The 72,089-nt window shown below is 43.3% G+C and overlaps 1 long non-coding RNA gene and 1 pseudogene across 1 annotated transcript; both read left to right on the forward strand.

The window, feature by feature from the left end:
• The first annotated feature begins 17,614 nt into the window (after nucleotides 1-17,614).
• On the forward strand, nucleotides 17,615-44,160 carry LOC130283855 (uncharacterized). Its single transcript, XR_008846867.1, has 3 exons — nucleotides 17,615-17,689; nucleotides 43,179-43,403; nucleotides 44,049-44,160. It is a non-coding gene; the product is annotated as an uncharacterized LOC130283855 (long non-coding RNA).
• Nucleotides 41,380-41,489, forward strand: LOC130290040 (U2 spliceosomal RNA; annotated as a pseudogene).
• Nucleotides 44,161-72,089: the final 27,929 nt, after the last annotated feature.

Below are 72,089 nucleotides of genomic sequence, written 5' to 3' on the forward strand. Positions count from 1 at the left end.
CACTGTTTCTACACCAAGTCTAATAAATCATTTAGTATTGACCAAGGAACCATTTGATTGCATGTCCAGTTACTTGTAAGCAATGAGGTTCTTCTAACTGTTTAAGCTCTTCATTTAGTGTATATTTGGGTTAAGATAAATAGACATAAATAGACAGATCGATAGATAGACAGACAGATAGATATGAGATAGACAGATAGATATTAGATAGATAGATAGATAGATAGATAGATAGATATGAGATAGATAGATAGATATGAGAGAGATAGATAGATAGATAGATATGAGATAGAGAGATATGAGATAGATAGATATGAACAAAGAATAAGTTGGCCAGCACTATTGATTCCAAACTATTATACGGACCTGGCTTACAGGTGCAGGCTGCTGGACTAAATATACAGCAACAGGAGAATATAGCAGCACACTGCTAGCACAAAGATATAGATAAAATATGAGTATATAGATACAACATGAGAAGCTTTTCAGCTATGGTGCAGTAATGAAATAGTGAGATACTTAGCTTGCAATTTGGTGGCCAAATAGCTTTGACCGGCATATTCATAGTGTAGGGTCCACCCCAATGAGATCACCTTACCGTGGTGGGACGGTCCAAGCTATTTGGCCGCCAAATTGCAAGCTAAGTATCTCACTATTTCATTACTGCACCATAGCTGAATAGCTTCTCATGTTGTTTCTATATACTCATGTTTTATCTATATCTTTGTGCTAGCAGTGTGCTGCTGTATTCTCCTGTTGCTGTATATTTAGCCCAGCAGCCTGCACCTGTAAGCCAGGTCCGTATAAAAGTTTGGAATCAATAGTGCTGGCCAACTTATTCTTTGTTTGTATTACACATACGGGGGAGTGGCTACCTCCATGTTGGTTCTTGCACCCCACCCACCTCTATCAGGTGTATATAAGGTGAATTGGATGTTCCAGATCCTGCAATGCCTGCTGCTCTATTCACACAGAGGCATATTCATAGTGTAGGGTCCTTCCCAATGAGATCACCTTACCGTGGTGGGACGGTCCAAGCTAGATAGATATGAGATAGATAGATAGATAGATGGATATGAGATAGATAGATGGATATGAGATAGATAGATATGAGATAGATATAGATAGATATGAGATGTATAGATAGGAGATAGATAGATAGATAGATAGATAGATAGATACCAGAAGAATAGCACAGCTACTAAAGATAAAAAATAAAATGATGGTGCTCGCAGATACAAGAGCCTTTGTAAGAAGACCAAAATCATCAAGAAAGTCCAAAAAGTCTGCAGCACACAAAAATATAGTGCCAGAAATAAAGTTTTTATTCCATTTCCAGTGCAAAAAAAGTGCAACGTTTCAGCAGCCTCACGTCGCCATTCTCAAGCATGCTTGAAAATGGTGGCGTGAGGCTGCTGAAACGTAGCACTTTTTTTGCACTGGAAATGGAATAAACACTTTATTTCTGGCACTATATTTTTGTGTGCTGCTGACTTTTTGGACTCTCTAGATAGATAGATAGATAGATCCAGAACAAAATGATCCTCGCAGCACACCCGAATAGTGCAAAGTAGTGAAGGTTTATTAACCCATAAGGACGATACAACGTTTCAGCAGCATCACGCTGCCATTCTCAAGCATGCATGATGCTTGAGAATGGCAGCATGATGCTGCTGAAACGTTGTATCGTCCTTATGGGTTAATAAACCTTCACTACTTTTCACTATTCGGGTGTGCTGCGAGGATCATTTTATTCTGGATCTACTTCCATGGTCTGCGATTGGGACCGTGTACCTCACTTGCTTGCAACCCAAGAATTTCCCTGGACTCTGTTTGGTTGTGCTGCCTCTACCTTGCTGTGTAGGTAGATAGATAGATGGGAGTTAGATATAGAGATGAGCACATTTTTTGGAAAATTTCATTCGTCCGATTCGCCAAATTTTCCCCAAAAATTTGGTTCGGTCCGAATTTATTCGCAGTGAATCTATATAAAAAAAAATGGCTATTTCCGGGCTACAGAGAGCCTCAATAGGGGTGTGCTGTGCCTTGCCGTAACATGCATAGGGAGTGTGCTGTGTTAGTAAAATATTACTGTTATTCAGTATGACATGCAGATTACAGACAATGCTATTAGAATCACTGTCACAGAGCGTCTGGATGTGGCAGCAGGGCCAGGAGACCATATGGTGACACAATTGTAGAGATTAAAGAGATTTCTTTATGTAATTTTTATTCAATTTAATTTGAATTTATTTAAATTTTTTAACCTCTTCAGGACGCAGGGCGTATTCATATGCCCTGCATCCTGAGCCCTTAAGGACGTAGGGCGTACAGGTATGTCCGTGGGAATTCCATTTCCCGACCCTAGCTGGTCGGGGACCGAACCTGCCTGTTGAAATCATTCGGCACACTGGCACATCGTCAATTCAGACCCGCAATCTGCGATTATTCCGGCTCATACGAGTCTCTGCTGACTCGGAAAATAATGAGGATCGGGGGTATCCAAGACACCCCGGTGCCCCTGAAGGCATAGGAGTGAGTTAGCAGGGATGCCACCCCTCCTATCCCTGCTATTGGTTGGTCAGAAGTGACCGAACAATAGCAGATCGGAGGGTTTATAGTTCGGTTCCCCCGTTCTGCCCACCCATGGTAATCCAGGCAGAACGGGGGAACTGTCCTGTGACAGGGGCAGCGGCGGTGGAGGTCCCTTACCAGCGATCGGCGGCGGCAGTCGGCGATGACATGCAGCTCCCTGGTGCGGCTCCCTAGTGCAGACTACTGAAGCTGGTGAGTTGCCTAGCAACATCTAGAGGGCTAGAGTTTGGAGACCATTATACAGTGGTCTCTAAACTGTAGCCCTACAGATGTTGCAGAACTACAACTCCCAGCATGCCCAGACAGCCGTTCGGGCATGCTGGGATTTGTAGTTTTGCAATATTTAAAGGGGTACAGTTTGGAGATCACTGTGTAGTGGTCTCTAAACTGTGGCCCTCCAGATGTTGCAAAACTGCAACTCCCAGCATGCCCACAGAGCAGTTTGCTGTCTGGGCATGCTGGGATTTGTAGTTTTGCAACATCTGGAGGGCCACAGTTTGGAGATCACTGTGCGGGGGTATCTAAACTGTGGCTCTCTAAATCTTGCAAAACTACAACTCCGAGCATGCACAAACAGCAAAAGGCTGTCTCGGCATGCTGGGAGTTGAAGTTGCGTAACCTCCAGCTGTTGTATAACTACATCTACCAGCGTGCCCTTCGTCGATCAGTACATGCTGGGAGTTGTAGTTTTGCAACAGCTGGAGGCACACTGATTGGGCGGGTTTACAGTAAGTTTCCTGCTTCAAGTTTGCGCTGCGTCAAATTTTCTGCCGCAGCGCAAACTCCTAATGGGAAACTCATCGTAAACCCTGCTCTAAAAACACGGCATGACACTAACACAAAATAAAAGGGAAAACACTACATTTACACCCCCTTATACTGTCCCCCCCCCCAATAAAAATGAAAAACTTATCGTACAGCAATGTTTCCAAAACGGAGCCTCCAGCTGTTGCAAAACAACAACTCCCAGTATTGCCGGACAGCCGTTGACTGTCCAAGCATGCTGGGAGTTTTGAAACAGCTGGAGGCACCCTGTTTGGGAATCACTGGCGTAGAATACCCCTATGTACACCCCTATGCAATCCCCAATTTATTCCTCAAATGCGCATGGCGCTCTCTCACTTTGGGGCCCTGTTGTATTTCAAGGAAAGAGTTTAGGGCCACATATGGGGTATTTCCGTTCCCAGTAGAAATTGTGTTACAAATTTTGGAGGACATTTTCTCCTTTTACCCCTTATGAAAAGGAAAAGTTGGGGTCTACACTAGCCTGTTAGTGTAAAAAAAAAAAAAAAAATTACACTAACGTGCTGGTATTGCCCCATACTTTTTATTTTCACAAGAGGTAAAAAGTAAAAAAAAATTGTTACGCAATTTCTCCTGAGTACGGAATACCCCATAAGTGGGCGTAAAATGCTCTGTGGATGCACAACAAGGCTCAGGAGTGAGAGTGCACTATGTACATTTGAGGCCTAAATTGGTGATTTTCACAGGGGTGGCTGATTTTACAGTGGTTATGACATAAATGCAAAAAAAATTATACCCAGATGTGACCCCATTTTGGAAACTACATGGAAAGTAACAAGGGGTATAGTGAGCCTTAAAGGGGTATTCCAGGAAAAAAACTTTTTAATATATATCAACTGGCTCCAGAAAGATGAACAGATTTGTAAATTACTTCTATTAAAAACTCTTAATCCTTTCAGTACTTATGAGCTTCTGAAGTTAAGGTTGTTCTTTTCTGTCTAAATCCTCTCTGATGACACCTGTCTCGGGAAACGCCCAGTTTAGAAGAGGTTTGCTATGGGGATTTGCTTCTAAACTGGGCATTTCCCGAGACAGGTGTCATCAGAGAGGATTTAGACAGAAAAGAACAACCTTAACTTCAGAAGCTCATAAGTACTAAAAGGATTAAGACTTTTTAATAGAAGTAATTTACAAATCTGTTTAACTTTCTGGAGCCAGTTAATATATATAAAAAAATTATTTTTTTTTCCTGGAATACCCCTTTAACACCCCGCAGGTGTTTGACAAATTTTCATTAAAGTTGGACGGGAAAATGAAAAACATTTTTTTTTACTAAAAGGAGGGTGTTACCCTAATTTTTTCATTTTCACATGGGAAAATAGCAAAAAAAAATTTAAAATAAATTTGTAACCCCATATCTTCTGAGTAAGAACATACCCCATATGTGGATGTAAAGTGCTCTGCGGGTGCACTACAATGCTCAGAAGAGAGGGAGCGCCATTGGGCTTTTGAAGAAAACATTTGTCCGCAATTGAAGGCCACGTGTGTTTACAAAGCACCCATAGTGCCAGAACAATGGACCCCCCCCCCAAATGTGACTCCATTTTGGAAACTACATCCATCACGTAATGTAATAAGGGGTACAGTGAGCATTTACGCCCCACTGGTGTTTGACAGATTTTTGGAACAGTGGTCCGCGAAAATGAAAAATTAAATTTTTCATTTGCACAGCTCACTGTTCCAAAAATCTGTCAAACACCAGTGGGGTGTAAATGCTCACTGCACTCCTTATTAAATTCTGTGAGGGGTGTAGTTTCCAAAATGCGGTCACATGTTAGGGGGGGAGGGTCCACTGTTCTGGCACCATGGGGGGCTTTGTAAATGCACAAGGCCCCGACTTCTATTCCAACCAAATTATCTCTCCAAAAGCTCAAAGGCACTCCTCCTCTTCTGAGCATTGTAGTGCGCCAGCAGAGCACTTGATGTCCACACATGGGATATTTCCATACTCAGAATAAATGGGGTTACAAATTTTGGGAACATTTTCTCCTATTACCCCTTGTTAAAATGCCAAATTTGGGGAAAAACCACCATTTTTGTGAATTTTTTTTTTCATTTACACAACCCACTTTAACGAAAAGTCGTCAAACATCTGTGGGGTTTTAAGGCTCACTGTACCCCTTGTTACGTTCCATGAGGGGTGTAGTTTCCAAAATAGTATGCCATGTGGGGCTTTTTTTTGCTGTTCTTGCACCATAGGGGCTTCCTAAATGTGACATGCCCAAAAACCATTTCAGCTAAATTTGCTTTCCAAAAGCCAAATGTGACTTCTTCTCTTCTGTGCATTGTAGTGCGCCCGCAGTGCACTTGACGTCCACACATGCTGTATATCCATCCTCAGAAGAGATGGGGTTACAAATTTTGGGGGACATTTTCTCATATTACCCCTTGTAAAAATTTTAATTTTTTCAACAAGAAATGATGTAAGTATTGACGAAAATTTATCACTAACATAAAGTAGAATATGTCATGAAAAGAGTTGTTAATGGTTAAAGGGACATTGGTCAGATTTTCAAAAAAGGGCTGCGTCATTAAGGTGAAAATGAGCGGTGTCCTTAAGGGGTTAAAATCGTTTTTTGAGGACCCATTCTGTTGAGCATCGAGCTGGCAGTCCGCTGCAAGGCGAGCTACCACCTGTTCCAGACCCTCTCTCCCCCCTCCTGACTGTGAAAGTGCGAATGTTTTATTTAATCAGTTATGGTTCATTGTTATCGCTCCAACCTGTTTAATTGGATTCTTGTGGTAATTCCACAGGTAATACGGTAAATGATGACGACCATAGGGCCTCACAATTGAAAAGATTGAAGAGATTTTTTTAAATTTAAATTGAAGATTTTATATAGATTTAACATTTTAAAGTTTAATTTAATGTGCCAAAAGCATGAGGAGACCATATGGTGGCACAATGACACAGCCTGGAGGTGGCAGCAGCGTGAGGAGACCACAATATGGCAGAATGACCCAGCCTGGAGGTGGCAACAGCCTGATGAGACCATAGGGCCTCACATTTGAAAAGATTAAAGATATTTTGTAAAATTTAAATTGAAGATTTTATGTAGATTAAAAGTTTTAAAGTTTCATTTAATGTGCCAGCAGCATGAGGAGACCACATGGCCATAGTGTGTCTGGGTCCTCTGTCTCGTCTTCCTCATCACACTGTAGCTCCACAGCCTGCTCCTGCTCCTCCTCTTCAGTCAGATGACTATAAAACCACCCATTTTGCAAAACCTTGCCTGTGCTCCACTGTTTTCATGGAGTAAGCCATAATTTGATTTCTTGATGAATGACTTTTAGCAGTTCCTCCCCTGTCTGACTCTGTTCACCAAGGCAAACCATGTGAAGAACAGTGAAACTCCGCGGTGCCCTGCACAAATGGTATGCTGAAGGGGCACTGAGACTTGTCCATGCAGTGGAGGCTGAGGACATGGTGGAGAATAAGGAGAAGGAGTCGTACACTGTCGCAGGACAACGGCCTGAGAGCGTAGAGGTAGAAGCGGCATGACCTGTCCAAGTTGGTGTTGTGGTTGTGCAAGAACCATATTCGCCCAGTGGGCCATAAAGGACACGTATTGTCCCTGACCGTAGTTACAGCTCCACATGTCGTCGCTGCCGTGCACTTTGGTACACTTTGTACAGTGGGGTGGTGCATGTTAATGCCAGTACCCGGTGACAAAGGTGGGTGAAAAAAGGAGAAGTTGGCATCAGATGTGTGGCATCAGGCGGGTGGCGGGAACAGAATAGTATCTGTGGCAGGTGGGCAGAAAAAAAACTGTATTTTTTGTAAAATTGTTGGAGTGTACAAGTAAGTATTGAGGACGTGCATTACGTAAAACTTAACTTTGAATACCATTCTTAGGATAAAATATATGGACCCAAAATCTTTTTGAAATCTAATAAAAGGAAAGGTGTGCAAAAAACACCATGTGCCACCTACACCACCAAGTATTGATGTGATGCAAAAACCTCTAAAAGGTAGAAGGGAACAACGTATTGTCCATTGTAGCAGGTGGGGGTAAAAACTTCCCCTGTAAGGCCCTACTCTTGCATTATTAATTCCCTTTTTGGCAAGTGTTACTCACCCTATAAAAGGATGGCCCCACACAGGAACCTCTCCTTCTTTCCACCTAAAAACCCTGGAAAATGGCAGTGTTTGCAGGTGAAAATAGGGAGAGGTTCCTGTGTGGGGCTGCCCTTGTTAGGGCGAGTAACCCTTGCCAAGAAGGGGATTAATAATGCGAGAGTAGGGCCTTACAGGGGAAGTTTTTACCCCCACCGGTTACAATGGACCATGTGTTTTTCCTTTCCACCTTTTAGAGGTCTTTATATTGCATCAATACTTGGTGGTGTAGGTTGCACAAGGTGTTTTTTTCACACCTTTCCTTTTGTTAGATTTCAAAAAAAATTTGGGTCCATATATTTTATCCTAAGAAAAGTTAAGTTTTAGCTAATGCATATCTTCAATACTGACTTGTGGTCTGACGGGGAGGAATTTCTGTAACTGGGGACCAGCACCTTAATTATGTTTTGCAGTATCCATGGCAGCACAAAGAGAGAGCCTGGAGGTTGTAGATTCAGCATGAGGAGACTATATGGCGGCACAATGACAGAGCCTGGAGGTGGCAGCATCAGCATGAGGAGACCATATGGCTGCACAAAGACAGAGCTTGGAGGTGGCAACATCAGCATGAGGAGACCATATGGCAGCACAATGACATAGCCTGGAGATGGCAGCATCAGCATGAGGAAACCATATAGCAGCACAATGAGAGAGCCTGGAGGTAGCAGCATCAGCATGAGAAGACCATATGGTGGCACAATGACAGAGCCTGGAGGTGGCAGCATCAGCATGAGGAGACCATATGGTGGCACAATGACAGAGCCTTGAGGTGGTAGCAGCAGAATGAGGGCCATGCCAACTGAGGGTTGAGTCTGAGGAACCCACCGACTGTTGGCTGGGGGTGTCGGACGTCACTTGGTTTGAAGTGGATGACCGAGTGAACCAATCAATCATGGCTGCTGGGTTGCTGGTCGAGACGCAACTGCTAGCTGACATCGGAAGCTTAGACCTCTTGCTGCGACTCCTGCTGCCACAAACCCCTACTCTGCTGTGGCCTCTGCCTGTGCCTGATGAATTTAGGCTTCTGCCACTCCTCTGTGCACGTCCTGGCACTTCTCTGTCTGGCATACTTATACACCAGCTGAGTGCATATATGTTACACTTATGAGAGGAGAAGAATGCGCTCCACTACGCTTAAAACTGTATTAGACTACAGAAACAAGTGTGTAACTTTGTCTGGCCTTTCACAGTAACTAGGCCCAAATTAGTTTAACAGGGAAATATATAAAGAACACCATATGGGTGTATGTGCAGCTGTGCTTGGGGAGAAGATGGCTAGAAGGGTGGTGGAGTGTTTAAACTAGGGACTGGGGGGGGGACCTACAACATAGAGGGGGGAGATAGTGTAGATAGAGAGGGGGGGCTTATTAATGTACCTGGGGGTGGAGCCGAGGAAGGGGTTAGAATAGTTAATAGGGATAGGCTTCATAGGAAGAAGAAACATACACCTTTGAATTACATGTTGACTAATGCCAGAAGTCTGACCAATAAAACAGAGGAACTGGAGGGGTTGATGTCTGCAGAGAATAATGACATAGTGGGTATAAGGCTGGGTTCACACTACGTTTTCTCCCATACGGGAGCGCATACGGCAGGGGGGAGCTAAAACCTTGCGCTCCCGTATGGCTTCGTATGCGCTCCCGTATGTCATTCATTTCAATTAGCCGGCCGGAGTGAAACGTTCGGTCCGGTCGGCTCATTTTTGCGCCGTATGCGCTTTGACAACCGGACCAAAAACCGTGGTTGACCACAGTTTTAGGTCCGGTTGTAAAAGCGCATACGGCGCAAAAATGAGCCGACCGGACCGAACGTTTCACTCCGGCCGGCTCATTGAAATGAATGACATACGGGAGCACATACGAAGGCATACGGGAGCTCGAGGTTTTAGCTCCCCCCTGCCGTATGCGCTCCCGTATGGGAGAAAACGTAGTGTGAACCCAGCCTAACAGAGACTTGGTTGGATGATAGCTGTGACTGGCGGTCAACATACAGGGTTAAAGTCTATTCAGGAAGGATCGGACAAAACAGAAAGGGGGAGGAGTTTGTCTGTATGTGAAATCGAGTCTGAAGGCCGCACTGTGGGAGGAAAACGATAATGTGGAGTTATTGTGGGTTGAAATAAATGGAGATGAAAATAAAAAAAAATCTATTAGGAGTTTGCTATAAGCCACCAAACATAATGGAAGAGGCAGAAGATCAATTACTGAGGCAAATAAACAAGGCAGCAAATCAGAATGATGTGATAATAATGGGGGACTTTAACTATCCTGATATAAATTGGGAAACTGAGTCCTGTGAATCTCATGAAGGAAACAGGTTTCTGACTATAGCTAAAGACAATTATCTGTCCCAAATGGTGCCCGACCAGAGGGGGCGCTCTGCTAGACTTAATATTAACCAACAGGCCTGACAGAGTAACTAATGTGCAGGTTGAAGGACACATAGGAAATAGTGATTGTAATATAATACATTATAACTTGTTCTTCAATAAGGGAATCTCTCAAGGGGACACAAAAACAATGAACTTTAGGAAGGCAAAGTTTGATCAACTCAGAGAAGCTCTTAAATGCGCACTGTCACCAATTTTATTTTTTGATATGTTGTAGTACTTATGTACTACAACATATCTGTAATATATTTTCATTATTTATTTTTTCATTTTATGGGTGAAGTTTACGTTTGAAAACCGGCCACTAGGGGTCTCCCTCCTAGTGGCCGGCTGCAGCACGGCGTGACGTCACGCCTGAATTCGGACTGATTGCGACCGGGCAATCGGTCCTAATTCATTTACATTGCGCTCGCTCCCTGCCTGTCAATCAGACAGGCGGGAGCGAGCGCATTGGCTCCCCGGCCACTGGCTGGGAGGCAACTCCTCCACCACATGCCCTTGCCGCCGCTGCCCCTGCACGCCCGCTGCCGGACTCTGACGGAGGGAACGGGGTATGCTGGGGGGGTTGTGATGGAGGGAACGGGGTATGCTGGGGGGGGGGTGACGGAGGGAATGGGGTATAGGGGGGTGGTGACGGAGGGAACAGGGTAACGCTGTAGCTCCGCATGGCACTAACTTATAGTTTATCTACACAGGGTGCCTCCAGCTGTTTCACTACTACAACTCCCAGCATGCCCTGACAGCCAATAGATGTCAGGGCAAGCTGGGAGTTGTAGTGGTGAAACAGCTGGAGGCACCCTGTGTAGATGAACTAAGGGCGGAAGTCCCCCCCAGCAGGCATCAGTGACGTGGTGCCTGCTGGGGAAGTCTGCCTTGTAGTGAGCACACTAACAGGCAGACAAAAAGTTATTTTTAATATAGTAAAAAGAAAAATTTAAAGCAGGGAGGGGGTTAGGGATAGATGTGCAATAGGCAGGGACAAAAAATATATAGAATGGTGGGAGCTACTCTTTAACAATATAAAATGGGATAATGTCCTCAAAAACAAGAATACTGACACTAAATGGGAGACTTTTAAAAATATTATAAATTCTCACTGTAAGATGTATATACCTTATGGGAATAAAAGGGTCAGAAATAAAAGAAAACCAATATGGATGAATAAGAATGTTAAGGGGGGCAATAAATGACAAAAAATAAAGCATTTAAACTACTAAAAGAGGACAACAGTGAAGAAGCATTAAAAAGCTATAGTGAAAAATGTAAAATATGTAAAATACAGATAAAAACCGAAAAAACTGAGACAGAAAGACTCATTGCCAAAGAGAGTAAAACTAACCCCAAAATGTTGAGAACTACGGGATTGAAAAATGTATCCCCTATCCTAAGGATAGGGGATAAGTTTCAGATCACGGGGGGGTCCAACCGATGGGCCCCCCCGCGATCTCCCGTATGGGGCCCGGGCGCTCTGGTTAGAGAGGGCATGTTGACCACCACACGAAGCAGCGGCCGACACGCCCCCTATATACACTGCTATGGGAGAGCCGGAAATTGCCGAAGGCAGCGCTTCGGCTCTCCCATAGCAGTAAATGGAGGGCGCGTGTCAGCCGCCGCCTCGTGCGGTGGTCGACACGCGCTCTCTACGCTGCCCCGTACGGTAGATCGTGGGGGGCCCCAGATCTGAAACTTATCCCCTATTCTTAGGATAGGGGATAACATTTTCAATCCCGTTGTTGTCCTTCAAACTATATAAATAGCAAAAAGGTTAAAAATGAAAGTGTTGGCCTTTTAAACAATCATGTGGAAGAAATTATAAACGAGGATCAGGAAAAAGCAAATATATTAAACAAATTCTTCTCCACTGTATTCACCGAGGAAAATGAAATGCCAGGTGAAATACAGCGAGATAAGGTAAACTCCCCTGTACAGGTCACCTGTCTAACCCAGGAAGAAGTACAGTGCCGCCTACAAAAAATCTAAATAGACAAATCGCCAGGTCCAGATGGCATTCACCCCCGTGTTTTAAAGGAATTAAGTAATGTAATAGACAGACCCCTATTTTTTATATTCAGGGACTCTATAGTAACAGGGACTGTTCCCCAGGCAAATGTGGTGCCAATATTTAAAAAGGGGTCAAAAGGTGACCTCGGGAATTATAGGCCTGTTAGTTTAACCTCCGTAGTATGTAAATTGTTTGAGGGCTTTCTAAGAGATGCTATTTTGGAATATCTTGATAAAAATAAATGTATGACCCCATATCAGCATGGCTTTATGAGGGATCGGTCCTGCCAAACTAACCTGATCAGCTTTTATGAGTAGGTGAGCTCCAGACTGGACCAGGGGCAATCGCTGGATGTCGTATATCTGGATTCTTCCAAAGCATTTGATACGGTGCCACATAAAAGGTTGGTGCCTAAAATTTGAATGCTTGGACTTGGAGAAAATGTGTGCAAGTGGGTAAGTAACTGGCTCAGTGATAGGAAACAGAGGGGGGGTTATTAATGGTACTTATTCTGATTGGGTGACTGTTACTAGTGGGGTACTACAGGGGTCAGTCTTGGGTCCTGTGCTACTTAATATATTTATTAATTACCTTGTAGAGGGGTTGAATAGTAAAGTAGCAATCTTTGCAGATGATACTAAACTCTGTAAAGCGGTAAACACCATAGAGGACAGTGCACTGTTACAACTGGATCTGGATAGGTTGGTGGTTTGGGCTGGGAAGTGGCAGGTGAGGTTCAACACTGATAAATGTAACAACAATGAAGGAAGAAGTGAAAATGAATCGCACTCGCCTATGTAATATTCCCAAAAAGACAATCCTTTAATGCATGGATAGTTGCAGCAGCATATTACAGAAGGTTGGTATCCATAAAGCGGGGAGTGAGAGCAGCCGCTCTCAAGATGCAGGAGCACACAAGTGGGTGGCGACTAGTTTCACGTCAGCCGACGTTTCTTCCGGCCAGGTGTGTGCGTCAAAGAAGCATCGGCTGATGCAAAACTAGTCGCCACCCACCTGTGTGCCCCTGTGTCTTGAGAGCAGCTGCTCTCACTCCCTACTTTATGGATACCACCCATCTGTAATATGCTGCTGCAACTATTCATGCATTAAAGGATTGTCTTTTTGGGAATACTACAGTGGTGAGTGCGATTCATTTTCACTTCTTCCTTCATTGTTGAAGCAAATTTGTTTGTACACCAGCATTCGCTGGGCTGAAGCCGCACCGCCCACCTTCCCACATCACAGCAGCAGGTGTTTAAAGTAGCAGTGTTTCCTCCATGCATCTTACTTCAATAGGCGTTTGTTTTATTGCTCAGCAGTGCCTGGACGCTATCTGTTCTTTGTAAACTGATAAATGTAAGGTAATGCACATGGGGAGGAAAAATCCGGGCTGGGATTATGTATTAAATGGGAGAAAACGACTGACGTGGAAAAGGACATAAGGGTCTTAGTTAACAGTAAATTTAGCTGTAGTGATCAGCGTCAGGCAGCAGCTGTCAAGGCAAATAAAATCATGGGGTGCATCAATAGGGGCATAGATGCCCACGACAAGGAAATAATTCTACCACTGTACAAATCACTAGTCAGACCACACATAGAATACTGTGTACAGTACTGGTCACCAGTGTACAGGAAAGATATAGTGGAGCTGGAGAGGGTTCAAAGACTGCCAACCAGAGTAATACGGGGAATGGGAGGACTACAGTACCCAGAAAGATTATCAGAATTAGGGTTATTTAGTTTAGAAAAAAGAAGGCTTAGGGGCAACCTAATAACTATGTATAAATATATCAGGGGACCGTACAGAGATCTCTCCCATAATCTATTTGTACCCAGGACTGTATCTATAACAAGGGGGCATCCTCTACATCTAGAGGAAAGAAGGTTTCTACACCAGCATAGATGGGGGTTCTTTACTGTAAGAGCAGTGAGACTGTGGAATTCTCTGCCAGAGGAGGTGGTCATGGTGAACTATGTAAAAGAGTTCAAAAGGTGTCTGGATGCTTTTTTGGAGAGTAATAACATTACAGGTTATGGATTCCTCTGGATCAAATCAGTAGGGACTCATTAGGGTTATAGGTTGAACTTGATGGACTCTTTTTTTGACCTTATGAACTATGTTACTATGTATTATGAGAGGAGGACCATACCCTCCACTACAAACTGTGTAAGGCTACAAAAACAAGTGTGCAACTTTGGCTGGCCTTTTACAGTAACTAGGCCCAAATTAGTTTTACAGGAGAAAAAAAAAGTACACCACCTATGTATGCACAGGTTACACTTATGAAAGGACAATAAGCTCCGCTTCGCAACCTGTATAAGACCCCATGCCCCATGTCCTCACATGTGGATCCGCCATTTTAGATGCCCTGAAACCTGGACCGGACTAAATGGAGTTTAATGAAGCGATTTGTGCAATCGAATCACGTCGATATTCGGATTTGTTGCAAAGCTAATTTTTACTGAAATTCATAACGAATTTGGATTCGTCAGATTCATCCTTTGTTAGATAAATAGATAGATAGATATGAGATAGATAGATAGATAGATAGATATAAGATGGATAGATACATATGAGATAGATAGATATGAGATAGATATGAGATGATAGATAGATAGATAGATATGAGATAAATAGATAGAAGATAGATATGAGATAGATAGATATGAGATAGATAGATAGATAGTGTGCTGCTGTATTCTCCTGTTGCTGTATATTTAGCCCAGCAGCCTGCACCTGTAAGCCAGGTCCATACAATAGTTTGGCATCAATAGTGCTGGCCAACTTATTCTTTGGTTGTATTACACATACGGGGGAGTGGCTACCTCCATGTTGGCTCTTGCAAGTACCTCATAATTTCATATTTTCATTTATTGCACTACAGCTGTATAGCTTTTCATGTTTTATCTATATACTCATATTTCATCTATATACTCATGTTTAATCTATATCTTTGTGCTAGCAGTGTGCTGCTGTATTCTCCTGTTGCTAGATAGATAGATTGATAGATAGGTACAGATAGATAGATAGATAGATACATATGAGAAAGATAGATAGATAGATGAATGAATGATAGATAGATAGATAGATAGATAGAAATGATATAGATATGAGATAGATAGATAGATAGATATGTATGTAGAAGGTAGGCAGCACAACCACGTATTCTAGAAGTCTTGGGGTGCAGGCAAGGATAGCAGTCCCAATCGCAGACAGCTCAGATAATCCAAGATGCAGAAAATGTAGCAGCACACCCAGTAGTAAAGTGCAAAAATTGGGATTTATTGACCCATATCAACTGCGACGTTTCAACGGCATCCCGCCATCTTTTCGACGTTTCGACGGCATCCCGCTTGAAAAAGATGGCGGGATGCCGTCGAAACGTCGCATTTGATATGGGTCAATAAATCCCAATTTTTGCACTTTACTACTGGGTGTGCTGCTACATTTTCTGCATCTTAGATAGATAGATAGATATGAGAGATAGATAGATAGATAGATAGACATGAGACAGATAGATAGATATGAGAGATATACAGCAACAGAAGAATGCAGCAGCACACTGCCAGCACAAGGATATAGGTGAAACATGAATATGCAGGTAAAACATGGAGAGCTATACAGCTATAGTGTAATAGATGCAAATGTGAAACTATGAAATAGTGAGGCACTTAGCTCGCAAATTTGTCTCCGCCGGTGGTCAAATAGCTTGGACCGTGTTGGCCGCTGCTTTCTGTGGGGGACATTGGAATGGCCACTTCCGGCTGACTGACAGGGCCCCGTTATGTGCCCCTCACTTATAATGCCCCCCTGTCTTGTGTCGCTAACAAATAATGTGCTCTGATTTATAAGGCCCCCTTTTATGTGCCCCTCACTTAAAATGCCCCTTAAGGGTGCAGGGCAGGGGGCATTATATGTGAGGGGAACATAACGGGGCATTATAAGTCGAAGCATATTATATGTTAGCGGCCCAAGACAGGGGGGCATTATAAGTGAGGGGCACATGACAGGGGGGCTCCTCATGTATAATGCCCCCCTGTCATGTGCCCCTCACATTTAATGCCCCCCTGTCATGTGCCCCTCACATTTAATGCCCCCTGTCATGTGCCCCTCACTTATGCCCCCTTTTATGTGCCCCTTACTTAAAATGCCCCCTGAGGGTGCAGGACAGGGGGCATTATATGTGAGGGGAACATGACGGGTGCATTAAATGTGAGGGGCACATGACAGGGGGGCATTAAATGTGAGGGGCACATGACAGGGGGGGCATTATAAGTGAGGGGCATATAACAGAGGGCATTCAATGTGAGGGGCACATGACAGGGGGGCATTACAGGCCCTCACTTATAATGCCCCCCTGTTTTGGGCCCCTCACTTATAATGCCCCCCTGTCTTGAGCCGCTAACATATAATGTACTTCGACTTATAATGCCCTGTTATGTGCCCCTTACTTATAATGCACCCTGTTATGTGCCCCTTACTTATGATGCACCCTGTTATGTAATCTTACTTATAATGCACCCTGTTAAGTGCCCCTTACTTAAAATGCCCCCTGAGGGAGCAGGACGGGGGCATTATATGTGAGGGGAACATTGCAGGGGCATTATAAGTGAGGGGCACAGCACAGGGGGAAATTATATGGTAGGGGCACAGGACAGAGGGCATTATTATTATTATGAGGGGGAACAGGACAGGTCATAGTTATATGTGCAGGCAAAGGATGGGGCATTATTACTATATATGAGGGCCACAGAGTATAAGGAATTTCTGGGGTAGTACGGTTTTCATTAGCCACAATACATCACAGTATTGTATTCAGAGGGATATTTAGAGTGTACAGTGTGTGGTAGTATTATATTCTGAGGTTACAGTGTGTGACAGTATTATATTCAGGGGTACAGTGTGTGGCAGTATTATATTCAGAGGTAAAGTGTGTGGTAGTATTATATTCAGGGGTACAGTGTGTGGCAGTATTATATTCAGAGGTACATTGGGTACAGTGTGTGGGCAGTATTATATTCATTGGGTACAGTGTGTGGCAGTATTATATTCAGTGGGTACAGTGTGTGCAAGTATTATATTCAGAGGGTACAATGTGTAGCAGTATTATATTCAGTGGGTACAATGTGTGGCAGTATTATATTCAGTGGGTACAGTGTGTGGCAGTATTATATTCAGTGGGTACAATGTGTGGCAGTACTATATTCAGTGGGTACAGAGTGTGGCAGTATTATATTCAGTGGGTACAATGTGTGGCAGTATTATTCAGTGGGTACAATGTATGGCAGTATTATTCAGTGGGTACAATGTGTGGCAGTATTATATTCATTGGGTATAGTGTGTGGCAGTATTTTATTCAGTGGGTACAGTGTGTGGCAGTATTATATTCAGTGGGTACAATGTGTGGCAGTATTATATTCAGTGGGTACAGAGTGTGGCAGTATTATATTCAGTGGGTACAATGTGTGGCAGTATTATTCAGTGGGTACATTGTGTGGCAGTATTCAGTGGGTACATTGTGTGGCAGTATTATTCAGTGGGTACAGTGTGTGGCAGTATTATTCAGTGGGTACAGTGTGTGGCAGTATTATATTCAAAGGGTAAAGTGAGTTGTAGTATATTCGGAGGGTACAGTGTGTCAGAATTATATTCAAAGGATAGGATGTTTTGGCAGATTTATAATAATACTTGTTTTCATATAGAGGTTCAGAATCCGCTGACACAGTGAAGAGCCGTCTGGGCATCAAGTTCTTCAGCGGGAATATTTAGCTGGACCCGGTGGTATGTACCATCTGAATTAGATAAGGAAAGACTATAGAGAAGACGTCACCTGTAGTCACTGATATCATTGTGTATTGTCCTGACTGTCCCATCAGAGCTGTAGTCACTTGTAAGTTTTGCAGTAATGATGGGTGAAACAACAACTCCCAGCATAACCTCACCACTACTTAGGTCATACTGGGAGCTGTAGTTTTAAATGGTTAAAACTTCTTTAGCGCTTTCCCATTCTGTGGTAATTGGTGTATTTGATCATTATTCTGGATACATTTAATAATATTGTAAGTTCTTTAAGAAACACCTTATTTTCTGTCCACCAATGCAAAATTCTCTAATAGTGCCCCTCCCAGGACTAGACTCTGGATCCGCCCCTGGTATGCAGTCTTGCACAGCTGGTCTGGATATGCAAAGACCCATCAGCTCCTGCTCCTGCACCCAGTGATCACACAATTATGAGGCTCACAGAGCATTGTGTACACAGCAATAGTGATGAGCAGCAGGGGCCATATTCTAATTCATGATATTTCGTGAATAAATGGATAAATATTTGTCCTATGTTCGCGAAATTTGCATATTCGCTATGTTCGTTCACCCTTTTTTATTCATGGGAAAATCGTAATTAAATCCTTATAGTGCACATGCGCGATTATAGCATTCAACTAACTAACACTATACCCTACACTAGAACCTATCTGCTAAACTAACCTACCCTATCTAAAGCTAAAAGAAGGGAGGGATCAGTGTCCTCTGGAAGTGCAAATATTTGTATATTCACATATTGGAAGTATTCGCGCTCCACACCGACTCACACAGTAAATAATATTGGAGTCTTCTTTGAACCACAAGCTGGAAGCAGGGAGGGATGATCACTTATTTTTTTTACACAGTACACATCATTGTTGTCATTACGAATATATAGCGCTATATTATAAATAGTCGCAATATTCACGGTAAAAATTTGCATTTTGAATATTCGCACTCAACACTATACAGCAATTAGAAAGGCAGAAATGATAATAAACAACCACTGTCTTCTCTATGGAGGCCACTTCCCAACTCCTGCAGCTTCATGATTTCCATGCAGCTGCAGTCTTTGCAGGTATATTCAGTGATGACATCCTTGCAGAGTCACTTGAGGACGAGCTAGACATTTTCAGGTGTTTGGATAGTCCGCCAGTGGTTAAAGGGGTACTCCTGTGGAATTTTATTTATTTATTTATTTTTTTAAATCAACTGGTGCAAGAAAATTAAAAATATTTGTAAATGACTCCTATTTAAAAATCTTAATCCTTCCAGTACTTATCAGCTGCTGTATATGACAGAGAAAGTTCTTTTCTTTCTGAATTTCCTTTCTGTCTGACCACAGTGCTCTCTGTGGACACCTCTGTCCCTGTCAGGAACTGTCCAGAGCTGGAGAGGTATTCTATGGGGATTTTCTCCTACTCTGGACAGTTCCTGACATGGACAGAGGTGTCAACAGAGAGCACTGTGGTCAGACTGGTAAGAAATTCAAAAAGAACAGAACTTCCTCAGTAGTATATAGCAGCTGATAAATACTGGAAGGATTAATATTTTTAAAATTGAGTAATGTACAGATCTGTTTAACTTTCTGGAAACATTTGATTAAAAAAATTTAAAAATAAATGAAACAATAATGTTTTCCACCAGAGTATCCCTTTAAAGGGGTATTCCAGTAAAAAAACTTTTTTTTTTATATCAACTGGCTCCAGAAAGCTAAACAGATTTGTAAATTAGTAATAAATAAAGAGCAAAGGTGCCCTGCACTCACCGCTTCAGTCCAGGAAATCCTGCTCCCATCTCGGGTCACGACTCGAACACGGAGGACATGGATAGTGGAGCGCTCAGAGGCGACTGCCGGCGGTTTCACGCATAGGAATGCGCTTCATCCGGCCTGATGAAGCGCATTCCTATGCGTGAAACCACCGGCAGTCGCCTCTGAGCGCTCCACTATCCATGTCCTCCGTGTTCGAGTCGTGACCCGAGATGGGAGCAGGATTTCCTGGACTGAAGCGGTGAGTGCAGGGAACCTTTGCTCTTTATTTATTACTATTTGGTGACTACGGTCTTTATTGTCCTAGCACCTCCGCTGCCAGGGTGGATTTCCAGACTAGCGGGACGCCGTCTCCATCTCGTGGTCTTAGGAGGCTTAAGGTATCGGTGCCACTGTTGTTTCTTCTTTTTTACTATTAGATTTGTAAATTACTTCTATAAAAAAATCTTAATCCTTCCAAGAATTATCAGCTGCTGAAGTGCTCTCTGGCAACAGTGCTCTCTGCTGACATCTCTGCTTGTCTCGGGAACTGCACAGAGTAGAAGAGGTTTGCTATGGGGATTTGCTTCTACTCTGGGCGGTTCCCGAGACACATGTCATCAGAGAGCACTTAAACAGAAAAGAACAACTCAACTTCAGCAGCTCATAAGTACTGAAAGGATTAAGATTTTTTTTTAAATAAAAGTAATTTACAAATCTGTTTAACTTTCTGGAGCCAGTTGATAAATAAAAAAAAAAGATTTTTCCTTGATAACCCCTTTAAGGTATGTTTAAAAATGATAAAAGTAGCCATACTGTTCCTGGGGTTCCAAGTATCTTCTATAAAGTTGTGTGGTAAAGTTTCTTTTTCCTCTGAACTCTTTCCAATAATGTGTCAGGTGGTAATTAGTATTGGCTTCTAGTTGCTACTATCATAGGATTTGATGCGATTTAATATGAATTACTGTATAATTATTCACATAGGTTAATCCAAAAATTGGATTTCTCAATGGAGTAAAAACATCAAAGATGTCAGAGAAGAAGCTCATCTGTTAAAACTTGATGAAACTTGATTGTGTCAAGTGTTAGAATCAGAACACCCAAAGACAGATTCTAAATTACTTTATCCACAGCTTCTGGCTTTCCGAGAATGCTGGGAGTTGTATTTTTGCAACAGCTGGAGGCACCCTGGTTGGGAAACAATGATTTAAAGGGGTTATCCAGGAAAAGCTGGCTCCAGAAAGTTAAACCGATTTGTAAATTAGTACTTATGAGCTGATGAAGTTGAGTTGTTCTTTTCTGTCTAAGTGCTCTCTGATGACATGTGTCTCGGGAACCGCCCAGTTTAGAAGCAAATCCCCATAGCAAACCTCTTCTATTCTGTGCAGTTCCCGAAACAAGCAGAGATGTCAGCACTGTTGCCAGACAGAAAACAACAACTCAACTTCAGCAGCTGATAAGCTGATAATTATTGAAAGGATTAAGATTTTTTAATGGAAGTAATTTACAAATCTGTTTAACTTTCTGGAGCCAGTTTATGTAAAAAAAAAAAAAAAAAAAAACAGTTTTTTCCTGGAATACCCCTTTAAAACAGTGTTTTCCAACCAGAGTGCCTCCTCAAGTTGCAAAACTACAACTCCCAGAATGCCCGGACAGCCTTTGGCTGTCCGGGCATGCTGGGAGTTGTTGTTTTGCAACAGCTGGAGGCTTCCTGGTTGGAAAACACTCATCTAACACTCTGGTTGAGAAATAGATATAGAACCATTTTACATAAAGCAGAATTTTACGTTATGGAAAATACAATATATCGTCTTGACATGTCATACCCTTATTGCGCTCTAGATGGCAGTATAAGCCACAGATTCTACAACTATATAAAATAGTCTTTTTTTTCCATCCATAAATACCAAGCATAGTCAAACCATGGAAGTTCCTACACATTTAAAATACTGAATATTTGCTCTGATATGTTTATGCCTATGAGATTTCCTAATTATTATAGTAGTTAAAGCCCAAATGAGAATCTTCCTTTAATATTAGAGAATGTTTCCCTAGATTTATAAATAATGTTGCTGACAAAACAAACTGTAGATATTTAGAGGGAATGGCCCTATGTACAACTATATGGAGGGGATGGAATGTATTACATATATCTTAATGTTTTATTCAACATTCTAGGGGAGATTAATATGTTTCCAGTATGTGTGTGCCAGAAAAAACGCTTGCATGGGAAAACAGACAGGATGCATTATGAGTGCATTATATGATATGACCGGCACATTTAATATGAAATCAGATTTTGGGGCTTGGATAATAAAGAAAAAAAAAAAAAAAGATAATAATAATATTATATATATATATATATACATATATATATATATATATTATAATAATAGGTCTATAACAATAGCAACCCATCAGGTCAACAATAATGGTAAATTCTAAGAAAACTTCTTAAAGGGGCACTTCAGGGAACTATATTTAAAAATAAAAAGCTCCAAAGCTTCCACAGTATGGATATTTTCATTGTAAATGATCCTGCCTGATATGCATGGCTCCTGTGGCCCCTGTTGTCTTCTCTGGCTGCTTGATATTCATTGTCATCCTTCCCTCCCTTTGCCTACTTCTCCCAGCAATCATTGCAGCTCTGGTCTGCCAGCCAGTTCACTCTCTGAGAGCAGCCACCAACCTCCTGCTCTTAGCAGCAGAGAGAGGTTCAGTGTGTGATTAGTTGAGGCCGCACATGCCTCCCAGTTCTCAGCACTAAGGAGAGCATGACTTATTAGTGCAGGGCAGAAACCACATGGTATGTCTCTCTCAGGAGGGTGGGGGCTGCTTTTAGAGAGGGAGTTGTACAGAGACTGAGTGGATGGCTGGATGATGTAATTCTCTCACTTCAAGCATGTAAGTGACAACCAAAAAGGGGAAACTTCCCTATATAGCTAATGAATGATATTTAGACAATTAAATAGGTATTTAGACAATTGATAGCTATCACGCCCCCTCCCGTAGGCTTGCATTGTGGGGCGGGGCGTGACGTCACACACCGCCCGCCCTGTAGTCACCGGTAATCAGTCCCAGAGCGAACACGCTCTGGGGACTGATTACAAACGGGGTGTCGCGCGCATGATACTGGGGGTCCCCAGCGGCGGGACTCCCGCGATCAGGCATCTTATCCCCTATCCTTTGCATAGGGGATAAGATGTTTAAGCACCGGAGAACCCCTTTAAGCAACCTTATAGTAGTTTGATGCTTTACACTTCCTTGCATCTGCTCTGTAGGTTTTATAGAATACAACCGCTGGATCTGTTTCACATGCACCAGTAAAATCCGGCTGCCGTTAGATTAGGTAGATTTGTTAAAAAGTGCACAACTCTTAATAAGTTTATAAATCTACCGCTGCTAGAAATGGAGTAAATAATGCCAATTCTCTGGCTGCACTTTATGCCAATTCTCTGGTGTACAATGTGATAGAATGAACTGCTCCAAGCCTCACATTTGCACCTGTGTCGGGGCTAGTGGGCAGTGGCAGTGGTGTACCAAGGGGGGGGGGCGGCCCGCCCCGGGTGCCTCTCTCAAGGGGGGTGCCAGGGGCGGACTGACCCGCCGCCGCCGCTGCTAAGGTCCGGGACACTCGTCCCAGATCCCCAGCAGACAGCAGTGCCTTCTCCTGTATGCGCGATACACGCACATACAGGAGAAGGTGTCCCCTCTGTCTGAGCCGCATCTGCAGCTACACAGAGGAGACGTGACCTACGCCCCCACGCAGCACGCAGTACAGGCGCCGGTGACGTCACTCATCCGGTGCCTGTACTGTGGAGGGGAGAAGACGTGGGTCCCTGCTGAGGAGATCGCTGCGTGGGACATCAGGTGAGCATCCTTTTTTATTTTTATTTTTTGCTCTACATTTACCTATGGGGAAGGGGGGAGAGGGAGAGGGGGGGATTTACTCTACATATACCTAGAAGGAGGGGTGGGGGGTGCTCTGCATTTACCTATAGGGAAGGGGGGAGAAGGAGGGGGGTGCTCTGCATTTACCTATAGGGGAGAGGGGGGCTGCTCTGCATTTACCTATAGGGGAGGGGGGGGAGAGGGGGGCTGCTCTGCATTTACCTATAGGGAATGGGGGAGAGGGGGGGTGCTCTGCATTTACCTATAGGGAAGGGGGGGAGGGGTGCTCTGCATTTACCTATAGGGAAGGGGGGGGTGCTCTGCATTTACCTATAGGGAAGGGGGGAGGGGGGGTGCTCTGCATTTACCTATAGGGAAGGGGGAGGGGGGTGCTCTGCATTTACCTATAGGGAAGGGGAGAGAGGGGGGGGTGCTCTGCATTTACCTATAGGGGAGGGGGGAGAGGGGGGCTGCTCTGCATTTACCTATAGGGAAGGGGGGGAGAGGGGGGTGCTCTGCATTTACCTATAGTGAAGGGGGGGAGGGGGGGGCTCTGCATTTACCTATAGGGAAGGGGGAGAGAGGGGGGTGCTCTGCATTTACCTATAGGGAAGGGGGGGAGAGGGGGGTGCTCTGCATTTACCTAAAGGGGAGAGTGGGGGGTGCTCTGCATTTACCTATAGGGAAGGGGGGAGGGGGGGGTGCTCTGCATATACCTCTAGGGAAGGGGGGGTGCTCTGCATATACCTCTAGGGAAGGGGGGGTGCTCTGAATATACCTAGGGCGGGGCGGTATGACCATATATGTGTATCACGGTATTTTTTTTAACTTACGGTGGTTCCACGGTATATAACGGTATTCCCCCCCCCAAATCATGTGACCCCCCCAGCGCTGTTCTGCCCCCCCCCCCCCCGCCCCTATCATGTGACCCGCGCGCGGTGTTTGGCTTCCCCCTCCCCCCCAAAATCATGTGACCCGCCAGCACTGTTCTGCTCCCCCCAATTAATGATCAGCCCAGCGGGGTACTACTCACATATGTCAAGCACTGCCCTCCTCCTCTTTGTTGGGGGCCTCCGGCGATGGAACTCTATACTGTACGCCAGTGGTCTCAAACCTGCGGACCTCCAGTTGTTGCAAAACTACAACTCCCAGTTGGCTGTCCGGGCATGCTGGGAGTTGTAGTTTTGCAACAACTGGAGGTCCGCAGGTTTGAGACCACTGATGTACGCTGTATACGGCTTCATACATGACAGTGGGCTCAGCCTATCACTGGCAGGGGTGGGGCATCGCTCTGGCCATTGATAGGCTGACGGCTGTCCGGCGTTCCCGTCCCCAGCGACGTGGGTGAGTTAAAAGTTTATTTTCTGTATCTTTTGCAGCCCGGACATAGGTATACAGTGTACAGCAGTGGTCTCAAACCTGCGGACCTCCAGCTGTTGCAAAACTACAACTCCCATGCTGGGAGTTGTAGTTTTGCAACAACTGGAGGTCCGCAGGGTGGAGACCACTGGCGTACAATGAGTTCCATCGCCGGCTGTCCGGGCATGCTGGGAGTTGTACATTTGCAACAACTGGAGGTCCGCAGGGTGGAGACCACTGGCGTACAATGATTTCCATCGCCGGCTGTCCGGGCATGCTGGAAGTTGTAGTTTTGCAACATCTGGAGGTCTGCAGGTTGGAGACCACTGGCGTACAGTATAGAGTTCCATCGCCGGCGGCCCCCAACAAAGAGGAGGAGGGCAGTGCTTGACATATGTGAGTAGTACCCAGCTGGGCTCATCATTAATTGGGGGCAGTAGAATAGTGCTGGCGGGTAACATAGGATTAGTTCCCCGATGTGGGGACAGCGCTGTGCTAGGCTGATAATACATTCCCGAGGGGGAGGGGCCCAACCGGTATTGCGGAATGGGGGAAAATCCATATTGTGCAGCCCAAAAAATTTGGTATTCGGTATGAACCGGTATACCGCCCAGCCCTAGATATACCTATGGGAAAGAGGGGGGTGTAGCTCTGCATATACCTATGGGAAAGAGGGAGGGGGTGTAGCTCTGCATATACCTATGGGAAAGAGGGGGGGTGTAGCTCTGCATATACCTATGGGGAAGAGGGGATGGGGGGTTTAGCTCTGCATACACCTATGGGAAAGAGGGGGGGGGTGTAACTCTGCATATACCTATGGGAAAGAGGGGGGGTAGCGTAGCTCTGCATATACCTATGGGAAAGAGGGGGGGTGTAACTCTGCATATACCTATGGGAAAGAGGGGGTGACCTGGCTACCTACCTACCTGCCCTTTTACTGTGCAGGACACCAAGGAGGGCATTATTACAGTTTGTGAGCCTATAGATGGGAATATTGTGTAGAGGAGGGCACTGAATATATGCAGAGTCTGACATGTTTTTCCTGCAGATGTTAAGAGATCCACATGGCGGTCTTATCCGGACGGAGAAGAAAAGGAAAGAGGATCGCTGATCAGAAAAGACGTAATTGTGAGTCCCAAAATGTAACTGTAATCACTTATGTGGTATACACATCCTGTGTAAAGCTGATATCTACCGCCATATGGTCCTGTATATAATCACTTATACAGATCCTTTATAGTATACTGGTCTGTATATAGTGGTTTTATTCAGTACAGTATGGCAGTATTATACAGTTATTGTGTGGTGGTATATATTTACTCCTTGTATACCAGTATTATTGGTCATAGAAATTTACCTACGTTAAAGTGTTTCTTATATACATATAAATTTTAGTTTATTGTGTGTGGGATTTGGGTGGAATAGGAGTGTGGCAGAAGATTGACGAGCTGCAGGGGCCCTTGCTTTTTTTTTTGGTCCGGGGGCCCCGAGTGTTATCAGTCCGCTCCTGGGGGGAGGGGAGGGAGGGGTGTAATTAAGGGGGGGGGGGTGCGTGTGTGTGTGTGTGGGGGGGGGTGCCAAACAAAGGGTCCGCCCCGGGTGCCAAATGCTCTAGGTACGCCCCTGGGCAGCGGTCCCCACCAAACACTAATACAGTGACCCCCCAACCTACGATGGCTCCGACATATGATCATTTCAACATACGATGGCCTCTCAGAGGCAGCATCAACATACAATGCTTTTGTATGTCGGGGCCATCACATACACGGCTATTCGGCAGCGCAAACTGCTTCAGCTGCCACCGGATAGCAAATTTACGGTGCCCCGTGTGGTCCGCTGACGACCACTTACCTGTCCTCGGGGCTCCGGCGCGTCCTCTTCGGGATCCCCTACATCTTCGGCGCTCTACATCGTCGTCATCACGTCGCTGCGCACACCATCCCGTCATCCAACAGGAGCGGTGTGGGTAGCAGCGTGGGTAGCAGCGTGCGTAGCAACGTGATGGCAGCGATGGGGAACGAGGATGCCGGGGAAGCAGAGGCCTTGTCGGAGCTTCGGGGACACCCAGGGACGAGGCGACAGTGATGGAAGGCGACATCCCGGTCAGCGGTGACGGTTCGGAGCGGCGGGGACACGTGAGTACAACTTCCTCTATCAGTGGTCTTCAACCTGCAGACCTCCAGATGTTGCAAAACTACAATTCCCAGCATGCTTGTACAGCCGTTGGCTGTCCGAGCATGCTGGGTGTTGTAGTTTTGCAACATCTGGAGGTCCTCAGGTTGTAGACCACTGTCCTATACTTTACATTGCACGGATGTTGAGGGACCACTGTACAAGAAGAAGCGATGTCCAGCATGTCCTACGCCCTGCTGTATAATGTTTTGCCTTCAATAAAGAAAGTTGGATTTTATTTACATACCTGTAGCCGGACATCACTTATTTTTTTAATTCTCTGGTGTAGGTTTAGTAAGTTTCCCGGTTAGGTAGTGAAACATGGGTTCCTGGTGTCGGAGGTAGTAGCAGTCAATCATTGCGGACTGTTGATGGGAAAATCATCTACTCGGCGGTGTGGCAGTTTTTCATCAAGCATCCCGTTAATATGGCCACATGCAAGATGTGTCGGCAGAAGGTGAAGCGTGGCCAGGCTCCAAATGTTGGAATCACGGCCCTGTGTCAACATATGCAGCGTCACCATAAAGCGGCCTGGGAGAAACGCGGCTCTGGTGCAGTGGTCCAGCCTGCTACCTCACCCAGTGGCACGCCGCTCCCTGTTTCAGCCATCCAAGGCTCCACCACCTCAGCCGAAGGGAGCTGTGTGTCATACCCATTTTCTGTCGCTCCAGATGCTCCTGCTCCTCCTACTTCGAGTCAGTCATTCTGCCAGCAATCCATCAGCAAAGCCATGTCCAAGAGACAACAGTATGCGCCCACTCATCCAACGGCGCAGAAGCTGAATGTGCTCCTGTCCAAGTTGCTGGTGCTGCAGTCCCTTCCTTTTCAAGTGGTGGACTCTGCACCTTTCAGAGAACTGATGGCTTGTGCCAAGCTGAGGTGGAGAGTCCTAAGCCGTCATTTAATTGCGAAGAAGGCAGTACCAGCCCTGCACAATTTTGTGCAACAGAAAGTGGGCCAGTCCTTGAACTTGTTGGTGTGTACCAAAGTGCACGGCAGCACCGATGCGTGGAGCTGTAATTACGGTCAGGGACAATACATGTCCTTTACGGCCCACTGCGTGAATGTGGTTCCTGCACATCCACAACAGCAACTTGGACAGGTCACACCGCTTCAGCCTCCATGTTCTCAGGCTGTTGGTCCTGTGACAGTGTGCGACTCTGCCTCCTCATCCTCCAACGTGTGCTCAGCCTCCACTGCATGGACAAGTCTAAGTGCCCCTCCAGCATACCATGTGTGCAGAGCACGGCGGTGTCACACTGTTCTTTACAGGGGAGAAACTGCTAAAAGTCATACATCAAGAAATCGGAGCATGGCTTACTCCATGAAAACTGGAAAAGGGAACCATGGTGACCGACAACAGGAAGAACATCTTTGTCTGCGCTGCGACAAGGAAGCCCCGCGCCCTGCATGGCACATGTGTTCAATCTCGTTGTCAACCGGTTCCTGAAGTGTTCTCCCTCATTTGCAAGACATCCTAACAATGGAAAGGAAACTTTGCATGCACTTCAGCCACTCGTACACTGAAAAGCACACCCTCCTTGAGCTGCAGCATCAGAACGGTATCCCACAACCTACCGTTTCCACATGTTTAATTCCACCCTCCATATGTTGGACCAACAGAGAAAAAACATCACCGATTTCTTGATGATCCAAGCGGATAGGGGGACTCCCCTGTTCAACTTCAATGTCAACCAGTGGCAACTCATACGTGACACCAGCTGTTTGCTCAGGCCCTTTGAGAAAGCCACCTTCTTAGTCAGTCGCCAGGATTACGGGAGGAAGGAAGTTAATGCACTGCTTCCTCCACTATATCAAGTGTTGGAAACAATGGCTGTTCAGGGCACTGGAGGTGGGGTGCCTATATCTTACAGCCACATGAGCCCTGTGGGTGCTGAACTGGAGGAGGAGGGGGAGGGGCACAGTGGAGCACAGGCTAGGTTTTGCGAGATGGGTGGTTTTTATAGTCATCTGACAAGAGAGGAGGAGCAGGAGCAGCTAGAGGAGCTAGAGGGTTATGAGGAAGGTGAGACAGAGGACTCAGACACACCATGGCAGTATGCAGTGGAGATAGAGGCAGGGAGTGACTGCCGAATTGTGTAGTGACTGCCGAATTGTCATTATTCGGCAGCGGGATGACTTCTGGCTCTCCACCTTATTGGACCCTTGCTACCGGCACAAAATTGGGGCCTTTTTTTATACCCACTGAGAGGGAGGACAAACTGACCTGCTAAAGAGACATCCTACTTGGTCAATTGGCCGATGCCTATCTCCTCCATCATCCATCCTCTCGCAGGTCTGACTAGGGGGGCCCTCTGCCCTTACCTTCCACTCCCATGGCTGCTGGGGAGGGGTGAGGTGGGGTGGGAGGAGCAGTACCAGCTCCATCAGCAGCAGCAGTAGTCTACAGTTGCTGATGAGTAGCTTTCTTCACCCGCATAATGAAGCAACATGAGCAGCAGGTAGACCTGGAGCAGGACCTGAACATGCAGGTGGTGGCATACCTTGACATGACCATGCCAACACACCTTGAAGATCCACTGGCCTTCTGGGCAGCCAAACTTGATTTGTGGCTGCAACTAGCAGAGTTTGCCCTGGAAAAGCTGTCCTACCCGGCCAGTAGTGTGCCATCAGAGCGAGTGTTTAGTGCTGCGGGGGCCATAATAATCCCAAGGAGAACTTGTCTGTCCGCGAAAAATGTGGAGAGACTGACCTTTCTGAAGATGAATCAGGCATGGATCAGCCAGGATTTCCTCCCACCAATGCCTGTTGCATGAAAGTGGATTGACCATGGTGCCACACCAAAACTTCGGAAATATGGAAAGTGCAAAACATATTTAAGGCGCTGCTCCCCAGTTACAGAAATTTCTCCATATCAGATCACAAGTAAGTATTGAGGATATGCATTAGCTAAAACTTCACTTTTCTTAGGATAAATTAAATGTACCCCAATTTTTTTTTTAAATCTAACAAAAGGAAAGCAAAACAAAACACCATGTGCCACCTACACCTCCAAGTATTGATGTGATGCAAAGACCTCTAATAGGTGGAAGGGAACAAGGTATGGTCCATTGTAAAAGGTGGGGGTAAAAACTTCCCCTGTAAGGCCCTACTCTCGCATTATTAATTCCCTTCTTGGAAAGTGTTACTTGTCCTAAAAAGGGCTGCCCCACATAGAGATCTTTCCCTGTTTCCACCTACAACTGCCATTTCACAGAATTTTTAGGTGGAAATAGGGAGAGTTTCCTGTGTGGGGCCACCCTCTTAAGGGCGAGTAACACTTGCCAAGAAGGGAATTAATAGGGCGAGAGTAGGGCCTTACAGGGGAATTTTTTACCCCCATCTGCTACAATGGACAATACGTTGTACCCTTCCACATTTTCGAGGAAAGTGTTACTTGTGTTAAAAAGGGCGGCTCAACACAGGAACCTCTCCCTATTTCCACCTAAAATCCCTAGGAAATGGCAGTATTTGTAGGTGAAAATAAGGAGACGTTCCTGTGTGGGGCCACCCATTTTTGGGCGAGTAACACTTGCCAAGAATGGAATTAATAATGCGAGAGTAGGACCTTACAGGGAAAGTTTTTACCCCCCACCGGTTACAATGAACCATGCGTTATTCCCTTCCACCTTTTAGAGGTCTTTGCGTCACATCAATACTCAGTGGTGTAGGTGGCACATGGTGTTTTTTGCAAGCCTTTCCTTTTGTTTGATTTAAAAAATAATTTGGGTACATATATTTTATCCCAAGAATATTATTAAAAGTTAAGTTTTAGTAATGCATATCCTCAATACTTACTTTTACAAAAGAGACTGTTTTCTTCTGCCTACCTGCCTCAGCTACTATTCTGCTCCTGCCACCCTCCTGATGCCACACATCTCATGCCAAATTCTCCTTTTTCCACTCACCTTCATCACCGGGTACAGGTATTGCCACCCACCGTCCCACTATGTCACCGGGTCACTTTCATGACTCCTGATGCTGCTGATGCCACCTCCAGGCTTTCTCATTCTACCACCATATGTTCTCCTCATGCTGCTGCCAGCTCCAGGCTGTCTCATACTGCCACTATATGTTCTCCTCATTCTTATGCCATCTCCTGGATGTCTCATTCTATCACCATATGTTCTCCTCAAGCTGATGCCAGCTCCAGGCTTTCTCATACTGACACTATATGTTCTCCTCATGCTGCTGCCACCTCCAGGCTGTCTCATTCTGCAACTATGCCAGGCTGTGTCATTCAGCCACTATATGTCTCCTCATACTGCCGCAAACTCCAGGCTGTGTCATTCAGCCACTATATGGTCTCCTCGTACTGATGCTACCACCAGACGCTGTTATTGTGCCGCTTTGCGACAGTGATTCTAATAGTGACGCCTCTGATCTGCATGTCATACTGAATAACAGTATTATTTCACAAACCCAGCACACACCCTATGCGTGTTACAACAAGGCAAAGTATTCTATACCCCTATTGAGGCTCTCTGTAGGCCAGAAATAGCCGTTTTTATACAGATTCGCCACAAATAAATTCGTAAGGAACCAATTTTTTTTTTTTATTCTGCAAATCGGTCGGATCAAATTTTTCTAAAATTTGCCCATCTCTAATCATAGTACGGGCACTTTTGATAAATCTCTCTCACTGAAAACACTGCAAAATAAAATGCACACAACCAAGAAGTTACTCTCATAGAAGCAATGATAAATTTCCCTTTATTTTTCATATATTAGCTAGAATTGTAATTGTAGCCTTTACATCATTTCTAAATACTACAAGGCATCTTAGGTTCCTGAATAAAAAAAGTTGATCTACAACTCCCAGCATGGCTGGCCAGTCAAAGGTTGTTCAAGACATACTTGTAGTTGTAGTTTTGCAACAGCTGGAGGCACCCTGGTTGGAAAATATTGATCTAACACAGTATTTTCCAACCAGTGTGCCTCCAGCTGTTGCAAAACTACAACTTCCAGAATGCAGATATGAGCTTTTGGCACATGGTGGAGTTACATGCAGAATTTTATTGTAGCCTATAGATCAGTTCTGTATGGTCTTTAGTAACTTATGTAGCCTATAGATGCTACAAAGCTGCCTAGATTGCTAAATACAAATACTTCATCTAACATGGTGTTTCCCAACCAGGGTGCCTCCAGCTGTTGCAAAACTACAACTCCCAGCATGCCTGGACAGCCGAAGGCTGTCCGGGCATGCTGGGAGATGTAGTTTAGCAACACCTGGAGACACAATGTTTGGAAATCACTGATCACACCTAGCCAACGGCTGGCCGGGTATGCTGGGAGTTGTAATTTTGCAACAGCTGGAGGCACTTTGTTTGAGAAACACTGATCCAACGCATTCATTCAACCCATATCCTTATATGAATAATATTTTTTATCTGTGACATTAATAATTTACACCACTGTACAATGATGCCTTTTCCCTATACATTGCAGGGGCCGAATATAGGTTGTTCTTGATGTTACAAATTTTATTACACACGTCTAACTCAACAACTTTTAATCCGAATCTAAGGAAAAATAGTAATTTAGCATCAAAAATAGATATCCCAGAATAAATTAGCGCAAGAACCTGTAAGTATGGAAACAGTCCTTATTGATTGACATCCTGCTCTCGCTTTGTTTCTCCTGATAAATCTCATATTAAATTTGTTATGTTTACACCACCGGCTCGGGATACACTTGACCCCACTAACTCGCACTTTTAATTAATGCAAGCTATTCCTACAGAGTCTGGGCATCTCCCTCTACACCACTTAGATTATAAGCTCTTCTGGGCAAGGTCTCTTCTGGCTGCTCAATATCATTCTCATACTATCTATCAGAGCAGGGTTCTCTATTTGTTTAAATTCTGCTTATTTAATCCTTTTCGTTCGTTATTTCTGTTCCCAAGTCTGACCACGTATCGCTCAGCTTTAGTTTACTTAACTCCGGCGAACAAAATAACAAAGTAAAATAAATATTAGTATATTCATAAATAATATAAATAAACAAATAAAGAAATTCATTAATAGGTAAATAAGTAAATGAATGAATTAATTAATTAATTCATTCATTAATTAATTAAAAGGGAAATAAATAAATAAACAAACAAATATATAAATACAATAATAAAGTAATAAATAGGTAAATAAATAACAATAAAATATGTTCTAACACATGCGACCAAATGTATTTATCTACTAGTAGAGAGTCTTTTCTCTCTTGTTATTTTCTGTATTTTACTATACAATAATATAGTTTGCTAGTTTTGGAGTGATTCCCCTTAAGATATAAAGAGTCATGTGGAGGTAGAGAGAATGATTTTTTTGCTGACTTTCTCATGACGAAAGTCGAAGAAGCAAGAGGTGTTATAACGCTCGGCAAGGCGGTGTGAAGAAGCGGTGTGTTACTGTGAAACGTGTTGCATTGTGGGTAATAAACCTGTTTTACTGAATCCTGAAGTCGTGATTAGAGATGTGCGAATTTACAGTAAATTTGATTTGTCACGAACTTCTCGGCTCAGCGGTTGCTGACTTTTCCTACATAAATTATTTCAGCTTTCAGGTGCTTCGGTGCTCCGGTGGGCTGGAGCCTCTCGTAGGAATGTATCCAGCTTTTCCAACCCACCGGAGCACCTGAAAGCTGAACTAATTTGTGAAGACTAAAGTCAGCAACTGCCGAGCAGAGAAGTTCGCGACGAATCGAATTTACTGTAAGTTCGCTCATCTCTAGTCGAGATCTGTCCAGCTCCTCTGTAAATCCTATCATTGTTTTGATGAGTGCTTAAAGGGGTACTCTGGTGAAATTTTATTTATTTTTTTAGTCTACTGGTGCCAGAAAGTTAAAGGAAATCTGTCATCAGCATCACCCGCACTAAGCCTGTTACACAGGCTTGTAGTGCGGGTGATGCTGATTAAAACGCTTTGTACCTTATTAAAAACCGAGCAGTGGATGTTTAGAAATCTTTATATTTACTTACCTGTCAATCACAGGCTTGGGGCTCAGTTACGTCAGCGGGACTCGGGACTCGGAAGCAGGACTCGGCCGGCCATTGATGTAAAGTTTCCTGTGATCTAAAGTTTTTTCAAGTGCGCATGCGCGGGTTTACGCTAGCGTTAACCCGCGCATGCGCACTTGTAAAAACTTGTAAAAACTTTTTACAGTGCTCTCTGCTGACACCTCTCTCCATGTCAGGAACTGTCCGGAGCAAATCCCCATAGCAAACCTCTCCTGTTCTGGACAGTTCCTGACATGGACAGAGGTGTCAGCAGAGAGCACTGGGGTCAGACTGAAAATGACTTCATTCTAAAAGGACTTACTCTGGAGCATACAGCAGCTAATAAGTACTGGAAGGATTAAGATTTTAAAATATGAGTAATTTCCAAATCTGTTAAACTTTCTGGCATCAGTTGATTTCCAAAAATTGTATTTCACCAGAGTACCCCTTTAAACAATGATGGGAGACGGGCAGATTAGGGCTAGGTTCAGTTCTGTATGGTCTTTAGTAACTTATGTAGCCTATAGATGCTACAAAGCTGCCTAGATTGCTAAATACAAATACTTCATCTAACATGGTGTTTCCCAACCAGGGTGCCTCCAGCTGTTGCAAAACTACAACTCCCAGCATGCCTGGACAGCCGAAGGCTGTCCGGGCATGCTGGGAGATGTAGTTTAGCAACACCTGGAGACACAATGTTTGGAAATCACTGATCACACCTAGCCAACGGCTGGCCGGGTATGCTGGGAGTTGTAATTTTGCAACAGCTGGAGGCACTTTGTTTGAGAAACACTGATCCAACGCATTCATTCAACCCATATCCTTATATGAATAATATTTTTTATCTGTGACATTAATAATTTACACCACTGTACAATGATGCCTTTTCCCTATACATTGCAGGGGCCGAATATAGGTTGTTCTTGATGTTACAAATTTTATTACACACGTCTAACTCAACAACTTTTAATCCGAATCTAAGGAAAAATAGTAATTTAGCATCAAAAATAGATATCCCAGAATAAATTAGCGCAAGAACCTGTAAGTATGGAAACAGTCCTTATTGATTGACATCCTGCTCTCGCTTTGTTTCTCCTGATAAATCTCATATTAAATTTGTTATGTTTACACCACCGGCTCGGGATACACTTGACCCCACTAACTCGCACTTTTAATTAATGCAAGCTATTCCTACAGAGTCTGGGCATCTCCCTCTACACCACTTAGATTATAAGCTCTTCTGGGCAAGGTCTCTTCTGGCTGCTCAATATCATTCTCATACTATCTATCAGAGCAGGGTTCTCTATTTGTTTAAATTCTGCTTATTTAATCCTTTTCGTTCGTTATTTCTGTTCCCAAGTCTGACCACGTATCGCTCAGCTTTAGTTTACTTAACTCCGGCGAACAAAATAACAAAGTAAAATAAATATTAGTATATTCATAAATAATATAAATAAACAAATAAAGAAATTCATTAATAGGTAAATAAGTAAATGAATGAATTAATTAATTAATTCATTCATTAATTAATTAAAAGGGAAATAAATAAATAAACAAACAAATATATAAATACAATAATAAAATAATAAATAGGTAAATAAATAACAATAAAATATGTTCTAACACATGCGACCAAATGTATTTATCTACTAGTAGAGAGTCTTTTCTCTCTTGTTATTTTCTGTATTTTACTATACAATAATATAGTTTGCTAGTTTTGGAGTGATTCCCCTTAAGATATAAAGAGTCATGTGGAGGTAGAGAGAATGATTTTTTTGCTGACTTTCTCATGACGAAAGTCGAAGAAGCAAGAGGTGTTATAACGCTCGGCAAGGCGGTGTGAAGAAGCGGTGTGTTACTGTGAAACGTGTTGCATTGTGGGTAATAAACCTGTTTTACTGAATCCTGAAGTCGTGATTAGAGATGTGCGAATTTACAGTAAATTTGATTTGTCACGAACTTCTCGGCTCAGCGGTTGCTGACTTTTCCTACATAAATTATTTCAGCTTTCAGGTGCTTCGGTGCTCCGGTGGGCTGGAGCCTCTCGTAGGAATGTATCCAGCTTTTCCAACCCACCGGAGCACCTGAAAGCTGAACTAATTTGTGAAGACTAAAGTCAGCAACTGCCGAGCAGAGAAGTTCGCGACGAATCGAATTTACTGTAAGTTCGCTCATCTCTAGTCGAGATCTGTCCAGCTCCTCTGTAAATCCTATCATTGTTTTGATGAGTGCTTAAAGGGGTACTCTGGTGAAATTTTATTTATTTTTTTAGTCTACTGGTGCCAGAAAGTTAAAGGAAATCTGTCATCAGCATCACCCGCACTAAGCCTGTTACACAGGCTTGTAGTGCGGGTGATGCTGATTAAAACGCTTTGTACCTTATTAAAAACCGAGCAGTGGATGTTTAGAAATCTTTATATTTACTTACCTGTCAATCACAGGCTTGGGGCTCAGTTACGTCAGCGGGACTCGGGACTCGGAAGCAGGACTCGGCCGGCCATTGATGTAAAGTTTCCTGTGATCTAAAGTTTTTTCAAGTGCGCATGCGCGGGTTTACGCTAGCGTTAACCCGCGCATGCGCACTTGTAAAAACTTGTAAAAACTTTTTACAGTGCTCTCTGCTGACACCTCTCTCCATGTCAGGAACTGTCCGGAGCAAATCCCCATAGCAAACCTCTCCTGTTCTGGACAGTTCCTGACATGGACAGAGGTGTCAGCAGAGAGCACTGGGGTCAGACTGAAAATGACTTCATTCTAAAAGGACTTACTCTGGAGCATACAGCAGCTAATAAGTACTGGAAGGATTAAGATTTTAAAATATGAGTAATTTCCAAATCTGTTAAACTTTCTGGCATCAGTTGATTTCCAAAAATTGTATTTCACCAGAGTACCCCTTTAAACAATGATGGGAGACGGGCAGATTAGGGCTAGGTTCACAGTGCGGAATGTGGCCAATGCCAACTGAATTAATTGGTGCTGGGTTGCGCATTCATTGCCGTTCCTATATAAGGCAATGTATTGCAAGAGGATTCTGCTATTAGCAAGATCATTCTTTTAGTGGCAAAATTTCATCTATGGAATGTCCACCGCTGAAATTTCATAGTGTTCGCTGTGCAGCAGAATCCCATAGCCAGCAATGGGATTTTGCTGCACCTGAATTTTGGAGTGGAATTTCAAACCAGAATTCCACTCGGAAATTCCGTAGTGTGAACCCAGCCTAAATATTCAGGCATAAAGCTGGTCATACATTTCAGAAATTTATAGGCCGAAAACTGATTTAGCAAATAACTATCTCTACCAAATACCAGTTCTGCATGTATTCTGAATAGTGAGAAAACTGCTGCCAGGTACCCTGAGACCATGTTTACACGGTGAAATATCCGCACGCAATTACGCAGAAGAGTTCCGCGTTCCATACTCCTCAAAATTATAAAACATGGGGGAGATTTATAAAAACCTGTGCAAAGGAAAATGTACCCAGTTGACCATCAGATCGCTTCTTTTATTTTGCAGAGGCCTTGTTAAAAATGAAAGAAGCGATCTGATTGGTTGCTATGGGCAACTGGGCAACTTTTCTTCTGGACAGGTTTTGAAAAATCTCCCCCCATGTCTTTACATGTGCCCAATTAAAGTTACTGGAACTCTGAATTCAAGTGGAATCTGTGTTTTGAAATCACAGAAATTCAGTTTGAACGCCGCTTAAATTTTCGGTCGGGAGGCCCCCATACACTTTAGATGGTTATCTAATCCTCCGTGAAAATCTGCATGTTCGGTAGACTTAATCGCTAATATGTCTTGAGGGCAAAAAAATAAACTTCAAATGGAAGTTTATTAACCAGAACAAATTATATCCTGAATAAAATGGTTGGTAAGGGGCCCAGTAGACTTTATGAGGGAGATTTATCAAAACCTGTGGAGAGGGAAAGTTGCCCAGTTGCCCATAGCAACCAATCAAATCACTTCTTTCATTTTGCAGAGGCCTTGTTAAAAATGAAAGAAGCGAGCTGATTCATTGCTATGGGCAACTGGGCACAGGTTTTGATAAATCTCCCCCTATGTCTTTGGTCACAGAGAGGGAAATGATGTGGGCTTCTGAGCCCAATGCAAAATCTGTAACAGGTCCCCCACCTATCACAGGACACTTATAATACTGGTGTTATCTTATGTACTAGACATCAGAGAGACTGTTACCTCTGCCTCTACTATTGTTGCCCCACAAGGCCCAGATGCCGCTCAATTCACCCTAGAAACACCTTTAACCAGCCTAGCGGTATTCACGAGCGTGACTCGGGGTTAATTTTCGCTGCTAGAAGCGGTAACCCCGAGTCACGCTCGGGGTAGAATTGCAGAGTTTCTGTGCTGGCTGCACAATATATCGCAAAAGAAATGGAATCGCGATTTTTGCTTTTTGCGATATAGCGATGCAGCCCCCTGGAAAACATGTAATTATCTGCTGAGGTTGGCTCCCGTGGCGGGGGCCGGCCAGAGCAGGTAAAGACATATACTATAAGTCAGTGTTTCTCAACCAGGGGGCCTCCAGATGTTGCAAAACTACAACTCTCAGCATGCCCGGACAGCCAAAGGCTGTCCGGGCATGCTGGGAGTAGTAGTTTCACAACAGCTGGAGGCCCCCTGGTAGATAAACACTGTGCTAAGTGTAACAGTAAAAAGGAGAAGAAAAAAACAAAACTTTTGCTTACCTAATCCCGGTCCCTGCAGATGCCGTTCCCCTCCGTGCGCTCCGGTCCCTGCTCTCTTCACTATTCATCTTGCAGGACCTTTCCCTTTTCAGCCAATCACCGGCCGCAGTGGTGTAAAGCCTGTGATTGGCTGAAGGGGAAAGGGCTTGTTCTGCAGCAAATACACTAGGTTTGAAATCTGCCCGGCAAACCTAGTGTATACTGCTGCAGGACAAGACAAGGTGAGATGGTGGGGGGGGGGGGGGGTAATGTGACAGAGGGGGTAATGTGACAGAGGGGGTAATGTGACAGAGGGGGTAATGTGACAGAGGGGGTAATGTGACAAGAGGGAAGAATGTGACAAGGGGGGGGATGTGACGGGGGAGGGGAATGTGAAATGAAGGGGGGGATGTGACAAGGGGGGAAGAATGTGACAAGGGGGGGATGTGACGGGGGAGGGGAATGTAACATGGAGGGGGGAGAATGTAACAAGGGGGGGGAGAATGTAACAAGGGGGGGGAATGTGACAGGGGGGGTGAATGTGACAGGGGGGGAAGAATGTGACGAGGAGGGGGGAGAATGTGACAAGGGGGGGATGTGACAAGGAGGGGGAGAATGTGATATGGGGGGGGGGGGGGAATGTGACAAGGGAGGGGGAATGTGACGGGGGGGGAGATGTGAAATTTCAATGCAAAAAATTGTACCGCTTTTGGTACAAATTTCCAGACAGAATCATACCGCCAGGGAGGTTAACAGCTGATGACCAAACATCAATTCAACCAACAGCTGTCATGTAGTCCCCCCGTACAATCACAGCACAGGTTTTGACCAGAGACTGTTAAGATGGTTGATATAGGAAAGTAAACCAACTTTGCTGTTAGTTTTATTTATTCACCTATGTATACCTGTAGGGGAATATGAAAGAAACATAATATCACCTTAAGACAGGAATTAAAATTTGACCTGAAACCTTAAAGGGAAAAATAAACAAATCAGTTTGTGACAGTTATACAGACTTGTAAATTACTTCTAGTTAAAAATCTTAATCCTTCCAGTACTTATCAGCAGCTTTATGCTTTAGAGGAAGTTGTGTACTTTTCAGTCTGAATGAAATATGTATGAGTCAAGAATTGCTCAGAAGAGGATAGGTTTGCTATGGGAATTTGTTCCTGCTCTGGACAGTTCCTGACATGGACAGAGGTGTCAGCAGAGAGCACTGTGGTCGGACTGGAAAGAACTACACAACCTCCTCTGGAGCATACAGCAGCTGATAAGTACTGGAAGGATTAGAATTTTTAACTAGAATGAATTTAAAGGTCTGTATAACTTTCTGGATCCAGTTTATTTTAAGTAATATTTTTTCTTTTGTACCCCTTTAAGTGTAGTAACGGTGTGGAGTTGTCTTAAAAGCTCAGATGTTTATGTTCCCATACGTACAGTTTCTAGGATAGGAAGTAACTGTTTGATCTTTACAGTTGGTGGCAATATAAGGCTATTAGTTTTTTTCTAATAATCCCAATCTTTTATATTGTTGTCACTTAAAATTGAACAACCATCTTACTCCCATCCTCTAATCTCAACAGATTCAATCTCCATAGAGGAGATTTATCAAAACCTGTCCAGAGGAAAAGTTGCTGAGTTGCCCATAGTAACCAATGAGATTGCTTCTTTCATTTTCTAAAGGCTTTAAAAAAATGAAAGAAGCGATCTGATTGGTTGCTATTGCAACTCAGCAACTTTTCCTTTGGGCATGTTTTGATAAATCTTCTCCCATGTGATTATCAAGAAAAGGCTAAAATAAAAACCATTGGCTAAAAAGAAGAGTAGAACATTTGATCTCGGGATTTCATTTTGGGGTTCCACTTTAACCACCCCCACCCATTCCCCTGCTCCCTCTAAGTTTTAAACAAATTCCCAATATCTCAAAATCTTGTTTAGAACTGAACATAAAAAAATAAAAATAAAAAAAAACTGGGTTCCTAAAGAATACTTTGAGCAAGAAATGTTCCCAGTAAGGTACCATCACTACAGTAGTGCACTATAAAATCATGGAAAATGGAAAGAACAATAATCCCTATTATGTTCAGCTCCAATATATCAGAAGAAGAAAGCAGCACTATGTTTATTTGGGGTTCCCTAATTCTGCTGGAAATAGCTATAGCCAGAAAATCTAACTTATGAAGGGGGAATTCCAAGTGAGGATTTCCCTTTAAAGGCATCCTAATGTTTAACTATGGCAAATGGACAAAAACTGTCTTCATGATACAAAGCCTTTGACATTTTAAATGGATACTCTCATTAAAGTTAATTTTTTAATTAACAAGATTATGCAAAAATAAACATATTTCTAATATATGTTTATTAATTTTTTAAGACATTTTTACAGTTATTTTCACATTAGAAAACCTGGCCACTAGGTGTCACCATACATGGCTCAGGAATCCTTTTCACCCCCTTACGTTGAGCACGTTTGGACCACTGCTGGCCGGGCAGCGTGGTCCAGCGTGGTCCGAAATGCTCGTTCACAGCTCGCTCTCTGCCTGTATATGAAACAGGCAGAGAGTGAGCACAGCGCTCATTCACGCGCGGCACGCAAAATTTGAATATCCCTGTCACCCTTCATATGCCTCTGTATAGTCAAACAGAGAGGAGGAGACTCAGAGGCTGCCGTGCCTGCCCTGTAAAACGCCTGTATGAACGCTCCCATGAGGGAGCGCAGCATACAGGAAGAAAGGCAGAAGCGAGCCCCGGCCAGGCTTCAGATGACGTCACGCCGGCTGGTCAAGTTGGTTGAAAAAAGGTATTTTTATGGGGAATTTGAATGAAATAAATCGCTTCTCAGCCTTTTGGCTAAGATCAAGTGTAGTATCTGTTCTTATCAATTTTCATGCTGGTGGGGATGGGTGCTGCATGGAGGATGCAGGTGTAGCAGGGCTTTCCGGAGCTGGTTCTGAGGAATCAGCTTGACGGCTGCCCCGATGTGACCTGTTCCCTCCGGGTCTCGCCAAGAGGCTGAGAGGGTCTAGAGCCGAGGTACTTTTGTGCCTCGGGGAGTGGTGACACTGAGGTGCCGAAACTCACTGGGAGGATGGACTCACTGAGTTGAAGCATGGGCACCATAATCTCTTCACCTTGTGGCACTCACCTCTTGATTCCCGGTCTTCTGGCTAGGATCAGAGAAATTTTTATAGATCCGGGCAGTATATCTGCACACATTCAGTTATTTATTTCTTTTTGTCTCACTGTGTCACTTTTTGCGTGTTGTGTGTTCACAGGATTTGTCAGGATGCGGTAGCCCTTCTGGGTGTTCCTCCTGGCGGTCTAGGGGAGGTGTGTGTGGCCATTAGGTTCCGCACCTCCCTGCAAACACCCCGGGTACTCCTGTTTTGGCAGGTTACCTACCGTTATTGGCTCTGCGGGCAGATACCTTGGCTAACGCCGAGGGGGATGCCGGGAGCATTTGTGGTCCCCTAGTAGCTTCGGCGAAAAGGGACATAGAACCTGGAACCTCGCAGGTACCTTTTGGTCCGGAGGCGAAGGGTAAGGTTTGTTGGGGGGCCTCTCTCCTATCGGAGAAGGGCTTGCGATAGACCGCATCCTTTGTGCACGTTTTTTTAGTGTAACACGTTTGCACTTTTTCTTGCACTTTGGGTGAATCGAGAGCACGTTCCTCGGCTTAATTAAAAAAAAATTTGAATGAAATAAATGCAGGGATAGATGTAGGTAGTGTCAAGGACAGATGGGGAGGGAGATTAGGAAATTTAAGTTAGTGAAAGCTACTCTTTAATGATAATTTAGGAAGAATATTTCTCAATTTAATTGTAATGTGGGATTGTTTAGCGGTCCAAAAGCCAGAAGATATACAGAAGATAAAGAAAGCATAGACATATCTTGGTAACTAGAGATTGAAAACAGAAAAGAAATGTAATAAATAAGTAAATAAACATCATGATTTTTTTTATTTTGTTTAAGTTTGTTGAATCTATTTGTATTTAATCATTTGGCAACATATTGGTTGGATTAAATGGGCACTGTCAGATACAGTAACTTTTAATATGTTATATATCATGCAATTGCTTTCATCAGAAATTTTTCAGTATTTCATACAAAGAAAGCCAGTCAAAAAAAGTGGCCACTAGGGGTCCCCCTGCCTCCTGGGACACATACCAGTCCTGCAGTGTCCAGTGGTAATCGACACGTCATGAATACCATGAGTTATTGACAGGGCTTCAGGTAGGTCCAGAGCTGTTGTGCTGTGAGTCAGAGCAGAGTGGGGCACGACAAGAGAGGGACACGCCTCGTACCTCTGCATGGACAGAAACCTCACTGAGCAATTATGCCAATTAAATGAATGTAATTCTGAGAGAAATATAGGTCGTAGACACATACAAATTAGATGTGCATGATCAGGATGAGGTACTGAGCAACATGTAACTGGTATTGTTTTTGAGGGGGATCTAACAGGTACGCTTTAAGTTTTTATGAGCAATTATTATTATTTTTTTTTTTTTTTGCAGTGTCTGGCGGAGGTATATCTTCCTATAGGCTATCTTTGACTTACACCTTTGCAAGTATTCCCTTGTTAAAAAGTTAACTCCACAAAGTATGCTTTTTTATTTTTTTAACTAGATCCTGCATGAAAAGACGAAGATATCCATGCAAATTAATCAAGAAAATAAAATAGAAACCCTGATGGATACCAACCTAACCGAAACCAAAATAACACTGTATTGGCTTCCATTGGTTGACTGGGGTCTATGAATACGCTTGCTGGGTTGGCAGATTTCCAAATTTCCAAAGGGAAAGTGTGGAACACAAAAGTGGTGTAAATGGAGCTGTGCAAAAATCTGCCGTGTATGTGCAACATCATTCGCAAGAAAGCCTACACCATTCTTGTACAGATTTTAATATGGATTTATTCCTCTAAGTGAACTGCAGATTTCTCCATTGATTTTGTTACTATTTCATAGAAAATAAATACATGTATAAAATTAAAAATCTGCAGCTAGCCCTAAAATTTGTGCAGATCATTTCGGGTACCACATTAATATACTCTTTATTACCCTTTAATTTGCTACCTTTTTTTTCTTTGCATACAATATTCATAGCATATCCACCCGATATGAGCATGCCCTTCAGTCCTGGCATACAAATAGAGTAGATTTTATGACCTGCCTATTTTGCTTTATATAGCTTTATATTTTAATTATATAGCTTTATATTTCAATTGTTAAATGCATTCTCTTTGGTTAAATTGTTCAGTTTTGATAAACACGTCCATCAGAAAAAGAACGATTGTTGTCTGGACAATTTTCCATTCAGTAACCTTAATCTGAGGGATCATTTTTTTTTTTTTTTTTTTTTTCATTCGTCAATGTTACCTTTTTACAACAACAAACAAATGTATAATTGTGCGCCAGGATTGAAAGCCTCTCAGCTGTAATATTCACTGTAAAGTAATGTGCATTTTGTTTACAATTTTTTCCTTTTTTTTCACAGCTTCTTACGTGTCACGGCAATGATAATGAAAATTTAAGCGTATGCAGAGTGTTTTGCAAATAATGTTAAACACTGGAAATTATACTCTGCATTTTAATAAAGCGGTTGGGACAGATGTCTGATGTTTAATTGGTTTCGCAAATGACAAAGAGGGTAAAATTATGCCGCAGCCTCTCCACTCATAATGGGGGAACCAAGATTTTAATTATATGTACTATCACTTTTTATGCCATCTCTGACTGATCTGCCATTTCAGTCTCCATACTATAACTGTATATTTTCCGATCACTCATCTAAAGCCGGAATAATCTATTTTAGGCTGTTTCTTCAGGAACCCGGAGACGGGAAAATTGCTCTTTGCCATGTAAAAAATAAAAAAAAGATCAACAAAGTATAGATGCTAACTCGAAACGTGAATGTGTTAACATTGTATCTTTAACCCGAAGTAGAGATCTACAATTTACATAAGGCCAAACAAATCAGGGTATATCTCCATTTTATTTCGGGACAACTATAAAAAAAAATTAACCTTTTTTTTTTTTTTGAATGGTATGCTACGGTGTCATATAAATGCCGAACAGACCCTTAAGGTGAATAACTGCTCTTCAATGTCATTCTCATCCGCGCGGTTGAAAATTGTTCACCGCCGCTGCAAAATGTACAACTGAACCATGTCTTATTTAGTAGTCTGGCTATACTATGGAAGAGTGTGAACTTCATTATGCAGCCTGTCACACCATATATTATGGTTTTAAAATAGTAGTCCTGACCATTCATTTACAGTAAGCGAGCATTAGATTTCATTTTTATTTTCAGCGGGGTGTTAGATCTCATGTCAAAATTAAAATTTGAATTCATTAGTCGAACCGTGAAATTCAAGGGCAGCTGAACCTGTAGTTTTGCAAAGTGTTTTTTATGCATTAAACTTTATTTATTTTTTTTAATAAATTTTATGGAATAAAAGAGATTTATTTGGCCGACGAATGAATGAACAAATTAAAATATGAGGAAATTACTTGAGGTGTTAATATATTAAGGAAAACTGTTGCATAATTTTGCCTTTCTGTAGAAGACACATGGCTAAGGTCATCGGTGCTAATGGCAGGTGCCCGGTTAGATCTCCATATATTTAATGTCTTGCTTTCTCTATTAGTGAAGATGTCACATTAAGTTTCCACTGACATCTCCTTTCACTTAATAAACATTTCAATGCTAGAAAAATCTAGTAATTATTTTTTCTTTACTAGAATAAAAATGAGCCTACTGATGTAGCCGCTTTAAATTGACGTTCAACATTACATACCATTCATATGTTAAATGTCATCGGAAAGTTTGCTTCATCTGTACAGCTCTATATTGTATATCAAAGGTGAATAAAGTGTTTTTTTGTATCATTAAAATTTATTAATTGAGAAAAAAAGTTTTTTTTAATTAATCTTTGTATCTGCTTAACACATAGAAGTGAATTGATTTTTTCTGATTTTTTTGCAAACTATGTAGTACAGATTTCATCTTTTTGTCTTTCATTTAACCCTTAATGACACTTAACAAAGGCTAAGCTATAGCTGTAACATTGGATGTTGGTGAACCAATAAACAACAGCCTTTTGATCAAATCTAGAGTTTCCATTTTGCTGCACTGATCTTGGACTTTTTGTCTATCTATCTCGTATCTATCTATCTATTTATCATCTATCTATCAATCTATCTATCTCATATCTATCTATATCATATCTATCTATCTCATATCTATATCTCATATCTATCTATCTCATATCTATCTATCTATCTATCTATCTATCTCATGTCTATCTCATATCTATCTATATATCTCCTATCTACCTATCTATCGCCTATCTATCTATCTAATATCTATCTATCTATATCTCATATCTATCTATCAATCTATCTCATATCTATCTATCTTATATCTATCTATCTATATCTCATATCTATCTATCTATCATCTCATATCTATCTATCTATCTACTATCTATCTATATCTCATATCTATCTATCTATTTCAAATCTATCTATCCATCTATCTATCTATCTACAGAAAGGTAGAAGTTGGCCAGCACATACTGATACACAACTCATGAATGGACTCGGCATACAGGTGCACACTGCTAGGCTAAACAAACACAAGCAAGAGAATTACAGCAGAACACTGCTAGCACAAAGAAATATATTAAATATGATATGCTATATTACTATAGTGAAAAATGTTTGTTCTTAGCTTACCATTTGGCCAAATAGCATGTACCATCCCACCACGGACCCTACACTATGAATATACCTCTGAGCATTCAGTTACCAGGCTAGCAAGGTCTGGCATATCCAGCACCTTATAAAATGGGTGTGGTGCTGGAACCAACATGGAGGTAGCCACTCCCCTCATATGTACAATACAAAGAAAGGTAGAAATTGGCCAGCACATACTGATACTGATATACAACTATTGCATGAGGCTAAATAAACACAAGCAAGAGAATTACAGCAGCACACTGGCTACCTCCATGGTTCATGCACCCCACCCATTTTATAAGGTGCTGGATATCTCAGACCTTGCAAGCCTGGTAACTGACTGCTCAGAGGCATATTCATAGTGTAGGGTCCGTCCCAATGAGGCCACCTTATCATGGTGGGATGGTACATGCTATTTGGCCAAATGGTATGCTAAGAACCTCAATTTTTCACTATAGCAATATAACATATCATTTTTCATATATTTCTTTGTGCTAGCAATGTGCTGCTGTAAGTATCTTGCTTGTATCTATCTATCTATCTATCTTTTTATCTATGCTTCCATTTATCTCATCTATTTTTGTATCACTTTTTTTATCTTCTTAAGTCTTTGTAACTAGTTTATTTCCTTTCTAGTTTTTCTCATTGTCTTTGTAATATTTATCAAATGTTGCACTAAAAGCAAAAACTATAACTCTAGAACCTTTACAAATGTGACCATTCCAATTGCCCATCCGCTATGACCAAGCATGCCCTGTCTCTTTGGGCACTGCACACTGGGGTGCACCTTTATACCTATAATACAATAACTAAGCAGCCCAAGGTCCAATCGTGAGCCTCAAAGCCAAATCGGTACCTGATTTCACAAATCGGTACCTGATTTCACAATTCGGTACCTGATTTATTAGTAATGGCCGTCGCATGTTATTCCATAAACTCATTTTATATGGACATTACATATACTACTATGTAACATATGCATTGTGCCCAGTGAATAACTTTCATTGGGTTTTGACCATTTTCAATGTTTGACGTCAAGTATAGAAACAATATCTGAATTTACTGAGCCACAAGACACAATAAGAATGCATTTATATATTTACAAGGGCAGGGTGGGATATTCAGAGTAATAGTTAAATAATATAACACCTGGCTCTTTTTATTTCTTAGATGCCTGTATTGTTTACTATGAACTGTTCACACTACAACTGTGTTGTGACTCACAAGACCTACTCCAGTAGAGATATCAGCAAATTCTCAATACCTAATTGTTCTTTAATGCCTTTACTTAAGGTGAGAGCAATAGGTTAATTGTCTATTTATCTCTGTTGATCATTTGTCTTATTGTCTGTAAATGTAAACATGTAAGGATTATGCACCGATAGCTCTGATGTACTATACACAGAATACTCCCTCTAACATGAGCTTCAACCTCCAGTGAGTGCACAATCTACTTCTTTAGGCCAGACACATTTTTTTTGGCCAAAAAGGGGTATTCTAGGCAAAAACAAAGGGGGCCAAAAAGGGGTATTCTCGGCAAAATCCAAAGGGGGATAAGATGTCTGATCGCGGGGGGCTCGCTGCTGAGACCCCCCCGGCAATCTCCCTGCAACACCCTCATTCTATACGGTTGCTGAATCTCCAGTTTCGGAAACCTTCAGGTTCCCGCCAGACATGAATGGATAGGGGATAAAATGTTTTTGCCCGGAATACCCCTTTAACCTTAAAGGGGTACTCTGCCCCTGGACATCTTATCAGGTGGTTTCACCTCTGGGAACCCCGCGATCTCCTTGCTGCACCCGGCATTTCTTTAGAGAATCGGGTGCCGCACCGTAGGCTCGTGACATCATGACCATGCCCTCTCAATGTAAGCCTATGGGAGGGGGCGTGGTCATGACATCACGAGTGGGGCGTGGCTGTGACTCCGCCCCGCATCGCCGATCATCCAGCACGGAGCAAAGTTCGCTCTGTGCACCGGATGTCTGGGGTGCTGCAGCTGAGATGGCGGGGGGCCCCAGGGGGGGACGGAGTACCCCTTTAAGGTGTAACAGGGATTGCACCTACCATCCTATTATGTGCCATTAAAGGGGTATTCTGAGTTAAAATTACTTCGACAGGATAGGGGATAGGTGTCAAATTGCAAGGGGTTAAACCACTAAGACCCCATGAATCCATGATTGTTTCAAACTTCTTCAAGTTAAGAATTTTGAAGATCTCCAGATCTGTACCTGAGCTCTACAGGCAGTTCTTTTCACCTAATGGATTGGTTTTTGCTCTGATATACATTGTCAGCTGTGAGACCTTATATAGACAGGGAAGTGTCTTGCCAAATCATGTCAAACCAGCTGAATATTTATGTCCAATGCACATTTTTAGTTTTTGCTTTTCATATTCTCAATAGGGGTAATGGAGCACAGACTGATGGGAGAAACCTTTTTTTTTTTGTTTATTTTAGCACAAGGCCGCAATATAACAAAATGAGGAAAAAAGTTAAAGGGTCTGAAGACTTTTCAAATGTATTGTGCACCTGGCAGGTCGAAATCCGCCATGTCGTTGTCTCTTGTGTTCTGGTTTTGGCATTGCTGGCAGCATTTTTAGGTTTTTCTCTGGAGGATTTATCCTACAGTAAGTAGTACTCCCAGTCCCTCTCCCTATCAGGCTTTCTATGTATGATCGTATAGTCCTCTTGAAAGCTATCTCTAAACATATATGGGGGAGATTTATCAAAACCTGTCCAGAGGAAAAGAGGAAAAGTTGACATAGCAACCAGAGGCCTTTTCAAAAATGAAAGTAGCGATCTGATTGGTTGCTATGCGCAACTCAGCAACTTTTCCTCCAGACAGGTTTTGATAAATCTCCACCATAGCTTATGTGGCAGGGTATGAAGACTGTAGATGCTGAGAAAACTTTCTGGCAATTTTTCCTTTAACCCCTTAACGACAACTCACGTAAATGTACGTCATGGTGCCGTGGTACTTAACGCACCATGGCGTACATTTACGTTCTGACATGCGCCGCAGGTCCCAGCTGCTATCAGCAGCCAGGGAACCGCCGGTAATGGTAGACATCCACGATCGCGCAGATTTCCGCCATTAACCCCTCAGATGACGTGATCAATTCAGATCACGGCATCTGCGGCAGTGCGGTACTTTAAATGGATGACCGAATCGCCTGCAGCGCTGCCATGGGGATCCGATCATCCAGCATGGTGGCCGGAGGTCCCCTCATACAGACCAGAGCAGATCACCGATAACACTGATCAGTGCTATGCCCTATGCATAGCACTGAACAGTATTAACAATGAAAGGATTGCTATAGATAGTCCCCTATGGAGACTATTAAAGTGTAAAAATAAAAGTAAAAAAAATTCAGTAAAAAAAATTTGAGAAATCCCCTCCCCAATAAAAATGTCAAATGTCCTTTTTTCCCATTTTACCCCCATAAAGTGTAAAAAAAATAATAATTAATACACATATTTGGTATTGCCCATGCATACATTTCCAAACTATTAAAATATAATGTTATTGTTCCCGTACGGTGAACGGCGTAAATGTAAAAAAAAAAAAAAAAAAGGCAAAATTGCTGCTTTTTTGTCACATTTCATAAAAAAAAAAAGAAAAACGTTTATAAAAGTTTTATATACAAATGTGGTATCAATAAAAAGTACAGATCATGGCGCAAAATATGAGCCATCATACCGATTCTTAAACGGAAAAATTTTGTTATAGGTCCTCAAAGTTTGTGATTTTTTTAAGCGCAACAATAATAGAAAAGTATATAATCATGGGTATCATTTTAATTGTATTGAGCCACAGGATAAAGAACACATGTCATTTTTACCGTAAATTGTACAGCGTGAAAACTAAACCTTCCAAAATTTGCTAAATTGCGGTTTTGTTTCTAATTTCCCCACACAAATATTTTTTGTTTTGTTTGCGCCATACATTTTATGGTAAAATGAGTGATGTCATTACGCAGGACAACTGGTCGCGCAAAAAACAAGCCCTCATGCTAGTCTGTGGATGAAAATATAAAAGAGTTACGATTTTTAGAAGACAAGGAGGAAAAAACGAAAATGCAAAAATAAAATTGGCCAGGTCCTTAAAGGAGTAGTCTGGCATGCACTTTTCTTATTTTATCCTGTCCGGGCTGCAAAAAAAAAAAGAAAACAAACTTTCTCTTGCCTGCCTACGCGCCCCCAGAGCTCCGGTACAGGTGTTCGGTCGCTGGGCTGTTTGCTTCTTACTTCCTGTTAGCCCGACACGTCACATGGAGCTTCAGCCTATCAGCGGCCGAGGCGGGACATCGCTAACAGGAAGTAAGAAGCAAACAGCCCGGCGACCAAACACCTGTACCGGAGCTCCGGGGGCGCGTAGGCAGGCAAGAGAAAGTTTGTTTTCTTTTTTTTTTTGCAGCCCGGACAGGATAAAATAAGAAAAGTGCATGCCGGACTAGTCCTTTAAGGTCAAAATGGACTTGGTCCTTAAGGGGTTAAAGGAGATCTCTGGCAAAAAATAACTTATCCCCTATCCACAGGATAGGGGATAAGTAGCTGATCGCCTTGTGTCCGACAACTGGGGCCATTTGCTCTGCAGCCGACATGTGCTACATTCATTCCTATGGGAGCATCAAAAAGACCCAAGTACAGCTCTCGGGCATCATTGTTGCTCCCATAGAAATGAATAGAGCGTGTGCCGTCTACCAGTACACGACACGTGCTCCTCACTTAGCGATAAGACCCCCGTGATCAGCTGCTTATCCCCTATCTTGTGGATAATTTTCACCAGAGTACTCCTTTAAAGGAGCTCTTAGCGTAAATACACGCATTACAGAAATGTTGTGGGCTTACTATGTTACATTGTCTTACAATACTATGTACTGTATATGGATTTTATCTGTATAATTTCCACATAAAAACCGCAGATCAAATATGCAGCAAATCCTTAGCAAAAACCTCAATCCATATTATACACGTGGATAATGATGTGGATTTCCAGTGGATTTGTGGCAGACTTTTCTGTGCACTCATAGATACTGTTTTGTTTGTTACATGATTAATTCTGTGCGCGGTGATTGTGATTATTGTGCCACTTTTTATCAATAGGTGAATTTGTGATTTATTTATTTATTTTAATCATATTATAAATTTTTTGATTTTTCCCAAAAATGCATTTGCATATTCTACTTTTTTAATTGTTGCAAAATACTACTTTAAGTATTTTTTTTTAAACTATATTTATCTATTTTTGGATGATGTCTGAAGATACCATCCGGTGCAGCTTACCGTATTTTTCGCCGTATAAGACGCACATTTTCTTCCCCAAAACTGGGGGGAAAAAGTCGGTGCGTCTTATACGGCGAATACACCCCTATCGCGGCGGTCCCTGCGGCCATCAGTGGCCGGGACCCGCGGCTAATACAGGACATCACCGATCGCGGTGATGCCCTGTATTAACCCTTCAGACGCGGCGATCAAAGCTGACCGCCGCGTCTGAAGGGAAAGTGACACTAACCCGGCTGTTCAGTCGGGCTGTTCGGGACCGCCGCGATTTCACCGCGGCGGTCCCGAACAGCCTGACTGAATAGCCGGGTTAGTGCTTACAGGACACCGGGAGGGACCTTACCTGCCTCCTCGGAGTCTTCTCCGTTCAGGGATCCCCTGTATGGCCGGCGCTCTCCTTCCTCGTCATCACGTTGTCGCGTACGTGCGTCAGCGTGCGTAACGACGTGATGGCGGCGACGGAGAGCGAGGATACCCGGCCGGCAGCAGAGACGTCACGACACGGCGACAGCGATGGAGCGACATCCAGGGCAGCAGTGACGGGTCCGGAGCGGCGGGGACACGTGAGTATTACCTCCTCCTGCAGTGGTCTTCAATCTGCGGACCTCCAGATGTTGCAAAACTACAACTCCCAGCATGCCCGGACAGCCAACGGCTGTCCGGGCATGCTGGGAGTTGTAGTTTTGCAACATCTGGAGGTCCGCAGATTGAAGACCACTATTGGGTTCAAAATCTTTATTTTTTTAGATTTTGCCCCTAAAAAATTGGGCGCGTCTTATACGCCGGTGCGTCCTATAGGACGAAAAATACGGTACTTTGAACTGAAGGCCTGTTTGCTTTGCTGCTTTACAGTACTGTCACAGCACAGCACGTGTTTTTGAAGCAAATGACCAAAATTATGGTAAAACTGATTTGGAATTTTTTTTACTACAATTTCAAAATATTGTGGTAAAAATACTGCAACAGTACCACAAATAAAATGCAATTTGTGAACTCTGAAAATGGGCAGATTTATCAAAACCTGTGCAGAGAAAAAAACTGCCCAGCTGCCCATAGTAACCAATCAGATTTCTTCCTTTATTTTTAACAAGGCCTCTGCAAAATGAAAGAAAAAATCTGATTGGTTGCTATGGGCAGCTGAGCAACTTTCCCTCTGCACAGGCTTTATAAATCTCCCATTATATCTTTCTCAGTATATGAAAACCTTTTGGGGGGAATTTTTACTTTTTTTTTTACAGTTCTTGCTCACGTCATTATTGGATTTAGATTGTGATGTTTTAGATGAATCTTTTACGGTGGACTTTTGTTTTGTATTTGCCTAGTTGGGTATTCTTGCATATCTGAATTTGTAGTTTTTGTAGATGTTGATGTGTTTGTTTCTTTTTTGTAATTTTTTTGTTTTTTATTGGTTATAGTTTGACATTGATTTTGCATAAATATTTAAAGCATTCTCACTATAAGAGCAGAAACTGCTAATTCAATTTTCCAATATCACCTCCTTGTGGCTGTGTTCACATGTTACATTTTATAAGTGGAACTTTAATGATACATAGAGTTTTTACGGCAATTTTTGACAATCACTGTAAAAGTTGTGCAATTTTACAGCAATTAGGTAACTTGTGCTTTTTTTTTACCATAATTTCAAAAAAAGTGGCAAAAATACATGTGGTACCTCGACAGTAATTGTGCCACAAACACAGCCTGATCCATGTTTGAACCATAAACCTGAATTGGATCTCTGATTTCAAATCGGTGCAAACACTTTAATTCATCTAGATCTATCTCATATCTATCTATCTATCTATCTATCTATCTCCTATCTATCTATCTATCTATCTTTCTATCTAATATCTATCTATCTCATATCGATCTAGATCATATCTATCTATCTATCTATCTATCTAACTATCTGTTTAGTCAGCCACCAATTGTGAAAGTTCTCCCACTTTAAAAGATGAGAGAGGCCTGTAATTGTCATCATAGGTATACCTCAACTGTGAAAGACATTATGCCAAAAAAAAAAAAAAAAAACATAAAATCACATTGTCTGATTTTTTAAGAATTTATTTGCAAATTATGGTGGAAAATAAGTATTTGGTCAAAAACAAAAGTTCATCTCAATACTTTGTTATATACCCTTTGTTGGCAATGACAGAGGTCAAACATTTTCTGTAAGTCTTCACAAGATTTTCACACACTGTTGCTGGTATTTTGGCCCATTCCTCCATGCGGATTACCTCTAGAGCAGTGATGTTTTGGGGCTGTCGCTGGGCAACAAGGACTTTCAACTGCCTCCAAAGGTTTTGTATGGGGTTAAGATCTTGAGACTGGCTAGGCCACTCCAGGACCTTGAAATGCTTCTTATGAAGCCACTCCTTCGTTGGCCGGGTGGTGTGTTTGGGATCATTGTCATGCTGAAAGACCCAGCCATGTTCCATCTTCAATCCCCTTGCTGATGGAAGGTATAACCCTCCATGGGGTGTGAACCGTGTGTCACTTACCGAGTTCTTTTTAACCAGAAACCAGATGATGGAAACGGCCTTGACTAGATGACAGCTGACAGAAGCCAATCAGGAACTCTGGAAGGAGAGGTCACAGCAGAAGGAGCTGGCTGACACCAGATGTGGACACCAGGACTACAAACTGGAAACACCGTTCAGGTGTTTTTAGCAAGATGCAGCAGAGTTGTACGTATGTAGGTTAAGTAGAAGTAATACCTCCAACAGCAAGTAGAATGGTCAGGCAGTCCAAATCAATCCAGGAGAGGCAAAACAAAAACAGAGCATAAAGCAGGAACAAAGTCAGAAAAAGGTTGTGGTCATTAAACTGGATACAGCAAGTTAGATAGCCGGTGCCTAGCTCAAGGTGTAAACAGTAGAACAACAGGCTCCTTATATAACAGGAACTAGAGTGTGATTACTGAGAGGGCTGGATCATGGGCGTGCACGGATCTTCAAAGCAACTGACCCAGTGGGACCTCTGCTGGAGGCATCAGGAACAGGAACAGCTGAAAAACATCACTGATCTTAGTCTTTAGCGAGCAGGATGAGTTGTGCATTCTGCACGTCCCCGGAAGACTGTGGATCAAGGTACATGTCGGCATTACAGAGGGAGGTTTTCACTGAAAATCTCACAATACATGGCCCCATTCATTCTTTCCTTAACATATATCAGTTGTTCTGATCCCTTTGCAGAAAAACAGCCCCAAAGCACGTTCTTTCCACCCCCATGCTTCACAGTAGGTGTGTTGTTCTTTGGATGCAACTCAGCATTCTTTCTCCTCCAAACATGAACAGTTGAGTTTTTACCAAAAAGTTCTACTTTGGTTTGATCTGACCATATGACATTCTCCCAATATTCTTCTGGATCATCCAAATGCTCTCTAGGAAACTTCAGACAGGCCCAGACATGTACTGGCTTAAGCAGGGGGACATGTCTGTCACTGCATGATTTAAGTCCCTGGAGGCGTAGTGTGTTACTGATGGTAAACTTTATTACGTTGGTCCCAGCTCTCTGCAGATCATTCACTGGGTCTCCCCGTGTAGTTCTGGGATTTGTGCTCACCGTTCTTGTGATCATTTTTTGTATTAGAAGGTTATTATTTTACAAAAGAGAAAACAAACAAAAGAAACATAGCAAAAACATAGTAAAGACAGGTAGATAAATGCCAAATCAGTACAGTTACAATATAAGATACATAAGGCAACAAACAGTAACATCTAGGCATCAAAAGCGTGGTAAGGGCATGTGGTTAAATGCCAAACAATGCTACATCAGCTGAGAACTTGAGAACCAATATTCCAACTGTATCAGCAGAACAGCCCAAGTACAATTAATCAAGAAGAAAATGTAGAGTAGAAACAAGGCAGGACAAGGGCTAGTGGAGGTAAACCAAAGGAAAATAAAAGGAGCAGAGCAGAACGACAAAAAAAGAAAAGAAAAGGGCCTAAAGACAAACACAAAGAAGGACATGACAAAGACGTAGGAGGGAGCAGAGGAAACAAAAGGAACAAAGAGGGACCAGGGGAGGAGGGAGAGACAGTCCTGGGGGTTAATAGACATGGTGAGAGTAAGCAGGGCCCAGAAACCAGGGGAGGACTGGAATGTCAACCAGTCAAACCAAATCTTGATGTAACGTTCATTTTCCGCAGGGGTTAGAGCAAGCAGTTCTTCCATACGCTGAGAAAGTGCAATTTCCGCCAACCTCTCACCAATAGTGGGGGGTTGTGTGGAACGCCACCTGCTAGGAATGACCGTACGTGCCACCTGTAGCAATGTGACTATGGAGGGACTTCCGGAAGGAAGTAGAGGACATAGGAAACTGAAATAGTAAGACAGTCTCCGGAGAGTTGGGTACAGAAATCCCTGTGACTTCATGGGCCACAAGAAGAACTGTGGACCAGAAGGGAACCAATATGGGACAACCCCACCACATGTGTGACATAGTGCCCACAGAGACACCACAATGCCAACACACATCCGGTACCAGCTATGAAATTGAGCCAGGGTTCGAAACCAGTGGGACATAACCTTATAATCAGTCTCCTGTGCTTTATTGGCAATGACCGACTCATGAGAAAGACAGAAACATTTCGACCACTGAGCAGGGGTAAGCGTTTTACCCAATTCAGTTTCATATGTTGCGCAAAAAGGGGGCAGCGAGGAAATGTAGCGAGATAGCAACAAGCGGTAGAGAAAACCTATAGTGTGAGGGGGTACAGGGGGAGTAAGACACAGCTTCTCGAAGGCGGTCAGCTCCCCATGCAATTTCAAGTTGCGCTTAATGGAAGCATAATAATGCTGGAGCTGTGCATAAAGAAAGGAACCACCGCCCCAAGGAGTCACGTCCTGACAGAGAGTGGCAAGGGACACTAAGTCAGTGGAAGAAAGAACATGGGTAAACCGTAAAGGAGAATGCCCAAGGTGACCTAGGAAATTCCCTGGGGCAACCCAGGAGGGAAGTCAGGATTGCCAATAACAGGGAGCACGGGACCGCCAGGATTCACTAAAGAGTCCTGCGACCCATGTTTACACAAGGCCAAAAACGTCCATAGGGATGTAATTGACAATGAGGATAAGAAAGAGGGTGGAGGCCAGGTCCAGGGGAGCCCAGCTAATACAATGGGGGAGACTGTGTGTGCAATTCGCACCCAGAGTTTGGAAGCGGAATTATGCAATAGGTCTAATAATCTGGCATGCATAGCAGCCAAATAATACAGACGGCAATCCGGAAGGCCCACACTCCCCTGCCTCCTTCGGGCAAAACAACACCCCACGACTGAGGCTTGGTACCCCTGCAGCCCACACAAAAGACCCAAACCAGCTGTGCAGAATACGCCAGTAGGAAGCAGGGGGAGCAATCGGTGTGGTCTGAAGGAGATATAACAATTTGGGTAGGAAGGTCATCTTAAGGGCATTTACTCTACCAAACCACGAGAGTCTTGCCATGCCATCAGTCCAGGTGGGAGGAGAATTAGGAGAGGGGCAAAATTATGCTGATAAAGTAGGGATAAGTCCAAAGGGACCACAATTCCCAGGTATGTGAGCCCCAGGGCCGGCCAAGCAAAGGGGAAATTAGCCTTAAGCAAATCCACCAAGGATAAAGGAAGGAAAACATTAAGCGCCTCAGATTTGGACATATTTATCTTAAAGTTGGACCAGTTCCCAAATCCAGACAGCACAGACATCAAGTAAGGGAGGGATATATAAGGATTAGCAACATAGACCAAGAGGTCATCTGCAATGGCCGAACACTTATACTCAGTATCTCCTATCCTAACCCACGAGATGTATGGATTGCGGCGAATGGAAGTCCGGAGGTGCTCCATAATAAGGACATACAATAAAGGGGATAAAGGGCATCCCCTGCCGGGTGCCATTATAGATGGAGAAGGGATGAGACAGAGAACCATTAATCCTCACTCTAGCGGTAAGGAGCTGATAAAGGGGCATCATTTCTGCAATGCGGACAGGAACTAGACCGATGGCATGCAGCATATCCCGGAGGGACGACCACGAAATGCGTACAAAGGCTTTTTCAGCATCAAGAGATAAAATCATAAGGGGGACCTTACGAGTTTGGGCATAATGCATAATATCCAGGGTCTTAAGGGTATTGTTGCGGGCCTCCCTCCCTGGCACAAAGCCCATCTGGTCTGAGTGAATTAGCTGGGGCAAATGAGCACCAAGCCTGTTTGCAATGAGCTTAGAAAACATCTTAAGGTCCACATTCAGTAAAGAGATGGGCCTGTAGCTGGAGAAGATCTGTGGGTCTTTACCCAGTTTAGGGAGGACTGCGAATTAGATTGAGGTGTAGTAGATTGAGGTGGGAAAGGCCTCTCCAGGCCAACAGCTTTAAAAGAGGCTACCATCAGGGGGGGAGAGTTGTTCACCAACTTTTTTATAGAAGCCTGCCGTAAAGCCATCTGGACCCGGGCTCTTGCCCCCAGGCAAAGAGGAAATAACTCCAAGTAGCTGTTCTATGGAAAACGGGGCATCCAGCTGAATCAGTAGAGAGTCTAGGAAGACCAGGAAGGGGGAAAGAGTCAGATCCACGGCTGATGGAAGAGTGGCCCGGCAGGTGTCTCCCTAAAGACCCCACGCGTTCCGTTGCCCGTCGGCAACTTCCTCAGGGCAAGGTACCGATGGAACGCGTGGGGCCTTTAGGGGGGCACCTGCCTGGCCACTCTTCCATCAGCCGTCCTCTACTTCTTATCCCTTGTGTTACTTATGAAAACTGTTCAGATTGTATACTAGTTATTGGTGTTGTGGGATTAAGATTGTATTGGTGCAATATGACTGCATTATGATAGGCTTGTAACCTATTTATTTGGGTAGGCAGGTGCCCTGGGTGGGGTTCCCCTCGTAGTGCGATGGCCTGTTGGGCCTTTTAATTGATTTTAACTTTATTTTCTGCGTTTTGTATACATCTATGTGCAATAAAGATAACTTTTTTGAAATATAGAAATTGTGGATGTGCACTATATTGTGTATCTCGTTTTTCCTTTTGGTTTAGTATTGGTTGGTTGATATGCATAGTAGCATCCATTTAATGCTTATGGTGCTGAGTCCACCTATCTTTTATGTGCATAATTCTTCCTCGAAAGAACTAGTCTTCCTTTTCTGGGTTACATTGTCTCCCATCAAGGACTACAGATGGATCCAGCCAAGCTTTCTGCCGTTTGGTCTGGCCTCATCCTTCTGGTTTATGGGCTATTCAACGAATTTTGGGGTTTGCCAACTACTACCATTAATTCATTCCCCATTTTTCTTCCTTGGTTGCCCCAATTGTAGCCCTTACCAAAAACATCAACATCAACATCAAAAATTGGTCTCCTGAGGTTGAAGAGGCTTTTTCTCGGTTGAAATCTGCCTTTGCCTCTGCACTTCTTCTCTCAAGACCTGATCCTGAAAGACCATTCTATTTTGAGGTTGATGCATCTTCTGTTGGAGCTGGCACAGTTTTGTCTCAGAAGTCCCCAAGGGCAGAGAGAAATTATTCAATTGGTGATCGGGAACTCCTCGCCATCAAACTTGCCTTAGAAGAAGGTACCATCTGTAGGACTCTACACATCCCGTCAGCATTTTTACAGATCGCAAAAACCTTTTATATCTACAAACTGCTCAACGCCTGAACCCCCGTCAAGCAAGATGGTCGCTCTTCTTCTCCCAATACAACTTCATCATTCATTTTCTTGCTGTCAAAAAAATGCTAGAGCCAATGCACTGTCTCATTCCTCCAATATTGTTGGTCAGGATTTCACTCCTCGTCATATCATCCCTCCTGAGTGCCTGATTACTGTGGCTCACGCTTCACTTCTTCAAGTCCCACCTGGGAAGATGTTCGTGCCCCCTTGTCTCAGACGCCGTGTCCTCAGTTGGGGACACTACTCGCTGCTGGTTGGTCACTCTGCGATCAAGAAGTCTTTACAGTTAATCTTTTGACACTACTGGTGGCCACATCTCAAACAAAATGTCACTGATTACGTCAGTTCTTGTACTACCTGTTCTCGTGACAAAACACTGCGGTTGAAACCTGCTGGGCTCTTAAAACCCCTACCTATTCCGGATACCCCGTGAACTGATAGTGCCTTGGATTTCAACACTGATCTGCCTCCTTCCTGTAACAATACCGTATTCTGGGTGGTCATTGATCAATTTTCCAAGATGGCACATTTCATTCTTTAGTCAACAAAAGAGACAGGGATTGCACTCATTATCCAAACAGTATTTATTGATAGGTGTCAGGCATTACAAGCTGGTACAGGAGTTGAGGCAAGGGACGTAACCGGGACAGTCTGTTTCACGCTACTGTAGCGCTTCTTCCAGCCGGTATACCAGAGAGCTCTGGCCAACATGCACCCGCTCTTATTGCCAAACTCCTAAAAACCTACTCTCGTACAATTGCAGAGCAGAGGCAGGGAGGTCAGGAGGTGGCCCCAGGGCAGCCGGCAGCCAGCAGCCAGCACCCCCGAAGAGCCATCAGGCAGCATGGTGGCAGGAGCAGCAGGCCAGGGGTAGGGGGATCCAGGCCAGAGCACTGCAGCATAGAGGGTAAGGGCCCCAGTGGAGGCTGCATGAGTGGCAGTGGAGGGGTTAATATATAGTCCCAAGTGCAAAGGTCCGACGAGGGGGACCCAGGTGGTGAAACAGCCAGAGGAGAGATAGAGTGAGGTGGCCTCCCAAAGCCCAGGGCAGGCGACTCAGGTTGCGGGGGCACCCCCGACAGACTCACCAGTGGAGCTTATGTGAGAGCCACGATGCCCGGCACCACGCCATCAGTGTGAGGAGAACGGGAGTGCTGAGAGGCAGCCAGAGTCTGGGCGCAGGGAGCCCGGACCGCCGGAGGAGATCCAGTGCTGGAGAGAGGCTTTACAGGGGATGGGATTTGTGCTGTCTCCTACAGCACTAGTGGGTGCCGGGGCCGGCATTGCAGGGGAGAGGAGCTCCAGAGCAGGCCGCTCCAAGATGGCACCGGGCAGAGCAGGCCGGAGTGCGGTCCCAGAGGAGGTGCTGGGACCGCGTGAAATAGCTTTCTAAGTCAATCGCAGAGGGAGGGGGCACAGGAGCAGGCTTCTTTGCTTTCCTGTGGGTTCTTCCCATTAATTCCGCAGCGGCAGACAGAAATGTTAGCGGTAAGCAGGAGCTCCCAGAAACACATCCTCACGCTGCCGTGACCAGACATGCTCCCCCGTTCTTGTGATCATTTTAACACCATGGTGTTAGATCTTGCATGGGAGATTATCAGTGGTCTTGTATGTCTTCTAATTTCTCCCACAGTTGATTTCTTCACACCAAGCTGCTTGCCTATTGCAGATTCAGTCTTCCGAGCCTGGTGCAGATCTACAATTTTGTTTCTGTGTCCTTCGACAGCCCTTTGGTCTTGGCCATAGGGGAGTTTGGAGTGTGACTGTTTGAGGTTTTGGTCCCGTTAATACGGGTAACGAGTGGAGGATAGAGGACAAAGTTACAGGTCTGTGAGAGCCAGAAATCTTGCTTGTTTGTAGGTGACTAAATACTTATTTTCCACCATAATTTGCAAATAAATTCTTTAAAAATCAGACAATGGGATTGTATGCATTTTATTTCTCACTTTGTCTCTCATAGTTGAGGTACACCTATGATGAAAAATACAGGCCTCTCTCATTAACCCCTTAAGGACCAAGCATTTTTCTGTTTTTGCACTTTCGTATTTTCCTCCTTATCTTTTAAAAATCATAACCCTTTCAATTTTGTACCTAAACATCCATGTGATGGCTTATTTTTTGCACCACCAATTCTACTTTACAGTGACATCAGTCATTTTACCCAAAAATCTACTGCAAAACATGGGAAAAAAATCAGTGTGTGACGAAATTGAAGGAAAAACGCCATTTTGTAACTTTTGGGGGCTTCAATTTCTACGCAGTACATTTTTCAGTAAAAATGACACCTTATCTTTATGCTGTAGCTCAATTCGATTAAAATGATTCCCTACTTATGTAGGTTTCATTTTGTTATACTTTTGGAAAAAATTATAACTACATGCACGAAAATTTATACATTTAAAATTTTCGGCTACTGGCCCCTATAACTTTTTTCTTTTTCCGCATATGGGGCTATTTAAGGACTCATATTTTGTGCCGTGATCTGAAGTTTTAATCTGTACCATTTTTGTTTCGGATTTTTTAAATCGCTTTTTATAAAAAAATGTATGGCATAAAAAGTGACCAAAAATATGCTACTTTGGAATTTTTTGGTGCATCTCATATCTATCTATCTATCTATCTATCTCTCTGTCTCATATCTATCTATATATCTATCTATCTCATATCCATCTATCTCACAAAGAATGTTTTCGTTGAGCAGCTAATAAACCCACACTTTTGTGATTATTGTTGTACTGTCAGTTTTTGCAGCTTCTAAATATTTGCATCAAAGTAATGAGGTAAGACAGACTTTACAATGAAATATTTTTTTAACCCAATTCTCATGACAAATGCCATATGGCACGGTATAAAAATCTTTATCAGGAAGGAATTCCCCTACGGATTAATTATAGCTGAACATTGCAGATACTTATCAACAAATAGTAACAAAGGTTCTGAGTTAGTGCAAAGTATACAGAATATTTCATTAATTCATGAGTGGTGTTCTTGTACAAAAGTATGTATTTCTTATATAAAATAAAGGGAAAATATGTGTATAATTAATTTATCTTTCCAAAAGAAATGCACAAGAAACTCTCTGAGGTTTTTAAGAATAATCTTTATTTTATATGTTTATACTCTAGACATAGGTGGAAACGTACAGTGTATAGCTCAAGTGGACAACGTTCTCAAGTGAGAAATTATCATTGAATTTTAGTAAAGGTTTTATTGCATTGGAGTCTGACTTTAACCCTTCTGTCTTAACATGATCCATACTAAAAGGGTACTCCACCCCTGGACATCTTATCCCCTATCCAAAACAGTGGGTCCCCCGTGGTCTTCCTGCTGCACCGGTTGTTCGTTTAGAGCATAGGGTGCAGTGCCAGAGGCTCGTGAGTTACGGCTGTGCTGCACTCGTGACGTCATGGTCACGCCCCCTCAATGCAAGTCTGTGGTAGGGGGTGTGATGCCCCCTCCCGTAGACTTGCATTGGGGGGCGTGGTCGTGATGTCACGAGTGGGGCATGGCCGTGACCTCACAAGCCTCTGCCGTGCATCGCCAGTCAGTCGCTCTATGCACCGGATGTCTGGGGTGCCGCAGCTGAGATCGCGGGGTCCCCAGTGGCGAATCCCTCGCCATCAGACATCTTATCCCTTATCCTTTGGATAGGGGCGGAGTACCCCTTTAAGTCTATGATTGTTAATTAAAGGGCTTTAATTAAGAAAAAAAAAAAAAAAAAAGGTCCCAAATGAATTAAAATTACAAACTGTTACTAACCTCCCCCTCCATTCCTGTGCAGTTTCCTTGTTCCACTTCAGTCCAGTGCTCCAGTTTTGTTTCAGGAGCAGAGCTCATGTAACTACTGTGGCCATTTAACGGCCTCGGCGGTCACGCTCCCTACTCCTGACATCCCCGTTCAGTGATAGAAGGACCTCCACTCCTAAATAAAAAATGGAGCGCCAAACTTGCTCCCGTCTGTCCTATGTCCCCCTGCCAAGCCGTTTGTAACCTGCACCTTGTTTAATAGAGAAGATTGCCGCATATGGTACATCTTTCAATTCTTCTTTTGGATTAGTCTGCACATCCAAAAATACACTACTTAACAAATAAGTGGTCTACTTACATTTTACCTCGGTGCTGTGTAAGTCATCCTTTTTGAAGCATTTCTTTCACACATAAAAATATGAACTGAATATGTTCAACTTCTAATAAAAAAAAGTGACATGTCTACTTCTGCTCTGCACTTCCCAATAGACTTGAAGGAACTCTCAATACTTTTATGTTTTAGTTTCAGAATTTTTAGATTTTAAGATGTTGAAGGTTATGAAACAGGGACATACTTTTTCCTCAGTTCCCCTTTAGCTTTATTTATTACATAGACTGACATATCTTGTAAAATGGAGAAAACCCTTGGCCCAGTGTGTCCGAGGCAAAACTGGAGTGATTTGTCCATAACGACCAATCGCAACTCTGCTTTAAAGGAAAACTGTCACATGTTTTCTCCTGCACTATCCGCAGGTACTGATAGATAGAGCGGGAGACGCTGATTCCAAGGATCCCTATCTTGGCCGGATCTGCCTGGCCGTTCACCCGCAATCATAGTTTTATTATATGTGGAAATCTTGCTGTAACTGGCACGGACGGGGCTTCTGCAGGTTAACTGGCACTGATGTCAGCGCCGCTCATGAATATCCCCCTCCCTCCAGCTCTCCCTCTCTTTGACGCTCCTAACTGGAGGGAGGGGGGATGAATATTCATAAGCGGCAGTGCCAGTTAACCTGCAGAAGCCCCACCCATGCCAGTTACAGCAAGATTTCCACATATAATAAAACTTCAATTGAGGGCGAACGGCCCGGCGGATGCGGGTAAGGTAGGGCTCATTGGAATCAGCGTCTCCCACACTATCCATACGTACCTGTGGATAGTGTGGGAGAAAACATGTGACAGTTTTCCTTTAACATCCTAACGAGCTCTGGAAACATGAAAGCTGAGCTGTGATCGGTTGCCATGGAAAACACACTAATAATAAACTATTATTGTGTAATCATAAAGGGAGACATTTATCAAGGTAGTTAGAGCTTTTTTACTGCTTGCAAACTTGTAACTTTTTGCTTACTCACAAAAGTCGCACAAAAAATGCTTAGGCACACGTGAGACTTTGTAAAATTACAAACTGCCTTAACTAAGCAAATTTCAGTTTTCACTTTGCAGTGGTCAGGTATTTATGCAGTGGTAGGCAAAAAAAAAAGTTGCAAACCCCTTACAAAAAGTCCTGTACATTAGCAAATTTTTTGCTTATGTCTTCCAAATCTATCAACCTCCTGTGATAGTAGATAAATATGTAGCAAAACCAAAGCAAAAAGAAAATAAAATGACTTCAGAACTTGCTTCCCAAAGCCTAAAAATTTCCCCAAAATGTATGTAAAAATATTAATAAAAATGTAAAAATCTATTAAAAATTTGTTTCTTTACCGTAAATTTCTTTGTAAGTGTAAAAACTGATATTAAAGGGGTACTCTGGTGGATTAAAAAAGTTTTTAACCCCTTAAGGACCAGGCCAATTTCCATTGTTGCACTTTCATTTTTTTTTTCTCCTCACCCTTTAATAGCCATAACTCTTTTTTCATCTACACACCCATATAAGGGATTATTTTTTGCAGGATTTTTTTTTCTTTTAAATGCCATTCACTGTTTGGACAAATTAAAAGTAATCTTGATACTTTAGATCGGCATGATTAAAACAATACCACATTTGTATAGTTTGCATCAAGTTTTACACATTTTACAAAAATTCTAAATAAAAAACAAAAATGTTTAATTGCCATTTTCTGACCCTTTTTAAGTTTCCTGGGCTCTATAAGGGCTAATTTTTTGCACCATGATCTGTAGTTTTTATCGGTTCCATGTTGGTATTGATTGGATGTTTTGATTGCTTTTTAATTTATTTTCTCTGAGGTATGATATGGCTAAAAAAAACACAATTCTGGGGTTTGGTATTTATTTACATTTATGGCACTCACCGTACAGGATAAATAATGTTATATTTTAATAGAACAATTTCACACACGGCTATAACCAAATATGTCTGTTTTTATTATGTTTACATATTTTTTATATGGCATTTGGGAAAAGGGGGTCTCATTTAAACTTTTAATATGGAAGGGGTTAATGTACATAGATTTTTATACTTTATTGGTCCCTTGGGGGATATTTAGGAGGAATCATTCCTCATACAGATCAATATAGTTTCATAGAACTGCATTGATCTGTGTGCTGTTTGCCTGATTAATAGATCCAGCCAGACTCTAACAATCACAGAGCCACTGATGGCACAGAAAGAGAGGTAAGCCCTCTGGCTTCCTCAGCAGCGGATCGCCCCTGCAGCGGGTCAATCCACCCCACTAGACCATCAGGGTCCATTGAAATTTCCATTTAGATGCCATTGTCAGCTTTGATTGCAGGGTTAATAGCTGCCCACTGTGATCGCCATATGCCGGTTATTAGACGCTAAGGGATGCCCGGTATGGCGCAGGCTCAAGTCAGGAGCCCGGACCATACACCATTAATGGCACAATGGTGTGTATACATGGCATTGGTCATTAAGAGGTTAAATCAACTGGTGGCAAAAAGTTTTATACATTTGTAAATTACTTCTTTTTAAAAATCTTAATTCTTCCAGTACTTATCAGCTGCTGTATGTTCCAGAGGAAGTTGTGTAGTTATTTTCAATCTGACCACAGTGCTCTCTGCTGACACCACTGTCCGTTTCAGGAACTTTCCAAATCTGTAAAACTTTCTGCCACCCGTTAATATGAAACATTTGTTTTCCACCAGAGTATCCCTTTAAGGCTTAAATTTCATGAAAATATGTTGAGCAATCCGGATCCGGTGAACTGGAGTTTGGTCCTGGTGTGAAATCAAACTTTGGCTGGTTCAAATTTGTTAAAATGGTGTTGGGGCTCTTGAAATATAGGAGAAGGAAGGAAGAACAAAGACTACCTTTCAAGAAGCATTATAGAGGTAGGTCAGAGGCATCAGAAAAGCCTATGTTGTGAGGAACTGATCTGTGTGGGACAGTGTGTTCTTAAAGGGGTACTCCGCTGCTCCAGCATTCTGAACATTTTGTTTCAAATGCTTGGAGCGGATGGCAGGGGGGTCGTGATGTCACTCCATGCCCCCTCAATGCAAGTCTATGGGAGGGGGCGTGGTAGCTGCCACACCCCCTCCCATAGACTTGCATTGAGGGGACATGGTGTGACATCATGATAGGTGTGGCCATGACATCACGACCCCCGCTGCCCACTCCAAATGTTCGGAAGAAAATGTGCTGCACAGAGACCCCCACGTTCAGACATTGTATCCCCTGTCCTTTGGATAGGGGATAAGATGTCTAGGGGTGGAGTAGCCCTTTAAGCCTGTGCTGGAGCCTTGTTAGCATATGATCACTCCACTACTACAATATTCAGAAAGCACATTCTTATGCCAAAAGGCTAAATGTTTGTCATTGTTGTGTGTCAATTTTTTTTATTTTTTTATTGTGGTTAACTCAAAGGAAGAAGCTGTAAAATCAATTGTTTTTGTATCACTTTTGCAAACCCTTGTTGAAACACAGATTCACGTATTCCAGTGTATCTTCTTAGGGTGCGTTCCCACAGGGCGTATACGCAGCATATTTGACGCTGCGCAAAATGTACGGCAGCAGCGGGAAATACGCTGCGTATTCCTTGCTCACAATACACACAGGGCTTTCCGTCGGCAGCCCTATGTGTGTAGTGAGTTTTAGAGGCGGAGCCGAGTGCCGACGTGTCTGTGACACGCGGCTCCGCCTCCAAAACTCACTACACACATAGGGCTGCCGACTGAAAGCCCTGTGTGTATAGTGAGCAAGGAATATGCAGCGTATTTCCCGCTGCTGCTTTACATTTTGCGCAGCATCAAATACGCTGCGTATACGCCCTGTGGGAACGCACCCTTAAGGAGAGTGTCATGAAGATGTATGAAGACTTGCAGGCCATTTATGCTCCACTGGAAATTCTGGAAAGAAAGGACATGCAAAGCAGCTCTCACACCACTCCTTTCAAGTGGCTTTCCTCTTTAAAATCAGTGTTTTACCCAAAAATTTGGTGAACCTGCTAAAGCAAACTTTTGAAAAGTGTAATTATCTCTATCCTTTAAGGGTACTCCGCTGGAATACATTTTTTTTTTTAAATACACTGGTGCCAGAAAGTTAACAGATCTGTAAATTACTTCTATTTAAAAATCTTAATCCTTCTAGTACTTATCAGCTGCTGTATGCTCCAGAGAAAGTTCTCTTCTTTTTGAATTTCCTTTCTGTCTGACCACAGTGCTCTCTGCTGATGCCTCTGTCCATTTTAGGAACTGTCTATAGTAGGAGTAAATCCCCATTGCAAACCTATCCTGCTCTGAACAGTTCTTAAAATGGACAGAGGTGTCAGCAGAGAGCACTGTGGTCAGACAGAAAGGAAATTCAAAAAGAAAATAACTTTCTGTGGAACATACAGCAGCTGATAAGTACTGGAAGGATTAAGATTTTTAGATAGAAGTAATTTACAAAACTTTCTGGCACCTGTTGACTAATTTTTTTTTTCCAGTGGAGTATCCCTTTAATACTTACATCAGCTACCTAAACACCTCTGACCCATTGACATATGGACTCCACCTCTGAAGGTGTCCTGTGGTATCTGGCATTAAATTGCTTGCAGCAAATCCTTTGAGTCCTGTCAGTTCTGAGGTATGCCCTCAATGGAGAGGACCTGTTTTTTGAACACATGCCACAGATGCGACGTTGGATTGATATCTGTAGAATATGGAGCCAAGTTGACACATTGACACATGAATGCTTTATCATGTTGCTTAACCTCTTAAGGACTCAGGGGTACCTGTACGCCCTGAGCCCAGTCCCAGTGTTTAAAACAGGGTCACGCCGTGACCCCGCATCACACCCGGTCGGTCCCGGCTGCTAGTCATAGCCGGGACCCTGGGCTAATAGCGCGCGGCACCGATCATTGTGCCGCGCGCTATTAACCCTTCAGACGCAACGGTAAAATTTGACCACCGAGTCTTAAAGTGAAAGTAAACGCTTCCTGGCAGCGCAGTCGGGACATCGGGACATCGACATAAAATCGCAATGTCCCGATCAGCTAGGACGTGAGCGGAGACCCCCTTACCTTGCTCTGTCGCGTCCGATCGGCGTTTGATTGCTCCCAGCCTGAGCTACAGACTTGAGCATTCAAGCCCCTATCTCGCTGATCCATGCAAAGCTATGGCTTTGCAGGGATCAGGGTAAAAGATTAGTGTGTGCAGTTTTATAGCCCCCTATGGGTGCTATAGCACTGCAAAGAAAAAGTGGAAGAAAAAAAAGGTAACAAAGGTCATTTAACCCCTTCCCTAATAAAAGTTTGAATCCCCCCCCTTTTCCCATGAAAAAAGAAAACTGTGTAATTAAAAATAAAAATAAACATATGTGGTATTGCCATGTGCGTAAATGTCCGAACTATAAAAATATATCGTTAATTAAACCGCACGGTCAATGGCGTATGCGCAAAAAAATTCCAAAGTCCAACATAACGTATTTTTGGTGACTTCTTATATCATAAAAAAATGAATAAAAAGCTAACAAAAAGTCCACTCAATGCAATAATGGTACCGATAAAAACTTAAGAACACGACGCAAAAAATTAGCCCTCATACCAGTCCGTACGCAGAAAAATAAAAACGTTATAGGGGTCAGAAGACGACAAGTTTAAACGCATACATTTTCCTGCATGTAGTTATGATTTTTTACAGAAGTGCGACAAAATCAAACCTATATAAGTAGGGGATCATTTTGACATGTCATTTTAACTAAAACTGCACTGCGTAGAAACGGAAGCTCCCAAAATTTACAAAATGACATTTTGTCGCACAATTAATTTTTTTTCCGTTTTGCCGTGGATTTAAAAACGAAAATGCAAAAACGGAAAAACGCTGAGTCCTTAAAGGGGTACTCCGCCTCTAGACATCTTATCCCCATCCAAGGGATTGTGGATAAGATGTCAGATCACCGGGGTCCCGCTGCTGGGGACCCCCCGGGATCGCCGCTGCGGCACTGCGCTATCATTGTTGCACAGAGCGAGTTTGCTCTGTGCGTAATGACGGGCGATACAGGGGACGGAGCAGCATGACATCAAGGCTCCGCCCCTCATGACATCACGGCCTGTCCCCTTAATGCAAGTCTATGGCAGGGGGCGTGACGACCGCCAGATTGACGGGGGCGGGCAGTGATGTCACGAGGGGCGGAGCCGTGATGTAACGATGCTCCGGCCCCAGTATTGCCCGTCATTACGTGCAGAGCGAACTCGCTCTGTGCAGTAATGATAGCGCAGTGCTGCAGCGGCAATCCCGGGGCCCCCCAGAAGCGGGACCGCGGCGATCTGACATCTTATCCCCTATCCTTTGGATAGGGGATAAGATGTCTAGGGGCGGAGAACCCCTTTAAGGGGTTTAACTATTCCTGGTAGGGCCCATTATTCTGCTGAAAGAAGCCACTGCCATAAGGGAATCCTACTGCCACAGAGAAGGGGACTTGATCTGCAAAAATGATTAGGTAGGTGCTATGTGTTAAAATAACATACAAATGATGCCAGGATTTGTCAATAAAAAAGCAATACACATGGCCCCACCCATCCACACAATGTAAAAGAAATGTAAAAAATTAGACCAGCACCCTTGTTCTATTGCTTGATGGTCGAGTCTTGATGCTCTTGTGCCCATTATATAGGCTTTTGACAGTGGACGGGGCAGCATAAGCTCTTTTACTGGTCTGCACTATGTCACCCCATCACAGCAAGCTACCATGCCCTGGGTGATCTGAAATTTTTTTTTTACCATAGCCAGTAGAGATTGGCGAATCGAAGCTGATGAAGTTGAATTTGTTCTGAATTTCATGAAAAATTTTATTCTGAATGAATCCGAATTTCCTTGCGCTTCGTGATAATGAATCGCTTCATTCACGTGCGGGCTGGGTGGCTAAAATGGCTGCTACACATGTAAGGACATGGGGCAAGGAAGTCTGGGACGGCGGGATCACCCGCAAGCCAGCAAGCCAGCCAGCCCTGTGATGTCACAGCCCTATATATTCGGCAGCCATTGCCAAAGATTGGCATTTCCTGAGAAAGCAGAGACTGTGTTTGCGCACTAATCACCATTACTGACAATACAGATCTTCACAGTGGCGAATCCATTCAAGCCCGCATTCGTTCTGGCTAAAGAGAAAGCAGACACTATGTGGTCACTAATCAGCCTTACTGACAATACAGATCAGCACAGGGGAAATCCATTGACCTCAAGCCCACATCACTGCAGGCAGGCAGGGAGAGTTTAGAAGTCGTTTCATAGTCTGCCAATTGAGATGGTCTCCCAACTCTGCTGCCATATCCAGACTCTGTCATTGTGCCACTCTGCGGCAGTGAATCTAATAGTGACACCTGTAATCTGCATGTCATACTGAATAACAGTATTATTTCACTACCCCAGCAAAAGTATTCTGAACCCCTATTGAGCTCTCTGTAGCCTGGAAATAGCCGTTTTAATAGCATTTTTTTCAGCAATTTGTGCTATAGTAGCTCTTCGGGCAAAATCAGACCCGAGAGGCTAGCCTTTATTCCACATGTGATTCAATGAACCTTGAACACCCATTACCCTATTGTTGGTTTACCACTTATCCTACTTTGGTTGGCTTTGGTAGGTACTAACCTCTGCATACTGGGAGCACCCCACATGTCCTGACATTTTGAAGATGCTCTGACCAACTTATCTAGCCATCACGATTTGTCAAAGTCGCTTCTTGTGCTTACCTATTTGTCCTGCTTCCAACACATCACCTCTACTAACTGACAGTTCTTTTCTACCTAATTTATCCCGCCCATTGGCAAGATATTTTGTCATGAGATAATCAGTGGTATTCACTTCACCTGTGGTGGTTTAAGGCTGTGTTCACATGTTCAGGTTTTTAATTGCAATTATTAAATACAAAACCCTGAACAGCTAATAAAGGGTGGACACATATAAAAAAAAAAACTGGGGCTTCTCTGGATTTTCCAACAAATTCCTCTGTAGTCAATCTTTGCAATTAACCCTTAAGGACATGCGCTGTAAATGTACGGCGCTGCATAGCATCACGGCTATGACATGAGCGCAGGAGCTGCGCTTGCTTCATTTCCGGTGGGTCCTGACAGCCACAGCCGCAGACCTGCCAATAATAGCGGACATCAGCAATCGCGCTGATGTCTGCAATTGACCCCTCAGGTGCCGTGATCAATACAGATCACGGCATCTGCGGCAGTGTGGCACTTAAAATGGCTGATCTGCCGCTGGGATCAGATCAGCCAAGATGGCGGATGGAGGTCCCCTCACCTGCCTCCATCCGTCTCCCAGGGTGTTCTACACTGATCTGCCTTCCAGCAGACCAGAGCAGAAGATCACCGATAATACTGATCAGTGCTATGCCCTATGCATAGCACTGAACAGTATTAGCAATCTAATGATTGCTATAAATAGTCCCCTATGGGGACTAAAAAAGTGCAAAATAAATGTAAAAAAAAGTTTTTAAAAAAGCCCCTCCCCAATAAAGTTTTAAATCACCCCTTTTCCCCATGATAATACCAAAAAGCATAAAAAAACAATAAATAATAAACATATTTGGTATCATGTGTAAATGTTCGAACTATAAAAATATAAATGTTAATGTTCCCCTACGGCAACCGGCGTAAATGTAGAAAAAATCTAGTCAAAAATGTCAGCTTTTTTGTCACATCAAACTACAATTTTTTAAAAAATAAAAAGCGATCAAAAAGTCACATATACGCATACGTGGTACCAAAACACT

The sequence above is a fragment of the Hyla sarda genome, chromosome 8, assembly GCF_029499605.1.
Source record: "Hyla sarda isolate aHylSar1 chromosome 8, aHylSar1.hap1, whole genome shotgun sequence".
Classification (NCBI taxonomy): Eukaryota; Metazoa; Chordata; class Amphibia; order Anura; family Hylidae; genus Hyla; species Hyla sarda.